Raw genomic sequence first — 72,089 nt, 5'->3', positions numbered from 1 at the left:
GGAACCACAGACTTAGAAATCGCCAGCTCATATACAGTGCATAAAATATATTTATATATAAACCCTTATACACCATTTTAATAAAAAATATCACAAAATTCTTCTAAGTCCCTCGGGAAGAATGAAAGACGCGCACGTTCATTTTCAGAGCTCCTAGACCTTCCTATAAGAAGTTAGCCAAAAAGTAGCTTCGAAAAACGCTTAGGTTAAGTTTCAGAGTTGCTTCTAATGTACCAAAGCTGGACTTAGACATAATTTCACTCTCACAACATTATGGCTGGTTGGAGACAGTCCGAACCACAAGTACCGGGTCCATGGTTCTGGCCGTATACTGGGGGGACGGGGACGACTCCCATTAACCCCTGACTATACCGGGGATACGCTTATCACAATGCCTTTCTGGTCTGTGCTGAAGCAGGGCATTCTGGCAGGCAAGTGGCTTGACCTTTATTAGTGAGCCTGGTTACCCCCTCTCGGAACCACAGACTTAGAAATCGCCAGCTCATATACAGTGCATAAAATATATTTATATATAAACCCTTATACACCATTTTAATAAAAAATATCACAAAATTCTTCTAAGTCCCTCGGGAAGAGTGAAAGACGCGCACGTTCATTTTCAGAGCTCCTAGACCTTCCTATAAGAAGTTAGCCAAAAAGTAGCTTCGAAAAACGCTTAGGTTAAGTTTCAGAGTTGCTTCTAATGTACCAAAGCTGGATTTAGACATAATTTCACTCTCACAACATTATGGCTGGTTGGAGACAGTCCGAACCACAAGTACCGGGTCCATGGTTCTGGCCGTATACTGGGGGGACGGGGACGACTCCCATTAACCCCTGACTATACCGGGAATACGCTTATCACAATGCCTTTCTGGTCTGTGCTGAAGCAGGGCATTCTGGCAGGCAAGTGGCTTGACCTTTATTAGTGAGCCTGGTTACCCCCTCTCGGAACCACAGACTTAGAAATCGCCAGCTCATATACAGTGCATAAAATATATTTATATATAAACCCTTATACACCATTTTAATAAAAATATCACAAAATTCTTCTAAGTCCCTCGGGAAGAGTGAAAGACGCGCACGTTCATTTCCAGAGCTCCTAGACCTTCCTATAAGAAGTTAGCCAAAAAGTAGCTTCGAAAAACGCTTAGGTTAAGTTTCAGAGTTGCTTCTAATGTACCAAAGCTGGACTTAGACATAATTTCACTCTCACAACATTATGGCTGGTTGGAGACAGTCTGAACCACAAGTACCGGGTCCATGGTTCTGGCCGTATACTGGGGGGACGGGGACGACTCCCATTAACCCCTGACTATACCGGGGATACGCTTATCACAATGCCTTTCTGGTCTGTGCTGAAGCAGGGCATTCTGGCAGGCAAGTGGCTTGACCTTTATTAGTGAGCCTGGTTACCCCCTCTCGGAACCACAGACTTAGAAATCGCCAGCTCATATACAGTGCATAAAATATATTTATATATAAACCCTTATACACCATTTTAATAAAAAATATCACAAAATTCTTCTAAGTCCCTCGGGAAGAGTGAAAGACGCGCACGTTCATTTTCAGAGCTCTTAGACCTTCCTATAAGAAGTTATCCAAAAAGTAGCTTCGAAAAACGCTTAGGTTAAGTTTCAGAGTTGCTTCTAATGTACCAAAGCTGGACTTAGACATAATTTCACTCTCACAACATTATGGCTGGTTGGAGACAGTCCGAACCACAAGTACCGGGTCCATGGTTCTGGCCGTATACTGGGGGGACGGGGACGACTCCCATTAACCCCTGACTATACCGGGGATACGCTTATCACAATGCCTTTCTGGTCTGTGCTGAAGCAGGGCATTCTGGCAGGCAAGTGGCTTGACCTTTATTAGTGAGCCTGGTTACCCCCTCTCGGAACCACAGACTTAGAAATCGCCAGCTCATATACAGTGCATAAAATATATTTATATATAAACCCTTATACACCATTTTAATAAAAAATATCACAAAATTCTTCTAAGTCCCTCGGGAAGAGTGAAAGACGCGCACGTTCATTTTCAGAGCTCCTAGACCTTCCTATAAGAAGTTAGCCAAAAAGTAGCTTCGAAAAACGCTTAGGTTAAGTTTCAGAGTTGCTTCTAATGTACCAAAGCTGGATTTAGACATAATTTCACTCTCACAACATTATGGCTGGTTGGAGACAGTCCGAACCACAAGTACCGGGTCCATGGTTCTGGCCGTATACTGGGGGGACGGGGACGACTCCCATTAACCCCTGACTATACCGGGAATACGCTTATCACAATGCCTTTCTGGTCTGTGCTGAAGCAGGGCATTCTGGCAGGCAAGTGGCTTGACCTTTATTAGTGAGCCTGGTTACCCCCTCTCGGAACCACAGACTTAGAAATCGCCAGCTCATATACAGTGCATAAAATATATTTATATATAAACCCTTATACACCATTTTAATAAAAATATCACAAAATTCTTCTAAGTCCCTCGGGAAGATTGAAAGACGCGCACGTTCATTTTCAGAGCTCCTAGACCTTCCTATAAGAAGTTAGCCAAAAAGTAGCTTCGAAAAACGCTTAGGTTAAGTTTCAGAGTTGCTTCTAATGTACCAAAGCTGGACTTTGACATAATTTCACTCTCACAACATTATGGCTGGTTGGAGACAGTCCGAACCACAAGTACCGGGTCCATGGTTCTGGCCGTATACTGGGGGGACGGGGACGACTCCCATTAACCCCTGACTATACCGGGGATACGCTTATCACAATGCCTTTCTGGTCTGTGCTGAAGCAGGGCATTCTGGCAGGCAAGTGGCTTGACCTTTATTAGTGAGCCTGGTTACCCCCTCTCGGAACCACAGACTTAGAAATCGCCAGCTCATATACAGTGCATAAAATATATTTATATATAAACCCTTATACACCATTTTAATAAAAAATATCACAAAATTCTTCTAAGTCCCTCGGGAAGAATGAAAGACGCGCACGTTCATTTTCAGAGCTCCTAGACCTTCCTATAAGAAGTTAGCCAAAAAGTAGCTTCGAAAAACGCTTAGGTTAAGTTTCAGAGTTGCTTCTAATGTACCAAAGCTGGACTTAGACATAATTTCACTCTCACAACATTATGGCTGGTTGGAGACAGTCCGAACCACAAGTACCGGGTCCATGGTTCTGGCCGTATACTGGGGGGACGGGGACGACTCCCATTAACCCCTGACTATACCGGGGATACGCTTATCACAATGCCTTTCTGGTCTGTGCTGAAGCAGGGCATTCTGGCAGGCAAGTGGCTTGACCTTTATTAGTGAGCCTGGTTACCCCCTCTCGGAACCACAGACTTAGAAATCGCCAGCTCATATACAGTGCATAAAATATATTTATATATAAACCCTTATACACCATTTTAATAAAAAATATCACAAAATTCTTCTAAGTCCCTCGGGAAGAGTGAAAGACGCGCACGTTCATTTTCAGAGCTCCTAGACCTTCCTATAAGAAGTTAGCCAAAAAGTAGCTTCGAAAAACGCTTAGGTTAAGTTTCAGAGTTGCTTCTAATGTACCAAAGCTGGACTTAGACATAATTTCACTCTCACAACATTATGGCTGGTTGGAGACAGTCTGAACCACAAGTACCGGGTCCATGGTTCTGGCCGTATACTGGGGGGACGGGGACGACTCCCATTAACCCCTGACTATACCGGGGATACGCTTATCACAATGCCTTTCTGGTCTGTGCTGAAGCAGGGCATTCTGGCAGGCAAGTGGCTTGACCTTTATTAGTGAGCCTGGTTACCCCCTCTCGGAACCACAGACTTAGAAATCGCCAGCTCATATACAGTGCATAAAATATATTTATATATAAACCCTTATACACCATTTTAATAAAAAATATCACAAAATTCTTCTAAGTCCCTCGGGAAGAGTGAAAGACGCGCACGTTCATTTTCAGAGCTCTTAGACCTTCCTATAAGAAGTTATCCAAAAAGTAGCTTCGAAAAACGCTTAGGTTAAGTTTCAGAGTTGCTTCTAATGTACCAAAGCTGGACTTAGACATAATTTCACTCTCACAACATTATGGCTGGTTGGAGACAGTCCGAACCACAAGTACCGGGTCCATGGTTCTGGCCGTATACTGGGGGGACGGGGACGACTCCCATTAACCCCTGACTATACCGGGGATACGCTTATCACAATGCCTTTCTGGTCTGTGCTGAAGCAGGGCATTCTGGCAGGCAAGTGGCTTGACCTTTATTAGTGAGCCTGGTTACCCGCTCTCGGAACCACAGACTTAGAAATCGCCAGCTCATATACAGTGCATAAAATATATTTATATATAAACCCTTATACACCATTTTAATAAAAAATATCACAAAATTCTTCTAAGTCCCTCGGGAAGAGTGAAAGACGCGCACGTTCATTTTCAGAGCTCCTAGACCTTCCTATAAGAAGTTAGCCAAAAAGTAGCTTCGAAAAACGCTTAGGTTAAGTTTCAGAGTTGCTTCTAATGTACCAAAGCTGGATTTAGACATAATTTCACTCTCACAACATTATGGCTGGTTGGAGACAGTCCGAACCACAAGTACCGGGTCCATGGTTCTGGCCGTATACTGGGGGGACGGGGACGACTCCCATTAACCCCTGACTATACCGGGAATACGCTTATCACAATGCCTTTCTGGTCTGTGCTGAAGCAGGGCATTCTGGCAGGCAAGTGGCTTGACCTTTATTAGTGAGCCTGGTTACCCCCTCTCGGAACCACAGACTTAGAAATCGCCAGCTCATATACAGTGCATAAAATATATTTATATATAAACCCTTATACACCATTTTAATAAAAATATCACAAAATTCTTCTAAGTCCCTCGGGAAGAGTGAAAGACGCGCACGTTCATTTTCAGAGCTCCTAGACCTTCCTATAAGAAGTTAGCCAAAAAGTAGCTTCGAAAAACGCTTAGGTTAAGTTTCAGAGTTGCTTCTAATGTACCAAAGCTGGACTTTGACATAATTTCACTCTCACAACATTATGGCTGGTTGGAGACAGTCCGAACCACAAGTACCGGGTCCATGGTTCTGGCCGTATACTGGGGGGACGGGGACGACTCCCATTAACCCCTGACTATACCGGGGATACGCTTATCACAATGCCTTTCTGGTCTGTGCTGAAGCAGGGCATTCTGGCAGGCAAGTGGCTTGACCTTTATTAGTGAGCCTGGTTACCCCCTCTCGGAACCACAGACTTAGAAATCGCCAGCTCATATACAGTGCATAAAATATATTTATATATAAACCCTTATACACCATTTTAATAAAAAATATCACAAAATTCTTCTAAGTCCCTCGGGAAGAGTGAAAGACGCGCACGTTCATTTTCAGAGCTCCTAGACCTTCCTATAAGAAGTTAGCCAAAAAGTAGCTTCGAAAAACGCTTAGGTTAAGTTTCAGAGTTGCTTCTAATGTACCAAAGCTGGACTTAGACATAATTTCACTCTCACAACATTATGGCTGGTTGGAGACAGTCCGAACCACAAGTACCGGGTCCATGGTTCTGGCCGTATACTGGGGGGACGGGGACGACTCCCATTAACCCCTGACTATACCGGGGATACGCTTATCACAATGCCTTTCTGGTCTGTGCTGAAGCAGGGCATTCTGGCAGGCAAGTGGCTTGACCTTTATTAGTGAGCCTGGTTACCCCCTCTCGGAACCACAGACTTAGAAATCGCCAGCTCATATACAGTGCATAAAATATATTTATATATAAACCCTTATACACCATTTTAATAAAAAATATCACAAAATTCTTCTAAGTCCCTCGGGAAGAGTGAAAGACGCGCACGTTCATTTTCAGAGCTCCTAGACCTTCCTATAAGAAGTTAGCCAAAAAGTAGCTTCGAAAAACGCTTAGGTTAAGTTTCAGAGTTGCTTCTAATGTACCAAAGCTGGACTTAGACATAATTTCACTCTCACAACATTATGGCTGGTTGGAGACAGTCCGAACCACAAGTACCGGGTCCATGGTTCTGGCCGTATACTGGGGGGACGGGGACGACTCCCATTAACCCCTGACTATACCGGGGATACGCTTATCACAATGCCTTTCTGGTCTGTGCTGAAGCAGGGCATTCTGGCAGGCAAGTGGCTTGACCTTTATTAGTGAGCCTGGTTACCCCCTCTCGGAACCACAGACTTAGAAATCGCCAGCTCATATACAGTGCATAAAATATATTTATATATAAACCCTTATACACCATTTTAATAAAAAATATCACAAAATTCTTCTAAGTCCCTCGGGAAGAGTGAAAGACGCGCACGTTCATTTTCAGAGCTCCTAGACCTTCCTATAAGAAGTTAGCAAAAAAGTAGCTTCGAAAAACGCTTAGGTTAAGTTTCAGAGTTGCTTCTAATGTACCAAAGCTGGATTTAGACATAATTTCACTCTCACAACATTATGGCTGGTTGGAGACAGTCCGAACCACAAGTACCGGGTCCATGGTTCTGGCCGTATACTGGGGGGACGGGGACGACTCCCATTAACCCCTGACTATACCGGGAATACGCTTATCACAATGCCTTTCTGGTCTGTGCTGAAGCAGGGCATTCTGGCAGGCAAGTGGCTTGACCTTTATTAGTGAGCCTGGTTACCCCCTCTCGGAACCACAGACTTAGAAATCGCCAGCTCATATACAGTGCATAAAATATATTTATATATAAACCCTTATACACCATTTTAATAAAAATATCACAAAATTCTTCTAAGTCCCTCGGGAAGAGTGAAAGACGCGCACGTTCATTTTCAGAGCTCCTAGACCTTCCTATAAGAAGTTAGCCAAAAAGTAGCTTCGAAAAACGCTTAGGTTAAGTTTCAGAGTTGCTTCTAATGTACCAAAGCTGGACTTTGACATAATTTCACTCTCACAACATTATGGCTGGTTGGAGACAGTCCGAACCACAAGTACCGGGTCCATGGTTCTGGCCGTATACTGGGGGGACGGGGACGACTCCCATTAACCCCTGACTATACCGGGGATACGCTTATCACAATGCCTTTCTGGTCTGTGCTGAAGCAGGGCATTCTGGCAGGCAAGTGGCTTGACCTTTATTAGTGAGCCTGGTTACCCCCTCTCGGAACCACAGACTTAGAAATCGCCAGCTCATATACAGTGCATAAAATATATTTATATATAAACCCTTATACACCATTTTAATAAAAAATATCACAAAATTCTTCTAAGTCCCTCGGGAAGAGTGAAAGACGCGCACGTTCATTTTCAGAGCTCCTAGACCTTCCTATAAGAAGTTAGCCAAAAAGTAGCTTCGAAAAACGCTTAGGTTAAGTTTCAGAGTTGCTTCTAATGTACCAAAGCTGGACTTAGACATAATTTCACTCTCACAACATTATGGCTGGTTGGAGACAGTCCGAACCACAAGTACCGGGTCCATGGTTCTGGCCGTATACTGGGGGGACGGGGACGACTCCCATTAACCCCTGACTATACCGGGGATACGCTTATCACAATGCCTTTCTGGTCTGTGCTGAAGCAGGGCATTCTGGCAGGCAAGTGGCTTGACCTTTATTAGTGAGCCTGGTTACCCCCTCTCGGAACCACAGACTTAGAAATCGCCAGCTCATATACAGTGCATAAAATATATTTATATATAAACCCTTATACACCATTTTAATAAAAAATATCACAAAATTCTTCTAAGTCCCTCGGGAAGAGTGAAAGACGCGCACGTTCATTTTCAGAGCTCCTAGACCTTCCTATAAGAAGTTAGCCAAAAAGTAGCTTCGAAAAACGCTTAGGTTAAGTTTCAGAGTTGCTTCTAATGTACCAAAGCTGGACTTAGACATAATTTCACTCTCACAACATTATGGCTGGTTGGAGACAGTCCGAACCACAAGTACCGGGTCCATGGTTCTGGCCGTATACTGGGGGGACGGGGACGACTCCCATTAACCCCTGACTATACCGGGGATACGCTTATCACAATGCCTTTCTGGTCTGTGCGGAAGCAGGGCATTCTGGCAGGCAAGTGGCTTGACCTTTATTAGTGAGCCTGGTTACCCCCTCTCGGAACCACAGACTTAGAAATCGCCAGCTCATATACAGTGCATAAAATATATTTATATATAAACCCTTATACACCATTTTAATAAAAAATATCACAAAATTCTTCTAAGTCCCTCGGGAAGAATGAAAGACGCGCACGTTCATTTTCAGAGCTCCTAGACCTTCCTATAAGAAGTTAGCCAAAAAGTAGCTTCGAAAAACGCTTAGGTTAAGTTTCAGAGTTGCTTCTAATGTACCAAAGCTGGACTTAGACATAATTTCACTCTCACAACATTATGGCTGGTTGGAGACAGTCTGAACCACAAGTACCGGGTCCATGGTTCTGGCCGTATACTGGGGGGACGGGGACGACTCCCATTAACCCCTGACTATACCGGGGATACGCTTATCACAATGCCTTTCTGGTCTGTGCTGAAGCAGGGCATTCTGGCAGGCAAGTGGCTTGACCTTTATTAGTGAGCCTGGTTACCCCCTCTCGGAACCACAGACTTAGAAATCGCCAGCTCATATACAGTGCATAAAATATATTTATATATAAACCCTTATACACCATTTTAATAAAAAATATCACAAAATTCTTCTAAGTCCCTCGGGAAGAGTGAAAGACGCGCACGTTCATTTTCAGAGCTCTTAGACCTTCCTATAAGAAGTTATCCAAAAAGTAGCTTCGAAAAACGCTTAGGTTAAGTTTCAGAGTTGCTTCTAATGTACCAAAGCTGGACTTAGACATAATTTCACTCTCACAACATTATGGCTGGTTGGAGACAGTCCGAACCACAAGTACCGGGTCCATGGTTCTGGCCGTATACTGGGGGGACGGGGACGACTCCCATTAACCCCTGACTATACCGGGGATACGCTTATCACAATGCCTTTCTGGTCTGTGCTGAAGCAGGGCATTCTGGCAGGCAAGTGGCTTGACCTTTATTAGTGAGCCTGGTTACCCCCTCTCGGAACCACAGACTTAGAAATCGCCAGCTCATATACAGTGCATAAAATATATTTATATATAAACCCTTATACACCATTTTAATAAAAAATATCACAAAATTCTTCTAAGTCCCTCGGGAAGAATGAAAGACGCGCACGTTCATTTTCAGAGCTCCTAGACCTTCCTATAAGAAGTTAGCCAAAAAGTAGCTTCGAAAAACGCTTAGGTTAAGTTTCAGAGTTGCTTCTAATGTACCAAAGCTGGACTTAGACATAATTTCACTCTCACAACATTATGGCTGGTTGGAGACAGTCTGAACCACAAGTACCGGGTCCATGGTTCTGGCCGTATACTGGGGGGACGGGGACGACTCCCATTAACCCCTGACTATACCGGGGATACGCTTATCACAATGCCTTTCTGGTCTGTGCTGAAGCAGTTCATTCTGGCAGGCAAGTGGCTTGACCTTTATTAGTGAGCCTGGTTACCCCCTCTCGGAACCACAGACTTAGAAATCGCCAGCTCATATACAGTGCATAAAATATATTTATATATAAACCCTTATACACCATTTTAATAAAAAATATCACAAAATTCTTCTAAGTCCCTCGGGAAGAGTGAAAGACGCGCACGTTCATTTTCAGAGCTCTTAGACCTTCCTATAAGAAGTTATCCAAAAAGTAGCTTCGAAAAACGCTTAGGTTAAGTTTCAGAGTTGCTTCTAATGTACCAAAGCTGGACTTAGACATAATTTCACTCTCACAACATTATGGCTGGTTGGAGACAGTCCGAACCACAAGTACCGGGTCCATGGTTCTGGCCGTATACTGGGGGGACGGGGACGACTCCCATTAACCCCTGACTATACCGGGGATACGCTTATCACAATGCCTTTCTGGTCTGTGCTGAAGCAGGGCATTCTGGCAGGCAAGTGGCTTGACCTTTATTAGTGAGCCTGGTTACCCCCTCTCGGAACCACAGACTTAGAAATCGCCAGCTCATATACAGTGCATAAAATATATTTATATATAAACCCTTATACACCATTTTAATAAAAAATATCACAAAATTCTTCTAAGTCCCTCGGGAAGAGTGAAAGACGCGCACGTTCATTTTCAGAGCTCCTAGACCTTCCTATAAGAAGTTAGCCAAAAAGTAGCTTCGAAAAACGCTTAGGTTAAGTTTCAGAGTTGCTTCTAATGTACCAAAGCTGGATTTAGACATAATTTCACTCTCACAACATTATGGCTGGTTGGAGACAGTCCGAACCACAAGTACCGGGTCCATGGTTCTGGCCGTATACTGGGGGGACGGGGACGACTCCCATTAACCCCTGACTATACCGGGAATACGCTTATCACAATGCCTTTCTGGTCTGTGCTGAAGCAGGGCATTCTGGCAGGCAAGTGGCTTGACCTTTATTAGTGAGCCTGGTTACCCCCTCTCGGAACCACAGACTTAGAAATCGCCAGCTCATATACAGTGCATAAAATATATTTATATATAAACCCTTATACACCATTTTAATAAAAATATCACAAAATTCTTCTAAGTCCCTCGGGAAGAGTGAAAGACGCGCACGTTCATTTTCAGAGCTCCTAGACCTTCCTATAAGAAGTTAGCCAAAAAGTAGCTTCGAAAAACGCTTAGGTTAAGTTTCAGAGTTGCTTCTAATGTACCAAAGCTGGACTTTGACATAATTTCACTCTCACAACATTATGGCTGGTTGGAGACAGTCCGAACCACAAGTACCGGGTCCATGGTTCTGGCCGTATACTGGGGGGACGGGGACGACTCCCATTAACCCCTGACTATACCGGGGATACGCTTATCACAATGCCTTTCTGGTCTGTGCTGAAGCAGGGCATTCTGGCAGGCAAGTGGCTTGACCTTTATTAGTGAGCCTGGTTACCCCCTCTCGGAACCACAGACTTAGAAATCGCCAGCTCATATACAGTGCATAAAATATATTTATATATAAACCCTTATACACCATTTTAATAAAAAATATCACAAAATTCTTCTAAGTCCCTCGGGAAGAGTGAAAGACGCGCACGTTCATTTTCAGAGCTCCTAGACCTTCCTATAAGAAGTTAGCCAAAAAGTAGCTTCGAAAAACGCTTAGGTTAAGTTTCAGAGTTGCTTCTAATGTACCAAAGCTGGACTTAGACATAATTTCACTCTCACAACATTATGGCTGGTTGGAGACAGTCCGAACCACAAGTACCGGGTCCATGGTTCTGGCCGTATACTGGGGGGACGTGGACGACTCCCATTAACCCCTGACTATACCGGGGATACGCTTATCACAATGCCTTTCTGGTCTGTGCTGAAGCAGGGCATTCTGGCAGGCAAGTGGCTTGACCTTTATTAGTGAGCCTGGTTACCCCCTCTCGGAACCACAGACTTAGAAATCGCCAGCTCATATACAGTGCATAAAATATATTTATATATAAACCCTTATACACCATTTTAATAAAAAATATCACAAAATTCTTCTAAGTCCCTCGGGAAGAGTGAAAGACGCGCACGTTCATTTTCAGAGCTCCTAGACGTTCCTATAAGAAGTTAGCCAAAAAGTAGCTTCGAAAAACGCTTAGGTTAAGTTTCAGAGTTGCTTCTAATGTACCAAAGCTGGACTTAGACATAATTTCACTCTCACAACATTATGGCTGGTTGGAGACAGTCCGAACCACAAGTACCGGGTCCATGGTTCTGGCCGTATACTGGGGGGACGGGGACGACTCCCATTAACCCCTGACTATACCGGGGATACGCTTATCACAATGCCTTTCTGGTCTGTGCTGAAGCAGGGCATTCTGGCAGGCAAGTGGCTTGACCTTTATTAGTGAGCCTGGTTACCCCCTCTCGGAACCACAGACTTAGAAATCGCCAGCTCATATACAGTGCATAAAATATATTTATATATAAACCCTTATACACCATTTTAATAAAAAATATCACAAAATTCTTCTAAGTCCCTCGGGAAGAATGAAAGACGCGCACGTTCATTTTCAGAGCTCCTAGACCTTCCTATAAGAAGTTAGCCAAAAAGTAGCTTCGAAAAACGCTTAGGTTAAGTTTCAGAGTTGCTTCTAATGTACCAAAGCTGGACTTAGACATAATTTCACTCTCACAACATTATGGCTGGTTGGAGACAGTCCGAACCACAAGTACCGGGTCCATGGTTCTGGCCGTATACTGGGGGGACGGGGACGACTCCCATTAACCCCTGACTATACCGGGGATACGCTTATCACAATGCCTTTCTGGTCTGTGCTGAAGCAGGGCATTCTGGCAGGCAAGTGGCTTGACCTTTATTAGTGAGCCTGGTTACCCCCTCTCGGAACCACAGACTTAGAAATCGCCAGCTCATATACAGTGCATAAAATATATTTATATATAAACCCTTATACACCATTTTAATAAAAAATATCACAAAATTCTTCTAAGTCCCTCGGGAAGAGTGAAAGACGCGCACGTTCATTTTCAGAGCTCCTAGACCTTCCTATAAGAAGTTAGCCAAAAAGTAGCTTCGAAAAACGCTTAGGTTAAGTTTCAGAGTTGCTTCTAATGTACCAAAGCTGGATTTAGACATAATTTCACTCTCACAACATTATGGCTGGTTGGAGACAGTCCGAACCACAAGTACCGGGTCCATGGTTCTGGCCGTATACTGGGGGGACGGGGACGACTCCCATTAACCCCTGACTATACCGGGAATACGCTTATCACAATGCCTTTCTGGTCTGTGCTGAAGCAGGGCATTCTGGCAGGCAAGTGGCTTGACCTTTATTAGTGAGCCTGGTTACCCCCTCTCGGAACCACAGACTTAGAAATCGCCAGCTCATATACAGTGCATAAAATATATTTATATATAAACCCTTATACACCATTTTAATAAAAATATCACAAAATTCTTCTAAGTCCCTCGGGAAGAGTGAAAGACGCGCACGTTCATTTTCAGAGCTCCTAGACCTTCCTATAAGAAGTTAGCCAAAAAGTAGCTTCGAAAAACGCTTAGGTTAAGTTTCAGAGTTGCTTCTAATGTACCAAAGCTGGACTTTGACATAATTTCACTCTCACAACATTATGGCTGGTTGGAGACAGTCCGAACCACAAGTACCGGGTCCATGGTTCTGGCCGTATACTGGGGGGACGGGGACGACTCCCATTAACCCCTGACTATACCGGGGATACGCTTATCACAATGCCTTTCTGGTCTGTGCTGAAGCAGGGCATTCTGGCAGGCAAGTGGCTTGACCTTTATTAGTGAGCCTGGTTACCCCCTCTCGGAACCACAGACTTAGAAATCGCCAGCTCATATACAGTGCATAAAATATATTTATATATAAACCCTTATACACCATTTTAATAAAAAATATCACAAAATTCTTCTAAGTCCCTCGGGAAGAGTGAAAGACGCGCACGTTCATTTTCAGAGCTCCTAGACCTTCCTATAAGAAGTTAGCCAAAAAGTAGCTTCGAAAAACGCTTAGGTTAAGTTTCAGAGTTGCTTCTAATGTACCAAAGCTGGACTTAGACATAATTTCACTCTCACAACATTATGGCTGGTTGGAGACAGTCCGAACCACAAGTACCGGGTCCATGGTTCTGGCCGTATACTGGGGGGACGGGGACGACTCCCATTAACCCCTGACTATACCGGGGATACGCTTATCACAATGCCTTTCTGGTCTGTGCTGAAGCAGGGCATTCTGGCAGGCAAGTGGCTTGACCTTTATTAGTGAGCCTGGTTACCCCCTCTCGGAACCACAGACTTAGAAATCGCCAGCTCATATACAGTGCATAAAATATATTTATATATAAACCCTTATACACCATTTTAATAAAAAATATCACAAAATTCTTCTAAGTCCCTCGGGAAGAGTGAAAGACGCGCACGTTCATTTTCAGAGCTCCTAGACGTTCCTATAAGAAGTTAGCCAAAAAGTAGCTTCGAAAAACGCTTAGGTTAAGTTTCAGAGTTGCTTCTAATGTACCAAAGCTGGACTTAGACATAATTTCACTCTCACAACATTATGGCTGGTTGGAGACAGTCCGAACCACAAGTACCGGGTCCATGGTTCTGGCCGTATACTGGGGGGACGGGGACGACTCCCATTAACCCCTGACTATACCGGGGATACGCTTATCACAATGCCTTTCTGGTCTGTGCTGAAGCAGGGCATTCTGGCAGGCAAGTGGCTTGACCTTTATTAGTGAGCCTGGTTACCCCCTCTCGGAACCACAGACTTAGAAATCGCCAGCTCATATACAGTGCATAAAATATATTTATATATAAACCCTTATACACCATTTTAATAAAAAATATCACAAAATTCTTCTAAGTCCCTCGGGAAGAATGAAAGACGCGCACGTTCATTTTCAGAGCTCCTAGACCTTCCTATAAGAAGTTAGCCAAAAAGTAGCTTCGAAAAACGCTTAGGTTAAGTTTCAGAGTTGCTTCTAATGTACCAAAGCTGGACTTAGACATAATTTCACTCTCACAACATTATGGCTGGTTGGAGACAGTCCGAACCACAAGTACCGGGTCCATGGTTCTGGCCGTATACTGGGGGGACGGGGACGACTCCCATTAACCCCTGACTATACCGGGGATACGCTTATCACAATGCCTTTCTGGTCTGTGCTGAAGCAGGGCATTCTGGCAGGCAAGTGGCTTGACCTTTATTAGTGAGCCTGGTTACCCCCTCTCGGAACCACAGACTTAGAAATCGCCAGCTCATATACAGTGCATAAAATATATTTATATATAAACCCTTATACACCATTTTAATAAAAAATATCACAAAATTCTTCTAAGTCCCTCGGGAAGAGTGAAAGACGCGCACGTTCATTTTCAGAGCTCCTAGACCTTCCTATAAGAAGTTAGCCAAAAAGTAGCTTCGAAAAACGCTTAGGTTAAGTTTCAGAGTTGCTTCTAATGTACCAAAGCTGGATTTAGACATAATTTCACTCTCACAACATTATGGCTGGTTGGAGACAGTCCGAACCACAAGTACCGGGTCCATGGTTCTGGCCGTATACTGGGGGGACGGGGACGACTCCCATTAACCCCTGACTATACCGGGAATACGCTTATCACAATGCCTTTCTGGTCTGTGCTGAAGCAGGGCATTCTGGCAGGCAAGTGGCTTGACCTTTATTAGTGAGCCTGGTTACCCCCTCTCGGAACCACAGACTTAGAAATCGCCAGCTCATATACAGTGCATAAAATATATTTATATATAAACCCTTATACACCATTTTAATAAAAATATCACAAAATTCTTCTAAGTCCCTCGGGAAGAGTGAAAGACGCGCACGTTCATTTCCAGAGCTCCTAGACCTTCCTATAAGAAGTTAGCCAAACAGTAGCTTCGAAAAACGCTTAGGTTAAGTTTCAGAGTTGCTTCTAATGTACCAAAGCTGGACTTAGACATAATTTCACTCTCACAACATTATGGCTGGTTGGAGACAGTCTGAACCACAAGTACCGGGTCCATGGTTCTGGCCGTATACTGGGGGGACGGGGACGACTCCCATTAACCCCTGACTATACCGGGGATACGCTTATCACAATGCCTTTCTGGTCTGTGCTGAAGCAGGGCATTCTGGCAGGCAAGTGGCTTGACCTTTATTAGTGAGCCTGGTTACCCCCTCTCGGAACCACAGACTTAGAAATCGCCAGCTCATATACAGTGCATAAAATATATTTATATATAAACCCTTATACACCATTTTAATAAAAAATATCACAAAATTCTTCTAAGTCCCTCGGGAAGAGTGAAAGACGCGCACGTTCATTTTCAGAGCTCTTAGACCTTCCTATAAGAAGTTATCCAAAAAGTAGCTTCGAAAAACGCTTAGGTTAAGTTTCAGAGTTGCTTCTAATGTACCAAAGCTGGACTTAGACATAATTTCACTCTCACAACATTATGGCTGGTTGGAGACAGTCCGAACCACAAGTACCGGGTCCATGGTTCTGGCCGTATACTGGGGGGACGGGGACGACTCCCATTAACCCCTGACTATACCGGGGATACGCTTATCACAATGCCTTTCTGGTCTGTGCTGAAGCAGGGCATTCTGGCAGGCAAGTGGCTTGACCTTTATTAGTGAGCCTGGTTACCCCCTCTCGGAACCACAGACTTAGAAATCGCCAGCTCATATACAGTGCATAAAATATATTTATATATAAACCCTTATACACCATTTTAATAAAAAATATCACAAAATTCTTCTAAGTCCCTCGGGAAGAGTGAAAGACGCGCACGTTCATTTTCAGAGCTCCTAGACCTTCCTATAAGAAGTTAGCCAAAAAGTAGCTTCGAAAAACGCTTAGGTTAAGTTTCAGAGTTGCTTCTAATGTACCAAAGCTGGATTTAGACATAATTTCACTCTCACAACATTATGGCTGGTTGGAGACAGTCCGAACCACAAGTACCGGGTCCATGGTTCTGGCCGTATACTGGGGGGACGGGGACGACTCCCATTAACCCCTGACTATACCGGGAATACGCTTATCACAATGCCTTTCTGGTCTGTGCTGAAGCAGGGCATTCTGGCAGGCAAGTGGCTTGACCTTTATTAGTGAGCCTGGTTACCCCCTCTCGGAACCACAGACTTAGAAATCGCCAGCTCATATACAGTGCATAAAATATATTTATATATAAACCCTTATACACCATTTTAATAAAAAATATCACAAAATTCTTCTAAGTCCCTCGGGAAGAATGAAAGACGCGCACGTTCATTTTCAGAGCTCCTAGACCTTCCTATAAGAAGTTAGCCAAAAAGTAGCTTCGAAAAACGCTTAGGTTAAGTTTCAGAGTTGCTTCTAATGTACCAAAGCTGGACTTAGACATAATTTCACTCTCACAACATTATGGCTGGTTGGAGACAGTCCGAACCACAAGTACCGGGTCCATGGTTCTGGCCGTATACTGGGGGGACGGGGACGACTCCCATTAACCCCTGACTATACCGGGGATACGCTTATCACAATGCCTTTCTGGTCTGTGCTGAAGCAGGGCATTCTGGCAGGCAAGTGGCTTGACCTTTATTAGTGAGCCTGGTTACCCCCTCTCGGAACCACAGACTTAGAAATCGCCAGCTCATATACAGTGCATAAAATATATTTATATATAAACCCTTATACACCATTTTAATAAAAAATATCACAAAATTCTTCTAAGTCCCTCGGGAAGAGTGAAAGACGCGCACGTTCATTTTCAGAGCTCCTAGACCTTCCTATAAGAAGTTAGCCAAAAAGTAGCTTCGAAAAACGCTTAGGTTAAGTTTCAGAGTTGCTTCTAATGTACCAAAGCTGGATTTAGACATAATTTCACTCTCACAACATTATGGCTGGTTGGAGACAGTCCGAACCACAAGTACCGGGTCCATGGTTCTGGCCGTATACTGGGGGGACGGGGACGACTCCCATTAACCCCTGACTATACCGGGAATACGCTTATCACAATGCCTTTCTGGTCTGTGCTGAAGCAGGGCATTCTGGCAGGCAAGTGGCTTGACCTTTATTAGTGAGCCTGGTTACCCCCTCTCGGAACCACAGACTTAGAAATCGCCAGCTCATATACAGTGCATAAAATATATTTATATATAAACCCTTATACACCATTTTAATAAAAATATCACAAAATTCTTCTAAGTCCCTCGGGAAGAGTGAAAGACGCGCACGTTCATTTTCAGAGCTCCTAGACCTTCCTATAAGAAGTTAGCCAAAAAGTAGCTTCGAAAAACGCTTAGGTTAAGTTTCAGAGTTGCTTCTAATGTACCAAAGCTGGACTTTGACATAATTTCACTCTCACAACATTATGGCTGGTTGGAGACAGTCCGAACCACAAGTACCGGGTCCATGGTTCTGGCCGTATACTGGGGGGACGGGGACGACTCCCATTAACCCCTGACTATACCGGGGATACGCTTATCACAATGCCTTTCTGGTCTGTGCTGAAGCAGGGCATTCTGGCAGGCAAGTGGCTTGACCTTTATTAGTGAGCCTGGTTACCCCCTCTCGGAACCACAGACTTAGAAATCGCCAGCTCATATACAGTGCATAAAATATATTTATATATAAACCCTTATACACCATTTTAATAAAAAATATCACAAAATTCTTCTAAGTCCCTCGGGAAGAGTGAAAGACGCGCACGTTCATTTTCAGAGCTCCTAGACCTTCCTATAAGAAGTTAGCCAAAAAGTAGCTTCGAAAAACGCTTAGGTTAAGTTTCAGAGTTGCTTCTAATGTACCAAAGCTGGACTTAGACATAATTTCACTCTCACAACATTATGGCTGGTTGGAGACAGTCCGAACCACAAGTACCGGGTCCATGGTTCTGGCCGTATACTGGGGGGACGGGGACGACTCCCATTAACCCCTGACTATACCGGGGATACGCTTATCACAATGCCTTTCTGGTCTGTGCTGAAGCAGGGCATTCTGGCAGGCAAGTGGCTTGACCTTTATTAGTGAGCCTGGTTACCCCCTCTCGGAACCACAGACTTAGAAATCGCCAGCTCATATACAGTGCATAAAATATATTTATATATAAACCCTTATACACCATTTTAATAAAAAATATCACAAAATTCTTCTAAGTCCCTCGGGAAGAGTGAAAGACGCGCACGTTCATTTTCAGAGCTCCTAGACGTTCCTATAAGAAGTTAGCCAAAAAGTAGCTTCGAAAAACGCTTAGGTTAAGTTTCAGAGTTGCTTCTAATGTACCAAAGCTGGACTTAGACATAATTTCACTCTCACAACATTATGGCTGGTTGGAGACTGTCCGAACCACAAGTACCGGGTCCATGGTTCTGGCCGTATACTGGGGGGACGGGGACGACTCCCATTAACCCCTGACTATACCGGGGATACGCTTATCACAATGCCTTTCTGGTCTGTGCTGAAGCAGGGCATTCTGGCAGGCAAGTGGCTTGACCTTTATTAGTGAGCCTGGTTACCCCCTCTCGGAACCACAGACTTAGAAATCGCCAGCTCATATACAGTGCATAAAATATATTTATATATAAACCCTTATACACCATTTTAATAAAAAATATCACAAAATTCTTCTAAGTCCCTCGGGAAGAATGAAAGACGCGCACGTTCATTTTCAGAGCTCCTAGACCTTCCTATAAGAAGTTAGCCAAAAAGTAGCTTCGAAAAACGCTTAGGTTAAGTTTCAGAGTTGCTTCTAATGTACCAAAGCTGGACTTAGACATAATTTCACTCTCACAACATTATGGCTGGTTGGAGACAGTCCGAACCACAAGTACCGGGTCCATGGTTCTGGCCGTATACTGGGGGGACGGGGACGACTCCCATTAACCCCTGACTATACCGGGGATACGCTTATCACAATGCCTTTCTGGTCTGTGCTGAAGCAGGGCATTCTGGCAGGCAAGTGGCTTGACCTTTATTAGTGAGCCTGGTTACCCCCTCTCGGAACCACAGACTTAGAAATCGCCAGCTCATATACAGTGCATAAAATATATTTATATATAAACCCTTATACACCATTTTAATAAAAAATATCACAAAATTCTTCTAAGTCCCTCGGGAAGAGTGAAAGACGCGCACGTTCATTTTCAGAGCTCCTAGACCTTCCTATAAGAAGTTAGCCAAAAAGTAGCTTCGAAAAACGCTTAGGTTAAGTTTCAGAGTTGCTTCTAATGTACCAAAGCTGGATTTAGACATAATTTCACTCTCACAACATTATGGCTGGTTGGAGACAGTCCGAACCACAAGTACCGGGTCCATGGTTCTGGCCGTATACTGGGGGGACGGGGACGACTCCCATTAACCCCTGACTATACCGGGAATACGCTTATCACAATGCCTTTCTGGTCTGTGCTGAAGCAGGGCATTCTGGCAGGCAAGTGGCTTGACCTTTATTAGTGAGCCTGGTTACCCCCTCTCGGAACCACAGACTTAGAAATCGCCAGCTCATATACAGTGCATAAAATATATTTATATATAAACCCTTATACACCATTTTAATAAAAATATCACAAAATTCTTCTAAGTCCCTCGGGAAGAGTGAAAGACGCGCACGTTCATTTCCAGAGCTCCTAGACCTTCCTATAAGAAGTTAGCCAAACAGTAGCTTCGAAAAACGCTTAGGTTAAGTTTCAGAGTTGCTTCTAATGTACCAAAGCTGGACTTAGACATAATTTCACTCTCACAACATTATGGCTGGTTGGAGACAGTCTGAACCACAAGTACCGGGTCCATGGTTCTGGCCGTATACTGGGGGGACGGGGACGACTCCCATTAACCCCTGACTATACCGGGGATACGCTTATCACAATGCCTTTCTGGTCTGTGCTGAAGCAGGGCATTCTGGCAGGCAAGTGGCTTGACCTTTATTAGTGAGCCTGGTTACCCCCTCTCGGAACCACAGACTTAGAAATCGCCAGCTCATATACAGTGCATAAAATATATTTATATATAAACCCTTATACACCATTTTAATAAAAAATATCACAAAATTCTTCTAAGTCCCTCGGGAAGAGTGAAAGACGCGCACGTTCATTTTCAGAGCTCTTAGACCTTCCTATAAGAAGTTATCCAAAAAGTAGCTTCGAAAAACGCTTAGGTTAAGTTTCAGAGTTGCTTCTAATGTACCAAAGCTGGACTTAGACATAATTTCACTCTCACAACATTATGGCTGGTTGGAGACAGTCCGAACCACAAGTACCGGGTCCATGGTTCTGGCCGTATACTGGGGGGACGGGGACGACTCCCATTAACCCCTGACTATACCGGGGATACGCTTATCACAATGCCTTTCTGGTCTGTGCTGAAGCAGGGCATTCTGGCAGGCAAGTGGCTTGACCTTTATTAGTGAGCCTGGTTACCCCCTCTCGGAACCACAGACTTAGAAATCGCCAGCTCATATACAGTGCATAAAATATATTTATATATAAACCCTTATACACCATTTTAATAAAAAATATCACAAAATTCTTCTAAGTCCCTCGGGAAGAGTGAAAGACGCGCACGTTCATTTTCAGAGCTCCTAGACCTTCCTATAAGAAGTTAGCCAAAAAGTAGCTTCGAAAAACGCTTAGGTTAAGTTTCAGAGTTGCTTCTAATGTACCAAAGCTGGATTTAGACATAATTTCACTCTCACAACATTATGGCTGGTTGGAGACAGTCCGAACCACAAGTACCGGGTCCATGGTTCTGGCCGTATACTGGGGGGACGGGGACGACTCCCATTAACCCCTGACTATACCGGGAATACGCTTATCACAATGCCTTTCTGGTCTGTGCTGAAGCAGGGCATTCTGGCAGGCAAGTGGCTTGACCTTTATTAGTGAGCCTGGTTACCCCCTCTCGGAACCACAGACTTAGAAATCGCCAGCTCATATACAGTGCATAAAATATATTTATATATAAACCCTTATACACCATTTTAATAAAAATATCACAAAATTCTTCTAAGTCCCTCGGGAAGAGTGAAAGACGCGCACGTTCATTTTCAGAGCTCCTAGACCTTCCTATAAGAAGTTAGCCAAAAAGTAGCTTCGAAAAACGCTTAGGTTAAGTTTCAGAGTTGCTTCTAATGTACCAAAGCTGGACTTTGACATAATTTCACTCTCACAACATTATGGCTGGTTGGAGACAGTCCGAACCACAAGTACCGGGTCCATGGTTCTGGCCGTATACTGGGGGGACGGGGACGACTCCCATTAACCCCTGACTATACCGGGGATACGCTTATCACAATGCCTTTCTGGTCTGTGCTGAAGCAGGGCATTCTGGCAGGCAAGTGGCTTGACCTTTATTAGTGAGCCTGGTTACCCCCTCTCGGAACCACAGACTTAGAAATCGCCAGCTCATATACAGTGCATAAAATATATTTATATATAAACCCTTATACACCATTTTAATAAAAAATATCACAAAATTCTTCTAAGTCCCTCGGGAAGAGTGAAAGACGCGCACGTTCATTTTCAGAGCTCCTAGACCTTCCTATAAGAAGTTAGCCAAAAAGTAGCTTCGAAAAACGCTTAGGTTAAGTTTCAGAGTTGCTTCTAATGTACCAAAGCTGGACTTAGACATAATTTCACTCTCACAACATTATGGCTGGTTGGAGACAGTCTGAACCACAAGTACCGGGTCCATGGTTCTGGCCGTATACTGGGGGGACGGGGACGACTCCCATTAACCCCTGACTTTACCGGGGATACGCTTATCACAATGCCTTTCTGGTCTGTGCTGAAGCAGGGCATTCTGGCAGGCAAGTGGCTTGACCTTTATTAGTGAGCCTGGTTACCCCCTCTCGGAACCACAGACTTAGAAATCGCCAGCTCATATACAGTGCATAAAATATATTTATATATAAACCCTTATACACCATTTTAATAAAAAATATCACAAAATTCTTCTAAGTCCCTCGGGAAGAGTGAAAGACGCGCACGTTCATTTTCAGAGCTCTTAGACCTTCCTATAAGAAGTTATCCAAAAAGTAGCTTCGAAAAACGCTTAGGTTAAGTTTCAGAGTTGCTTCTAATGTACCAAAGCTGGACTTAGACATAATTTCACTCTCACAACATTATGGCTGGTTGGAGACAGTCCGACCACAAGTACCGGGTCCATGGTTCTGGCCGTATACTGGGGGGACGGGGACGACTCCCATTAACCCCTGACTATACCGGGGATACGCTTATCACAATGCCTTTCTGGTCTGTGCTGAAGCAGGGCATTCTGGCAGGCAAGTGGCTTGACCTTTATTAGTGAGCCTGGTTACCCCCTCTCGGAACCACAGACTTAGAAATCGCCAGCTCATATACAGTGCATAAAATATATTTATATATAAACCCTTATACACCATTTTAATAAAAAATATCACAAAATTCTTCTAAGTCCCTCGGGAAGAGTGAAAGACGCGCACGTTCATTTTCAGAGCTCCTAGACCTTCCTATAAGAAGTTAGCCAAAAAGTAGCTTCGAAAAACGCTTAGGTTAAGTTTCAGAGTTGCTTCTAATGTACCAAAGCTGGATTTAGACATAATTTCACTCTCACAACATTATGGCTGGTTGGAGACAGTCCGAACCACAAGTACCGGGTCCATGGTTCTGGCCGTATACTGGGGGGACGGGGACGACTCCCATTAACCCCTGACTATACCGGGAATACGCTTATTACAATGCCTTTCTGGTCTGTGCTGAAGCAGGGCATTCTGGCAGGCAAGTGGCTTGACCTTTATTAGTGAGCCTGGTTACCCCCTCTCGGAACCACAGACTTAGAAATCGCCAGCTCATATACAGTGCATAAAATATATTTATATATAAACCCTTATACACCATTTTAATAAAAATATCACAAAATTCTTCTAAGTCCCTCGGGAAGAGTGAAAGACGCGCACGTTCATTTTCAGAGCTCCTAGACCTTCCTATAAGAAGTTAGCCAAAAAGTAGCTTCGAAAAACGCTTAGGTTAAGTTTCAGAGTTGCTTCTAATGTACCAAAGCTGGACTTTGACATAATTTCACTCTCACAACATTATGGCTGGTTGGAGACAGTCCGAACCACAAGTACCGGGTCCATGGTTCTGGCCGTATACTGGGGGGACGGGGACGACTCCCATTAACCCCTGACTATACCGGGGATACGCTTATCACAATGCCTTTCTGGTCTGTGCTGAAGCAGGGCATTCTGGCAGGCAAGTGGCTTGACCTTTATTAGTGAGCCTGGTTACCCCCTCTCGGAACCACAGACTTAGAAATCGCCAGCTCATATACAGTGCATAAAATATATTTATATATAAACCCTTATACACCATTTTAATAAAAAATATCACAAAATTCTTCTAAGTCCCTCGGGAAGAGTGAAAGACGCGCACGTTCATTTTCAGAGCTCCTAGACCTTCCTATAAGAAGTTAGCCAAAAAGTAGCTTCGAAAAACGCTTAGGTTAAGTTTCAGAGTTGCTTCTAATGTACCAAAGCTGGACTTAGACATAATTTCACTCTCACAACATTATGGCTGGTTGGAGACAGTCTGAACCACAAGTACCGGGTCCATGGTTCTGGCCGTATACTGGGGGGACGGGGACGACTCCCATTAACCCCTGACTATACCGGGGATACGCTTATCACAATGCCTTTCTGGTCTGTGCTGAAGCAGGGCATTCTGGCAGGCAAGTGGCTTGACCTTTATTAGTGAGCCTGGTTACCCCCTCTCGGAACCACAGACTTAGAAATCGCCAGCTCATATACAGTGCATAAAATATATTTATATATAAACCCTTATACACCATTTTAATAAAAAATATCACAAAATTCTTCTAAGTCCCTCGGGAAGAGTGAAAGACGCGCACGTTCATTTTCAGAGCTCTTAGACCTTCCTATAAGAAGTTATCCAAAAAGTAGCTTCGAAAAACGCTTAGGTTAAGTTTCAGAGTTGCTTCTAATGTACCAAAGCTGGACTTAGACATAATTTCACTCTCACAACATTATGGCTGGTTGGGGACATTCCGAACCACAAGTACCGGGTCCATGGTTCTAGCCGTCTACTGGGGGGACGGGGACGACTCCCATTAACCCCTGACTATACCGGGGATACGCTTATCACAATGCCTTTCTGGTCTGTGCTGAAGCAGGGCATTCTGGCAGGCAAGTGGCTTGACCTTTATTAGTGAGCCTGGTTACCCCCTCTCGGAACCACAGACTTAGAAATCGCCAGCTCATATACAGTGCATAAAATATATTTATATATAAACCCTTATACACCATTTTAATAAAAAATATCACAAAATTCTTCTAAGTCCCTCGGGAAGAGTGAAAGACTAGCACGTTCATTTTCAGAGCTCCTAGACCTTCCTATAAGAAGTTAGCCAAAAAGTAGCTTCGAAAAACGCTTAGGTTAAGTTTCAGAGTTGCTTCTAATGTACCAAAGCTGGACTTAGACATAATTTCACTCTCACAACATTATGGCTGGTTGGAGACAGTCTGAACCACAAGTACCGGGTCCATGGTTCTGGCCGTATACTGGGGGGACGGGGACGACTCCCATTAACCCCTGACTATACCGGGGATACACTTATCACAATGCCTTTCTGGTCTGTGCTGAAGCAGGGCATTCTGGCAGGCAAGTGGCTTGACCTTTATTAGTGAGCCTGGTTACCCCCTCTCGGAACCACAGACTTAGAAAACGCCAGCTCATATACAGTGCATAAAATATATTTATATATAAACCCTTATACACCATTTTAATAAAAAATATCACAAAATTCTTCTAAGTCCCTCGGGAAGAGTGAAAGACGCGCACGTTCATTTTCAGAGCTCTTAGACCTTCCTATAAGAAGTTAGCCAAAAAGTAGCTTCGAAAAACGCTTAGGTTAAGTTTCAGAGTTGCTTCTAATGTACCAAAGCTGGACTTAGACATAATTTCACTCTCACAACATTATGGCTGGTTGGAGACATTCCGAACCACAAGAACCGGGTCCATGGTTCTAGCCGTATACTGGGGGGACGGGGACGACTCCCATTAACCCCTGACTATACCGGGGATACGCTTATCACAATGCCTTTCTGGTCTGTGCTGAAGCAGGGCAATCTGGCAGGCAAGTGGCTTGACCTTTATTAGTGAGCCTGGTTACCCCCTCTTGGAACCACAGACTTAGAAATCGCCAGCTCATATACAGTGCATAAAATATATTTATATATAAACCCTTATACACCATTTTAATAAAAAATATCACAAAATTCTTCTAAGTCCCTCGGGAAGAGTGAAAGACGCGCACGTTCATTTTCAGAGCTCCTAGACCTTCCTATAAGAAGTTATCCAAAAAGTAGCTTCGAAAAACGCTTAGGTTAAGTTTCAGAGTTGCTTCTAATGTACCAAAGCTGGACTTAGACATAATTTCACTCTCACAACATTATGGCTGGTTGGAGACATTCCGAACCACAAGTACCGGGTCCATGGTTCTAGCCGTATACTGGGGGGACGGGGACGACTCCCATTAACCCCTGACTATACCGGGGATACGCTTATCACAATGCCTTTCTGGTCTGTGCTGAAGCAGGGCATTCTGGCAGGCAAGTGGCTTGACCTTTATTAGTGAGCCTGGTTACCCCCTCTCGGAACCACAGACTTAGAAATCGCCAGCTCATATACAGTGCATAAAATATATTAATATATAAACCCTTATACACCATTTTAATAAAAAATATCACAAAATTCTTCTAAGTCCCTCGGGAAGAGTAAAAGACGCGCACGTTCATTTTCAGAGCTCCTAGACCTTCCTATAAGAAGTTAGCCAAAAAGTAGCTTCGAAAAACGCTTAGGTTAAGTTTCAGAGTTGCTTCTAATGTACCAAAGCTGGACTTTGACATAATTTCACTCTCACAACATTATGGCTGGTTGGAGACAGTCCGAACCACAATTACCGGGTCCATGGTTCTGGCCGTATACTGGGGGGACGGGGACGACTCCCATTAACCCCTGACTATACCGGGGATACGCTTATCACAATGCCTTTCTGGTCTGTGCTGAAGCAGGGCATTCTGGCAGGCAAGTGGCTTGACCTTTATTAGTGAGCCTGGTTACCCCCTCTCGGAACCACAGACTTAGAAATCGCCAGCTCATATACAGTGCATAAAATATATTTATATATAAACCCTTATACACCATTTTAATAAAAAATATCACAAAATTCTTCTAAGTCCCTCGGGAAGAGTGAAAGACACGCACGTTCATTTTCAGAGCTCCTAGACCTTCCTATAAGAAGTTAGCCAAAAAGTAGCTTCGAAAAACGCTTAGGTTAAGTTTCAGAGTTGCTTCTAATGTACCAAAGCTGGACTTAGACATAATTTCACTCTCACAACATTATGGCTGGTTGGAGACAGTCTGAACCACAAGTACCGGGTCCATGGTTCTGGCCGTATACTGGGGGGACGGGGACGACTCCCATTAACCCCTGACTATACCGGGGATACGCTTATCACAATGCCTTTCTGGTCTGTGCTGAAGCAGGGCATTCTGGCAGGCAAGTGGCTTGACCTTTATTAGTGAGCCTGGTTACCCCCTCTCGGAACCACAGACTTAGAAAACGCCAGCTCATATACAGTGCATAAAATATATTTATATATAAACCCTTATACACCATTTTAATAAAAAATATCACAAAATTCTTCTAAGTCCCTCGGGAAGAGTGAAAGACGCGCACGTTCATTTTCAGAGCTCTTAGACCTTCCTATAAGAAGTTATCCAAAAAGTAGCTTCGAAAAACGCTTAGGTTAAGTTTCAGAGTTGCTTCTAATGTACCAAAGCTGGACTTAGACATAATTTCACTCTCACAACATTATGGCTGGTTGGAGACATTCCGAACCACAAGTACCGGGTCCATGGTTCTAGCCGTATACTGGGGGGACGGGGACGACTCCCATTAACCCCTGACTATACCGGGGATACGCTTATCACAATGCCTTTCTGGTCTGTGCTGAAGCAGGGCATTCTGGCAGGCAAGTGGCTTGACCTTTATTAGTGAGCCTGGTTACCCCCTCTCGGAACCACAGACTTAGAAATCGCCAGCTCATATACAGTGCATAAAATATATTAATATATAAACCCTTATACACCATTTTAATAAAAAATATCACAAAATTCTTCTAAGTCCCTCGGGAAGAGTGAAAGACGCGCACGTTCATTTTCAGAGCTCCTAGACCTTCCTATAAGAAGTTAGCCAAAAAGTAGCTTCGAAAAACGCTTAGGTTAAGTTTCAGAGTTGCTTCTAATGTACCAAAGCTGGACTTTGACATAATTTCACTCTCACAACATTATGGCTGGTTGGAGACAGTCCGAACCACAAGTACCGGGTCCATGGTTCTGGCCGTATACTGGGGGGACGGGGACGACTCCCATTAACCCCTGACTATACCGGGGATACGCTTATCACAATGCCTTTCTGGTCTGTGCTGAAGCAGGGCATTCTGGCAGGCAAGTGGCTTGACCTTTATTAGTGAGCCTGGTTACCCCCTCTCGGAACCACAGACTTAGAAATCGCCAGCTCATATACAGTGCATAAAATATATTTATATATAAACCCTTATACACCATTTTAATAAAAAATATCACAAAATTCTTCTAAGTCCCTCGGGAAGAGTGAAAGACGCGCACGTTCATTTTCAGAGCACCTAGACCTTCCTATAAGAAGTTAGCCAAAAAGTAGCTTCGAAAAACGCTTAGGTTAAGTTTCAGAGTTGCTTCTAATGTACCAAAGCTGGACTTAGACATAATTTCACTCTCACAACATTATGGCTGGTTGGAGACAGTCTGAACCACAAGTACCGGGTCCATGGTTCTGGCCGTATACTGGGGGGACGGGGACGACTCCCATTAACCCCTGACTATACCGGGGATACGCTTATCACAATGCCTTTCTGGTCTGTGCTGAAGCAGGGCATTCTGGCAGGCAAGTGGCTTGACCTTTATTAGTGAGCCTGGTTACCCCCTCTCGGAACCACAGACTTAGAAATCGCCAGCTCATATACAGTGCATAAAATATATTTATATATAAACCCTTATACACCATTTTAATAAAAAATATCACAAAATTCTTCTAAGTCCCTCGGGAAGAGTGAAAGACGCGCACGTTCATTTTCAGAGCTCCTAGACCTTCCTATAAGAAGTTATCCAAAAAGTAGCTTCGAAAAACGCTTAGGTTAAGTTTCAGAGTTGCTTCTAATGTACCAAAGCTGGACTTAGACATAATTTCACTCTCACAACATTATGGCTGGTTGGAGACATTCCGAACCACAAGTACCGGGTCCATGGTTCTAGCCGTATACTGGGGGGACGGGGACGACTCCCATTAACCCCTGACTATACCGGGGATACGCTTATCACAATGCCTTTCTGGTCTGTGCTGAAGCAGGGCATTCTGGCAGGCAAGTGGCTTGACCTTTATTAGTGAGCCTGGTTACCCCCTCTCGGAACCACAGACTTAGAAATCGCCAGCTCATATACAGTGCATAAAATATATTTATATATAAACCCTTATACACCATTTTAATAAAAAATATCACAAAATTCTTCTAAGTCCCTCGGGAAGAGTGAAAGACACGCACGTTCATTTTCAGAGCTCCTAGACCTTCCTATAAGAAGTTAGCCAAAAAGTAGCTTCGAAAAACGCTTAGGTTAAGTTTCAGAGTTGCTTCTAATGTACCAAAGCTGGACTTAGACATAATTTCACTCTCACAACATTATGGCTGGTTGGAGACAGTCTGAACCACAAGTACCGGGTCCATGGTTCTGGCCGTATACTGGGGGGACGGGGACGACTCCCATTAACCCCTGACTATACCGGGGATACGCTTATCACAATGCCTTTCTGGTCTGTGCTGAAGCAGGGCATTCTGGCAGGCAAGTGGCTTGACCTTTATTAGTGAGCCTGGTTACCCCCTCTCGGAACCACAGACTTAGAAAACGCCAGCTCATATACAGTGCATAAAATATATTTATATATAAACCCTTATACACCATTTTAATAAAAAATATCACAAAATTCTTCTAAGTCCCTCGGGAAGAGTGAAAGACGCGCACGTTCATTTTCAGAGCTCTTAGACCTTCCTATAAGAAGTTATCCAAAAAGTAGCTTCGAAAAACGCTTAGGTTAAGTTTCAGAGTTGCTTCTAATGTACCAAAGCTGGACTTAGACATAATTTCACTCTCACAACATTATGGCTGGTTGGAGACATTCCGAACCACAAGTACCGGGTCCATGGTTCTAGCCGTATACTGGGGGGACGGGGACGACTCCCATTAACCCCTGACTATACCGGGGATACGCTTATCACAATGCCTTTCTGGTCTGTGCTGAAGCAGGGCATTCTGGCAGGCAAGTGGCTTGACCTTTATTAGTGAGCCTGGTTACCCCCTCTCGGAACCACAGACTTAGAAATCGCCAGCTCATATACAGTGCATAAAATATATTAATATATAAACCCTTATACACCATTTTAATAAAAAATATCACAAAATTCTTCTAAGTCCCTCGGGAAGAGTGAAAGACGCGCACGTTCATTTTCAGAGCTCCTAGACCTTCCTATAAGAAGTTAGCCAAAAAGTAGCTTCGAAAAACGCTTAGGTTAAGTTTCAGAGTTGCTTCTAATGTACCAAAGCTGGACTTTGACATAATTTCACTCTCACAACATTATGGCTGGTTGGAGACAGTCCGAACCACAAGTACCGGGTCCATGGTTCTGGCCGTATACTGGGGGGACGGGGACGACTCCCATTAACCCCTGACTATACCGGGGATACGCTTATCACAATGCCTTTCTGGTCTGTGCTGAAGCAGGGCATTCTGGCAGGCAAGTGGCTTGACCTTTATTAGTGAGCCTGGTTACCCCCTCTCGGAACCACAGACTTAGAAATCGCCAGCTCATATACAGTGCATAAAATATATTTATATATAAACCCTTATACACCATTTTAATAAAAAATATCACAAAATTCTTCTAAGTCCCTCGGGAAGAGTGAAAGACGCGCACGTTCATTTTCAGAGCTCCTAGACCTTCCTATAAGAAGTTAGCCAAAAAGTAGCTTCGAAAAACGCTTAGGTTAAGTTTCAGAGTTGCTTCTAATGTACCAAAGCTGGACTTAGACATAATTTCACTCTCACAACATTATGGCTGGTTGGAGACAGTCTGAACCACAAGTACCGGGTCCATGGTTCTGGCCGTATACTGGGGGGACGGGGACGACTCCCATTAACCCCTGACTATACCGGGGATACGCTTATCACAATGCCTTTCTGGTCTGTGCTGAAGCAGGGCATTCTGGCAGGCAAGTGGCTTGACCTTTATTAGTGAGCCTGGTTACCCCCTCTCGGAACCACAGACTTAGAAATCGCCAGCTCATATACAGTGCATAAAATATATTTATATATAAACCCTTATACACCATTTTAATAAAAAATATCACAAAATTCTTCTAAGTCCCTCGGGAAGAGTGAAAGACGCGCACGTTCATTTTCAGAGCTCTTAGACCTTCCTATAAGAAGTTAGCCAAAAAGTAGCTTCGAAAAACGCTTAGGTTAAGTTTCAGAGTTGCTTCTAATGTACCAAAGCTGGACTTAGACATAATTTCACTCTCACAACATTATGGCTGGTTGGAGACATTCCGAACCACAAGAACCGGGTCCATGGTTCTAGCCGTATACTGGGGGGACGGGGACGACTCCCATTAACCCCTGACTATACCGGGGATACGCTTATCACAATGCCTTTCTGGTCTGTGCTGAAGCAGGGCAATCTGGCAGGCAAGTGGCTTGACCTTTATTAGTGAGCCTGGTTACCCCCTCTTGGAACCACAGACTTAGAAATCGCCAGCTCATATACAGTGCATAAAATATATTTATATATAAACCCTTATACACCATTTTAATAAAAAATATCACAAAATTCTTCTAAGTCCCTCGGGAAGAGTGAAAGACGAGCACGTTCATTTTCAGAGCTCTTAGACCTTCCTATAAGAAGTTAGCCAAAAAGTAGCTTCGAAAAACGCTTAGGTTAAGTTTCAGAGTTGCTTCTAATGTACCAAAGCTGGACTTAGACATAATTTCACTCTCACAACATTATGGCTGGTTGGAGACAGTCCGAACCACAAGTACCGGGTCCATGGTTCTGGCCGTATACTGGGGGGACGGGGACGACTCCCATTAACCCCTGACTATACCGGGGATACGCTTATCACAATGCCTTTCTGGTCTGTGCTGAAGGAGGGAATTCTGGCAGCCAAGTGGCTTGACCTTTATTAGTGAGCCTGGTTACCCCCTCTCGGAACCACAGACTTAGAAATCGCCAGCTCATATACAGTGCATAAAATATATTTATATATATACCCTTATACAACATTTTTATAAAAAATATCACAAAATTCTTCTAAGTCCCTCGGGAAGAGTGAAAGACGCGCACGTTCATTTTCAGAGCTCCTAGACCTTCCTATAAGAAGTTAGCCAAAAAGTAGCTTCGAAAAACGCTTAGGTTAAGTTTCAGAGTTGCTTCTAATGTACCAAAGCTGGACTTTGACATAATTTCACTCTCACAACATTATGGCTGGTTGGAGACAGTCCGAACCACAAGTACCGGGTCCATGGTTCTGGCCGTATACTGGGGGGACGGGGACGACTCCCATTAACCCCTGACTATACCGGGGATACGCTTATCACAATGCCTTTCTGGTCTGTGCTGAAGGAGGGAATTCTGGCAGCCAAGTGGCTTGACCTTTATTAGTGAGCCTGGTTACCCCCTCTCGGAACCACAGACTTAGAAATCGCCAGCTCATATACAGTGCATAAAATATATTTATATATATACCCTTATACAACATTTTTATAAAAAATATCACAAAATTCTTCTAAGTCCCTCGGGAAGAGTGAAAGACGCGCACGTTCATTTTCAGAGCTCCTAGACCTTCCTATAAGAAGTTAGCCAAAAAGTAGCTTCGAAAAACGCTTAGGTTAAGTTTCAGAGTTGCTTCTAATGTACCAAAGCTGGACTTTGACATAATTTCACTCTCACAACATTATGGCTGGTTGGAGACAGTCCGAACCACAAGTACCGGGTCCATGGTTCTGGCCGTATACTGGGGGGACGGGGACGACTCCCATTAACCCCTGACTATACCGGGGATACGCTTATCACAATGCCTTTCTGGTCTGTGCTGAAGGAGGGAATTCTGGCAGCCAAGTGGCTTGACCTTTATTAGTGAGCCTGGTTACCCCCTCTCGGAACCACAGACTTAGAAATCGCCAGCTCATATACAGTGCATAAAATATATTTATATATATACCCTTATACAACATTTTTATAAAAAATATCACAAAATTCTTCTAAGTCCCTCGGGAAGAGTGAAAGACGCGCACGTTCATTTTCAGAGCTCCTAGACCTTCCTATAAGAAGTTAGCCAAAAAGTAGCTTCGAAAAACGCTTAGGTTAAGTTTCAGAGTTGCTTCTAATGTACCAAAGCTGGACTTTGACATAATTTCACTCTCACAACATTATGGCTGGTTGGAGACAGTCCGAACCACAAGTACCGGGTCCATGGTTCTGGCCGTATACTGGGGGGACGGGGACGACTCCCATTAACCCCTGACTATACCGGGGATACGCTTATCACAATGCCTTTCTGGTCTGTGCTGAAGGAGGGAATTCTGGCAGCCAAGTGGCTTGACCTTTATTAGTGAGCCTGGTTACCCCCTCTCGGAACCACAGACTTAGAAATCGCCAGCTCATATACAGTGCATAAAATATATTTATATATATACCCTTATACAACATTTTTATAAAAAATATCACAAAATTCTTCTAAGTCCCTCGGGAAGAGTGAAAGACGCGCACGTTCATTTTCAGAGCTCCTAGACCTTCCTATAAGAAGTTAGCCAAAAAGTAGCTTCGAAAAACGCTTAGGTTAAGTTTCAGAGTTGCTTCTAATGTACCAAAGCTGGACTTTGACATAATTTCACTCTCACAACATTATGGCTGGTTGGAGACAGTCCGAACCACAAGTACCGGGTCCATGGTTCTGGCCGTATACTGGGGGGACGGGGACGACTCCCATTAACCCCTGACTATACCGGGGATACGCTTATCACAATGCCTTTCTGGTCTGTGCTGAAGCAGGGCATTCTGGCAGGCAAGTGGCTTGACCTTTATTAGTGAGCCTGGTTACCCCCTCTCGGAACCACAGACTTAGAAATCGCCAGCTCATATACAGTGCATAAAATATATTTATATATAAACCCTTATACACCATTTTAATAAAAAATATCACAAAATTCTTCTAACTCCCTCGGGAAGAGTGAAAGACGCGCACGTTCATTTTCAGAGCTCCTAGACCTTCCTATAAGAAGTTAGCCAAAAAGTAGCTTAGGTTAAGTTTCAGAGTTGCTTCTAATGTACCAAAGCTGGACTTTGACATAATTTCACTCTCACAACATTATGGCTGGTTGGAGACAGTCCGAACCACAAGTACCGGGTCCATGGTTCTGAGCGTATACTGGGGGGACGGGGACGACTCCCATTAACCCCTGACTATACCGGGGATACGCTTATCACAATGCCTTTCTGGTCTGTGCTGAAGCAGGGCATTCTGGCAGGCAAGTGGCTTGACCTTTATTAGTGAGCCTGGTTACCCCCTCTCGGAACCACAGACTTAGAAATCGCCAGCTCATATACAGTGCATAAAATATATTTATATATAAACCCTTATACACCATTTTAATAAAAAATATCACAAAATTCTTCTAAGTCCCTCGGGAAGAATGAAAGACGCGCACGTTCATTTTCAGAGCTCCTAGACCTTCCTATAAGAAGTTAGCCAAAAAGTAGCTTCGAAAAACGCTTAGGTTAAGTTTCAGAGTTGCTTCTAATGTACCAAAGCTGGACTTAGACATAATTTCACTCTCACAACATTATGGCTGGTTGGAGACAGTCTGAACCACAAGTACCGGGTCCATGGTTCTGGCCGTATACTGGGGGGACGGGGACGACTCCCATTAACCCCTGACTATACCGGGGATACGCTTATCACAATGCCTTTCTGGTCTGTGCTGAAGCAGGGCATTCTGGCAGGCAAGTGGCTTGACCTTTATTAGTGAGCCTGGTTACCCCCTCTCGGAACCACAGACTTAGAAATCGCCAGCTCATATACAGTGCATAAAATATATTTATATATAAACCCTTATGCACCATTTTAATAAAAAATATCACAAAATTCTTCTAAGTCCCTCGGGAAGAGTGAAAGACGAGCACGTTCATTTTCAGAGCTCTTAGACCTTCCTATAAGAAGTTAGCCAAAAAGTAGCTTCGAAAAACGCTTAGGTTAAGTTTCAGAGTTGCTTCTAATGTACCAAAGCTGGACTTTGACATAATTTCACTCTCACAACATTATGGCTGGTTGGAGACAGTCCGAACCACAAGTACCGGGTCCATGGTTCTGGCCGTATACTGGGGGGACGGGGACGACTCCCATTAACCCCTGACTATACCGGGGATACGCTTATGACAATGCCTTTCTGGTCTGTGCTGAAGCAGGGCATTCTGGCAGGCAAGTGGCTTGACCTTTATTAGTGAGCCTGGTACCCCCTCTCGGAACCACAGACTTAGAAATCGCCAGCTCATATACAGTGCATAAAATATATTTATATATAAACCCTTATACACCATTTTAATAAAAAATATCACAAAATTCTTCTAAGTCCCTCGGGAAAAGTGAAAGACGCGCACGTTCATTTTCAGAGCTCTTAGACCTTCCTATAAGAAGTTATCCAAAAAGTAGCTTCGAAAAACGCTTAGGTTAAGTTTCAGAGTTGCTTCTAATGTACCAATGCTGGACTTAGACATAATTTCACTCTCACAACATTATGGCTGGTTGGAGACATTCCGAACCACAAGAACCGGGTCCATGGTTCTAGCCGTATACTGGGGGGACGGGGACGACTCCCATTAACCCCTGACTATACCGGGGATACGCTTATCACAATGCCTTTCTGGTCTGTGCTGAAGCAGGGCAATCTGGCAGGCAAGTGGCTTGACCTTTATTAGTGAGCCTGGTTACCCCCTCTCGGAACCACAGACTTAGAAATCGCCAGCTCATATACAGTGCATAAAATATATTTATATATAAACCCTTATACACCATTTTAATAAAAAATATCACAAAATTCTTCTAAGTCCCTCGGGAAGAGTGAAAGACGAGCACGTTCATTTTCAGAGCTCTTAGACCTTCCTATAAGAAGTTAGCCAAAAAGTAGCTTCGAAAAACGCTTAGGTTAAGTTTCAGAGTTGCTTCTAATGTACCAAAGCTGGACTTAGACATAATTTCACTCTCACAACATTATGGCTGGTTGGAGACAGTCCGAACCACAAGTACCGGGTCCATGGTTCTGGCCGTATACTGGGGGGACGGGGACGACTCCCATTAACCCCTGACTATACCGGGGATACGCTTATCACAATGCCTTTCTGGTCTGTGCTGAAGGAGGGAATTCTGGCAGCCAAGTGGCTTGACCTTTATTAGTGAGCCTGGTTACCCCCTCTCGGAACCACAGACTTAGAAATCGCCAGCTCATATACAGTGCATAAAATATATTTATATATATACCCTTATACACCATTTTAATAAAAAATATCACAAAATTCTTCTAAGTCCCTCGGGAAGAGTGAAAGACGCGCACGTTCATTTTCAGAGCTCCTAGACCTTCCTATAAGAAGTTAGCCAAAAAGTAGCTTCGAAAAACGCTTAGGTTAAGTTTCAGAGTTGCTTCTAATGTACCAAAGCTGCACTTTGACATAATTTCACTCTCACAACATTATGGCTGGTTGGAGACAGTCCGAACCACAAGTACCGGGTCCATGGTTCTGGCCGTATACTGGGGGGACGGGGACGACTCCCATTAACCCCTGACTATACCGGGGATACGCTTATCACAATACCTTTCTGGTCTGTGCTGAAGCAGGGCATTCTGGCAGGCAAGTGGCTTGACCTTTATTAGTGAGCCTGGTTACCCCCTCTCGGAACCACAGACTTAGAAATCGCCAGCTCATATACAGTGCATAAAATATATTTATATATAAACCCTTATACACCATTTTAATAAAAAATATCACAAAATTCTTCTAAGTCCCTCGGGAAGAGTGAAAGACGAGCACGTTCATTTTCAGAGCTCTTGGACCTTCCTATAAGAAGTTAGCCAAAAAGTAGCTTCGAAAAACGCTTAGGTTAAGTTTCAGAGTTGCTTCTAATGTACCAAAGCTGGACTTTGACATAATTTCACTCTCACAACATTATGGCTGGTTGGAGACAGTCCGAACCACAAGTACCGGGTCCATGGTTCTGGCCGTATACTGGGGGGACGGGGACGACTCCCATTAACCCCTGACTATACCGGGGATACGCTTATCACAATGCCTTTCTGGTCTGTGCTGAAGCAGGGCAATCTGGCAGGCAAGTGGCTTGACCTTTATTAGTGAGCCTGGTTACCCCCTCTTGGAACCACAGACTTAGAAATCGCCAGCTCATATACAGTGCATAAAATATATTTATATATAAACCCTTATACACCATTTTAATAAAAAATATCACAAAATTCTTCTAAGTCCCTCGGGAAGAGTGAAAGACGAGCACGTTCATTTTCAGAGCTCTTAGACCTTCCTATAAGAAGTTAGCCAAAAAGTAGCTTCGAAAAACGCTTAGGTTAAGTTTCAGAGTTGCTTCTAATGTACCAAAGCTGGACTTAGACATAATTTCACTCTCACAACATTATGGCTGGTTGGAGACAGTCCGAACCACAAGTACCGGGTCCATGGTTCTGGCCGTATACTGGGGGGACGGGGACGACTCCCATTAACCCCTGACTATACCGGGGATACGCTTATCACAATGCCTTTCTGGTCTGTGCTGAAGGAGGGAATTCTGGCAGCCAAGTGGCTTGACCTTTATTAGTGAGCCTGGTTACCCCCTCTCGGAACCACAGACTTAGAAATCGCCAGCTCATATACAGTGCATAAAATATATTTATATATATACCCTTATACACCATTTTAATAAAAAATATCACAAAATTCTTCTAAGTCCCTCGGGAAGAGTGAAAGACGCGCACGTTCATTTTCAGAGCTCCTAGACCTTCCTATAAGAAGTTAGCCAAAAAGTAGCTTCGAAAAACGCTTAGGTTAAGTTTCAGAGTTGCTTCTAATGTACCAAAGCTGGACTTTGACATAATTTCACTCTCACAACATTATGGCTGGTTGGAGACAGTCCGAACCACAAGTACCGGGTCCATGGTTCTGGCCGTATACTGGGGGGACGGGGACGACTCCCATTAACCCCTGACTATACCGGGGATACGCTTATCACAATGCCTTTCTGGTCTGTGCTGAAGCAGGGCATTCTGGCAGGCAAGTGGCTTGACCTTTATTAGTGAGCCTGGTTACCCCCTCTCGGAACCACAGACTTAGAAATCGCCAGCTCATATACAGTGCATAAAATATATTTATATATAAACCCTTATACACCATTTTAATAAAAAATATCACAAAATTCTTCTAACTCCCTCGGGAAGAGTGAAAGACGCGCACGTTCATTTTCAGAGCTCCTAGACCTTCCTATAAGAAGTTAGCCAAAAAGTAGCTTAGGTTAAGTTTCAGAGTTGCTTCTAATGTACCAAAGCTGGACTTTGACATAATTTCACTCTCACAACATTATGGCTGGTTGGAGACAGTCTGAACCACAAGTACCGGGTCCATGGTTCTGGCCGTATACTGGGGGGACGGGGACGACTCCCATTAACCCCTGACTATACCGGGGATACGCTTATCACAATGCCTTTCTGGTCTGTGCTGAAGCAGGGCATTCTGGCAGGCAAGTGGCTTGACCTTTATTAGTGAGCCTGGTTACCCCCTCTCGGAACCACAGACTTAGAAAACGCCAGCTCATATACAGTGCATAAAATATATTTATATATAAACCCTTATACACCATTTTAATAAAAAATATCACAAAATTCTTCTAAGTCCCTCGGGAAGAGTGAAAGACGCGCACGTTCATTTTCAGAGCTCTTAGACCTTCCTATAAGAAGTTAGCCAAAAAGTAGCTTCGAAAAACGCTTAGGTTAAGTTTCAGAGTTGCTTCTAATGTACCAAAGCTGGACTTAGACATAATTTCACTCTCACAACATTATGGCTGGTTGGAGACATTCCGAACCACAAGAACCGGGTCCATGGTTCTAGCCGTATACTGGGGGGACGGGGACGACTCCCATTAACCCCTGACTATACCGGGGATACGCTTATCACAATGCCTTTCTGGTCTGTGCTGAAGCAGGGCAATCTGGCAGGCAAGTGGCTTGACCTTTATTAGTGAGCCTGGTTACCCCCTCTTGGAACCACAGACTTAGAAATCGCCAGCTCATATACAGTGCATAAAATATATTTATATATAAACCCTTATACACCATTTTAATAAAAAATATCACAAAATTCTTCTAAGTCCCTCGGGAAGAGTGAAAGACGAGCACGTTCATTTTCAGAGCTCTTAGACCTTCCTATAAGAAGTTAGCCAAAAAGTAGCTTCGAAAAACGCTTAGGTTAAGTTTCAGAGTTGCTTCTAATGTACCAAAGCTGGACTTTGACATAATTTCACTCTCACAACATTATGGCTGGTTGGAGACAGTCCGAACCACAAGTACCGGGTCCATGGTTCTGGCCGTATACTGGGGGGACGGGGACGACTCCCATTAACCCCTGACTATACCGGGGATACGCTTATCACAATGCCTTTCTGGTCTGTGCTGAAGGAGGGAATTCTGGCAGCCAAGTGGCTTGACCTTTATTAGTGAGCCTGGTTACCCCCTCTCGGAACCACAGACTTAGAAATCGCCAGCTCATATACAGTGCATAAAATATATTTATATATATACCCTTATACAACATTTTTATAAAAAATATCACAAAATTCTTCTAAGTCCCTCGGGAAGAGTGAAAGACGCGCACGTTCATTTTCAGAACTCCTAGACCTTCCTATAAGAAGTTAGCCAAAAAGTAGCTTCGAAAAACGCTTAGGTTAAGTTTCAGAGTTGCTTCTAATGTACCAAAGCTGGACTTTGACATAATTTCACTCTCACAACATTATGGCTGGTTGGAGACAGTCCGAACCACAAGTACCGGGTCCATGGTTCTGGCCGTATACTGGGGGGACGGGGACGACTCCCATTAACCCCTGACTATACCGGGGATACGCTTATCACAATGCCTTTCTGGTCTGTGCTGAAGGAGGGAATTCTGGCAGCCAAGTGGCTTGACCTTTATTAGTGAGCCTGGTTACCCCCTCTCGGAACCACAGACTTAGAAATCGCCAGCTCATATACAGTGCATAAAATATATTTATATATATACCCTTATACAACATTTTTATAAAAAATATCACAAAATTCTTCTAAGTCCCTCGGGAAGAGTGAAAGACGCGCACGTTCATTTTCAGAGCTCCTAGACCTTCCTATAAGAAGTTAGCCAAAAAGTAGCTTCGAAAAACGCTTAGGTTAAGTTTCAGAGTTGCTTCTAATGTACCAAAGCTGGACTTTGACATAATTTCACTCTCACAACATTATGGCTGGTTGGAGACAGTCCGAACCACAAGTACCGGGTCCATGGTTCTGGCCGTATACTGGGGGGACGGGGACGACTCCCATTAACCCCTGACTATACCGGGGATACGCTTATCACAATGCCTTTCTGGTCTGTGCTGAAGCAGGGCATTCTGGCAGGCAAGTGGCTTGACCTTTATTAGTGAGCCTGGTTACCCCCTCTCGGAACCACAGACTTAGAAATCGCCAGCTCATATACAGTGCATAAAATATATTTATATATAAACCCTTATACACCATTTTAATAAAAAATATCACAAAATTCTTCTAACTCCCTCGGGAAGAGTGAAAGACGCGCACGTTCATTTTCAGAGCTCCTAGACCTTCCTATAAGAAGTTAGCCAAAAAGTAGCTTAGGTTAAGTTTCAGAGTTGCTTCTAATGTACCAAAGCTGGACTTTGACATAATTTCACTCTCACAACATTATGGCTGGTTGGAGACAGTCCGAACCACAAGTACCGGGTCCATGGTTCTGAGCGTATACTGGGGGGACGGGGACGACTCCCATTAACCCCTGACTATACCGGGGATACGCTTATCACAATGCCTTTCTGGTCTGTGCTGAAGCAGGGCATTCTGGCAGGCAAGTGGCTTGACCTTTATTAGTGAGCCTGGTTACCCCCTCTCGGAACCACAGACTTAGAAATCGCCAGCTCATATACAGTGCATAAAATATATTTATATATAAACCCTTATACACCATTTTAATAAAAAATATCACAAAATTCTTCTAAGTCCCTCGGGAAGAATGAAAGACGCGCACGTTCATTTTCAGAGCTCCTAGACCTTCCTATAAGAAGTTAGCCAAAAAGTAGCTTCGAAAAACGCTTAGGTTAAGTTTCAGAGTTGCTTCTAATGTACCAAAGCTGGACTTAGACATAATTTCACTCTCACAACATTATGGCTGGTTGGAGACAGTCTGAACCACAAGTACCGGGTCCATGGTTCTGGCCGTATACTGGGGGGACGGGGACGACTCCCATTAACCCCTGACTATACCGGGGATACGCTTATCACAATGCCTTTCTGGTCTGTGCTGAAGCAGGGCATTCTGGCAGGCAAGTGGCTTGACCTTTATTAGTGAGCCTGGTTACCCCCTCTCGGAACCACAGACTTAGAAATCGCCAGCTCATATACAGTGCATAAAATATATTTATATATAAACCCTTATACACCATTTTAATAAAAAATATCACAAAATTCTTCTAAGTCCCTCGGGAAAAGTGAAAGACGCGCACGTTCATTTTCAGAGCTCTTAGACCTTCCTATAAGAAGTTATCCAAAAAGTAGCTTCGAAAAACGCTTAGGTTAAGTTTCAGAGTTGCTTCTAATGTACCAATGCTGGACTTAGACATAATTTCACTCTCACAACATTATGGCTGGTTGGAGACATTCCGAACCACAAGAACCGGGTCCATGGTTCTAGCCGTATACTGGGGGGACGGGGACGACTCCCATTAACCCCTGACTATACCGGGGATACGCTTATCACAATGCCTTTCTGGTCTGTGCTGAAGCAGGGCAATCTGGCAGGCAAGTGGCTTGACCTTTATTAGTGAGCCTGGTTACCCCCTCTTGGAACCACAGACTTAGAAATCGCCAGCTCATATACAGTGCATAAAATATATTTATATATAAACCCTTATACACCATTTTAATAAAAAATATCACAAAATTCTTCTAAGTCCCTCGGGAAGAGTGAAAGACGAGCACGTTCATTTTCAGAGCTCTTAGACCTTCCTATAAGAAGTTAGCCAAAAAGTAGCTTCGAAAAACGCTTAGGTTAAGTTTCAGAGTTGCTTCTAATGTACCAAAGCTGGACTTAGACATAATTTCACTCTCACAACATTATGGCTGGTTGGAGACAGTCCGAACCACAAGTACCGGGTCCATGGTTCTGGCCGTATACTGGGGGGACGGGGACGACTCCCATTAACCCCTGACTATACCGGGGATACGCTTATCACAATGCCTTTCTGGTCTGTGCTGAAGGAGGGAATTCTGGCAGCCAAGTGGCTTGACCTTTATTAGTGAGCCTGGTTACCCCCTCTCGGAACCACAGACTTAGAAATCGCCAGCTCATATACAGTGCATAAAATATATTTATATATATACCCTTATACACCATTTTAATAAAAAATATCACAAAATTCTTCTAAGTCCCTCGGGAAGAGTGAAAGACGCGCACGTTCATTTTCAGAGCTCCTAGACCTTCCTATAAGAAGTTAGCCAAAAAGTAGCTTCGAAAAACGCTTAGGTTAAGTTTCAGAGTTGCTTCTAATGTACCAAAGCTGCACTTTGACATAATTTCACTCTCACAACATTATGGCTGGTTGGAGACAGTCCGAACCACAAGTACCGGGTCCATGGTTCTGGCCGTATACTGGGGGGACGGGGACGACTCCCATTAACCCCTGACTATACCGGGGATACGCTTATCACAATACCTTTCTGGTCTGTGCTGAAGCAGGGCATTCTGGCAGGCAAGTGGCTTGACCTTTATTAGTGAGCCTGGTTACCCCCTCTCGGAACCACAGACTTAGAAATCGCCAGCTCATATACAGTGCATAAAATATATTTATATATAAACCCTTATACACCATTTTAATAAAAAATATCACAAAATTCTTCTAAGTCCCTCGGGAAGAGTGAAAGACGAGCACGTTCATTTTCAGAGCTCTTGGACCTTCCTATAAGAAGTTAGCCAAAAAGTAGCTTCGAAAAACGCTTAGGTTAAGTTTCAGAGTTGCTTCTAATGTACCAAAGCTGGACTTTGACATAATTTCACTCTCACAACATTATGGCTGGTTGGAGACAGTCCGAACCACAAGTACCGGGTCCATGGTTCTGGCCGTATACTGGGGGGACGGGGACGACTCCCATTAACCCCTGACTATACCGGGGATACGCTTATCACAATGCCTTTCTGGTCTGTGCTGAAGCAGGGCAATCTGGCAGGCAAGTGGCTTGACCTTTATTAGTGAGCCTGGTTACCCCCTCTTGGAACCACAGACTTAGAAATCGCCAGCTCATATACAGTGCATAAAATATATTTATATATAAACCCTTATACACCATTTTAATAAAAAATATCACAAAATTCTTCTAAGTCCCTCGGGAAGAGTGAAAGACGAGCACGTTCATTTTCAGAGCTCTTAGACCTTCCTATAAGAAGTTAGCCAAAAAGTAGCTTCGAAAAACGCTTAGGTTAAGTTTCAGAGTTGCTTCTAATGTACCAAAGCTGGACTTAGACATAATTTCACTCTCACAACATTATGGCTGGTTGGAGACAGTCCGAACCACAAGTACCGGGTCCATGGTTCTGGCCGTATACTGGGGGGACGGGGACGACTCCCATTAACCCCTGACTATACCGGGGATACGCTTATCACAATGCCTTTCTGGTCTGTGCTGAAGGAGGGAATTCTGGCAGCCAAGTGGCTTGACCTTTATTAGTGAGCCTGGTTACCCCCTCTCGGAACCACAGACTTAGAAAACGCCAGCTCATATACAGTGCATAAAATATATTTATATATAAACCCTTATACACCATTTTAATAAAAAATATCACAAAATTCTTCTAACTCCCTCGGGAAGAGTGAAAGTCGCGCACGTTCATTTTCAGAGCTCCTAGACCTTCCTATAAGAAGTTAGCCAAAAAGTAGCTTAGGTTAAGTTTCACAGTTGCTTCTAATGTACCAAAGCTGGACTTTGACATAATTTCACTCTCACAACATTATGGCTGGTTGGAGACAGTCTGAACCACAAGTACCGGGTCCATGGTTCTGGCCGTATACTGGGGGGACGGGGACGACTCCCATTAACCCCTGACTATACCGGGGATACGCTTATCACAATGCCTTTCTGGTCTGTGCTGAAGCAGGGCATTCTGGCAGGCAAGTGGCTTGACCTTTATTAGTGAGCCTGGTTACCCCCTCTCGGAACCACAGACTTAGAAAACGCCAGCTCATATACAGTGCATAAAATATATTTATATATAAACCCTTATACACCATTTTAATAAAAAATATCACAAAATTCTTCTAAGTCCCTCGGGAAGAGTGAAAGACGCGCACGTTCATTTTCAGAGCTCTTAGACCTTCCTATAAGAAGTTAGCCAAAAAGTAGCTTCGAAAAACGCTTAGGTTAAGTTTCAGAGTTGCTTCTAATGTACCAAAGCTGGACTTAGACATAATTTCACTCTCACAACATTATGGCTGGTTGGAGACATTCCGAACCACAAGAACCGGGTCCATGGTTCTAGCCGTATACTGGGGGGACGGGGACGACTCCCATTAACCCCTGACTATACCGGGGATACGCTTATCACAATGCCTTTCTGGTCTGTGCTGAAGCAGGGCAATCTGGCAGGCAAGTGGCTTGACCTTTATTAGTGAGCCTGGTTACCCCCTCTTGGAACCACAGACTTAGAAATCGCCAGCTCATATACAGTGCATAAAATATATTTATATATAAACCCTTATACACCATTTTAATAAAAAATATCACAAAATTCTTCTAAGTCCCTCGGGAAGAGTGAAAGACGAGCACGTTCATTTTCAGAGCTCTTAGACCTTCCTATAAGAAGTTAGCCAAAAAGTAGCTTCGAAAAACGCTTAGGTTAAGTTTCAGAGTTGCTTCTAATGTACCAAAGCTGGACTTAGACATAATTTCACTCTCACAACATTATGGCTGGTTGGAGACATTCCGAACCACAAGTACCGGGTCCATGGTTCTAGCCGTATACTGGGGGGACGGGGACGACTCCCATTAACCCCTGACTATACCGGGGATACGCTTATCACAATGCCTTTCTGGTCTGTGCTGAAGCAGGGCATTCTGGCAGGCAAGTGGCTTGACCTTTATTAGTGAGCCTGGTTACCCCCTCTCGGAACCACAGACTTAGAAATCGCCAGCTCATATACAGTGCATAAAATATATTAATATATAAACCCTTATACACCATTTTAATAAAAAATATCACAAAATTCTTCTAAGTCCCTCGGGAAGAGTGAAAGACGCGCACGTTCATTTTCAGAGCTCCTAGACCTTCCTATAAGAAGTTAGCCAAAAAGTAGCTTCGAAAAACGCTTAGGTTAAGTTTCAGAGTTGCTTCTAATGTACCAAAGCTGGACTTTGACATAATTTCACTCTCACAACATTATGGCTGGTTGGAGACAGTCCGAACCACAAGTACCGGGTCCATGGTTCTGGCCATATACTGGGGGGACGGGGACGACTCCCATTAACCCCTGACTATACCGGGGATACGCTTATCACAATGCCTTTCTGGTCTGTGCTGAAGCAGGGCATTCTGGCAGGCAAGTGGCTTGACCTTTATTAGTGAGCCTGGTTACCCCCTCTCGGAACCACAGACTTAGAAATCGCCAGCTCATATACAGTGCATAAAATATATTTATATATAAACCCTTATACACCATTTTAATAAAAAATATCACAAAATTCTTCTAAGTCCCTCGGGAAGAGTGAAAGACGCGCACGTTCATTTTCAGAGCTCTTAGACCTTCCTATAAGAAGTTATCCAAAAAGTAGCTTCGAAAAACGCTTAGGTTAAGTTTCAGAGTTGCTTCTAATGTACCAAAGCTGGACTTAGACATAATTTCACTCTCACAACATTATGGCTGGTTGGAGACATTCCGAACCACAAGTACCGGGTCCATGGTTCTAGCCGTATACTGGGGGGACGGGGACGACTCCCATTAACCCCTGACTATACCGGGGATACGCTTATCACAATGCCTTTCTGGTCTGTGCTGAAGCAGGGCATTCTGGCAGGCAAGTGGCTTGACCTTTATTAGTGAGCCTGGTTACCCCCTCTCGGAACCACAGACTTAGAAATCGCCAGCTCATATACAGTGCATAAAATATATTAATATATAAACCCTTATACACCATTTTAATAAAAAATATCACAAAATTCTTCTAAGTCCCTCGGGAAGAGTGAAAGACGCGCACGTTCATTTTCAGAGCTCCTAGACCTTCCTATAAGAAGTTAGCCAAAAAGTAGCTTCGAAAAACGCTTAGGTTAAGTTTCAGAGTTGCTTCTAATGTACCAAAGCTGGACTTTGACATAATTTCACTCTCACAACATTATGGCTGGTTGGAGACAGTCCGAACCACAAGTACCGGGTCCATGGTTCTGGCCGTATACTGGGGGGACGGGGACGACTCCCATTAACCCCTGACTATACCGGGGATACGCTTATCACAATGCCTTTCTGGTCTGTGCTGAAGCAGGGCATTCTGGCAGGCAAGTGGCTTGACCTTTATTAGTGAGCCTGGTTACCCCCTCTCGGAACCACAGACTTAGAAATCGCCAGCTCATATACAGTGCATAAAATATATTTATATATAAACCCTTATACACCATTTTAATAAAAAATATCACAAAATTCTTCTAAGTCCCTCGGGAAGAGTGAAAGACGCGCACGTTCATTTTCAGAGCTCCTAGACCTTCCTATAAGAAGTTAGCCAAAAAGTAGCTTCGAAAAACGCTTAGGTTAAGTTTCAGAGTTGCTTCTAATGTACCAAAGCTGGACTTAGACATAATTTCACTCTCACAACATTATGGCTGGTTGGAGACAGTCTGAACCACAAGTACCGGGTCCATGGTTCTGGCCGTATACTGGGGGGACGGGGACGACTCCCATTAACCCCTGAATATACCGGGGATACGCTTATCACAATGCCTTTCTGGTCTGTGCTGAAGCAGGGCATTCTGGCAGGCAAGTGGCTTGACCTTTATTAGTGAGCCTGGTTACCCCCTCTCGGAACCACAGACTTAGAAAACGCCAGCTCATATACAGTGCATAAAATATATTTATATATAAACCCTTATACACCATTTTAATAAAAAATATCACAAAATTCTTCTAAGTCCCTCGGGAAGAGTGAAAGACGAGCACGTTCATTTTCAGAGCTCTTAGACCTTCCTATAAGAAGTTAGCCAAAAAGTAGCTTCGAAAAACGCTTAGGTTAAGTTTCAGAGTTGCTTCTAATGTACCAAAGCTGGACTTAGACATAATTTCACTCTCACAACATTATGGCTGGTTGGAGACATTCCGAACCACAAGAACCGGGTCCATGGTTCTAGCCGTATACTGGGGGGACGGGGACGACTCCCATTAACCCCTGACTATACCGGGGATACGCTTATCACAATGCCTTTCTGGTCTGTGCTGAATCAGGGCAATCTGGCAGGCAAGTGGCTTGACCTTTATTAGTGAGCCTGGTTACCCCCTCTTGGAACCACAGACTTAGAAATCGCCAGCTCATATACAGTGCATAAAATATATTTATATATAAACCCTTATACACCATTTTAATAAAAAATATCACAAAATTCTTCTAACTCCCTCGGGAAGAGTGAAAGACGCGCACGTTCATTTTCAGAGCTCCTAGACCTTCCTATAAGAAGTTAGCCATAAAGTAGCTTAGGTTAAGTTTCAGAGTTGCTTCTAATGTACCAAAGCTGGACTTTGACATAATTTCACTCTCACAACATTATGGCTGGTTGGAGACAGTCTGAACCACAAGTACCGGGTCCATGGTTCTGGCCGTATACTGGGGGGACGGGGACGACTCCCATTAACCCCTGACTATACCGGGGATACGCTTATCACAATGCCTTTCTGGTCTGTGCTGAAGCAGGGCATTCTGGCAGGCAAGTGGCTTGACCTTTATTAGTGAGCCTGGTTACCCCCTCTCGGAACCACAGACTTAGAAAACGCCAGCTCATATACAGTGCATAAAATATATTTATATATAAACCCTTATACACCATTTTAATAAAAAATATCACAAAATTCTTCTAAGTCCCTCGGGAAGAGTGAAAGACGCGCACGTTCATTTTCAGAGCTCTTAGACCTTCCTATAAGAAGTTAGCCAAAAAGTAGCTTCGAAAAACGCTTAGGTTAAGTTTCAGAGTTGCTTCTAATGTACCAAAGCTGGACTTTGACATAATTTCACTCTCACAACATTATGGCTGGTTGGAGACAGTCTGAACCACAAGTACCGGGTCCATGGTTCTGGCCGTATACTGGGGGGACGGGGACGACTCCCATTAACCCCTGACTATACCGGGGATACGCTTATCACAATGCCTTTCTGGTCTGTGCTGAAGCAGGGCATTCTGGCAGGCAAGTGGCTTGACCTTTATTAGTGAGCCTGGTTACCCCCTCTCGGAACCACAGACTTAGAAAACGCCAGCTCATATACAGTGCATAAAATATATTTATATATAAACCCTTATACACCATTTTAATAAAAAATATCACAAAATTCTTCTAAGTCCCTCGGGAAGAGTGAAAGACGCGCACGTTCATTTTCAGAGCTCTTAGACCTTCCTATAAGAAGTTAGCCAAAAAGTAGCTTCGAAAAACGCTTAGGTTAAGTTTCAGAGTTGCTTCTAATGTACCAAAGCTGGACTTAGACATAATTTCACTCTCACAACATTATGGCTGGTTGGAGACATTCCGAACCACAAGTACCGGGTCCATGGTTCTAGCCGTATACTGGGGGGACGGGGACGACTCCCATTAACCCCTGACTATACCGGGGATACGCTTATCACAATGCCTTTCTGGTCTGTGCTGAAGCAGGGCATTCTGGCAGGCAAGTGGCTTGACCTTTATTAGTGAGCCTGGTTACCCCCTCTCGGAACCACAGACTTAGAAATCGCCAGCTCATATACAGTGCATAAAATATATTAATATATAAACCCTTATACACCATTTTAATAAAAAATATCACAAAATTCTTCTAAGTCCCTCGGGAAGAGTGAAAGACGCGCACGTTCATTTTCAGAGCTCCTAGACCTTCCTATAAGAAGTTAGCCAAAAAGTAGCTTCGAAAAACGCTTAGGTTAAGTTTCAGAGTTGCTTCTAATGTACCAAAGCTGGACTTTGACATAATTTCACTCTCACAACATTATGGCTGGTTGGAGACAGTCCGAACCACAAGTACCGGGTCCATGGTTCTGGCCGTATACTGGGGGGACGGGGACGACTCCCATTAACCCCTGACTATACCGGGGATACGCTTATCACAATGCCTTTCTGGTCTGTGCTGAAGCAGGGCATTCTGGCAGGCAAGTGGCTTGACCTTTATTAGTGAGCCTGGTTACCCCCTCTCGGAACCACAGACTTAGAAATCGCCAGCTCATATACAGTGCATAAAATATATTTATATATAAACCCTTATACACCATTTTAATAAAAAATATCACAAAATTCTTCTAAGTCCCTCGGGAAGAGTGAAAGACGCGCACGTTCATTTTCAGAGCTCCTAGACCTTCCTATAAGAAGTTAGCCAAAAAGTAGCTTCGAAAAACGCTTAGGTTAAGTTTCAGAGTTGCTTCTAATGTACCAAAGCTGGACTTAGACATAATTTCACTCTCACAACATTATGGCTGGTTGGAGACAGTCTGAACCACAAGTACCGGGTCCATGGTTCTGGCCGTATACTGGGGGGACGGGGACGACTCCCATTAACCCCTGAATATACCGGGGATACGCTTATCACAATGCCTTTCTGGTCTGTGCTGAAGCAGGGCATTCTGGCAGGCAAGTGGCTTGACCTTTATTAGTGAGCCTGGTTACCCCCTCTCGGAACCACAGACTTAGAAAACGCCAGCTCATATACAGTGCATAAAATATATTTATATATAAACCCTTATACACCATTTTAATAAAAAATATCACAAAATTCTTCTAAGTCCCTCGGGAAGAGTGAAAGACGAGCACGTTCATTTTCAGAGCTCTTAGACCTTCCTATAAGAAGTTAGCCAAAAAGTAGCTTCGAAAAACGCTTAGGTTAAGTTTCAGAGTTGCTTCTAATGTACCAAAGCTGGACTTAGACATAATTTCACTCTCACAACATTATGGCTGGTTGGAGACATTCCGAACCACAAGAACCGGGTCCATGGTTCTAGCCGTATACTGGGGGGACGGGGACGACTCCCATTAACCCCTGACTATACCGGGGATACGCTTATCACAATGCCTTTCTGGTCTGTGCTGAATCAGGGCAATCTGGCAGGCAAGTGGCTTGACCTTTATTAGTGAGCCTGGTTACCCCCTCTTGGAACCACAGACTTAGAAATCGCCAGCTCATATACAGTGCATAAAATATATTTATATATAAACCCTTATACACCATTTTAATAAAAAATATCACAAAATTCTTCTAACTCCCTCGGGAAGAGTGAAAGACGCGCACGTTCATTTTCAGAGCTCCTAGACCTTCCTATAAGAAGTTAGCCATAAAGTAGCTTAGGTTAAGTTTCAGAGTTGCTTCTAATGTACCAAAGCTGGACTTTGACATAATTTCACTCTCACAACATTATGGCTGGTTGGAGACAGTCTGAACCACAAGTACCGGGTCCATGGTTCTGGCCGTATACTGGGGGGACGGGGACGACTCCCATTAACCCCTGACTATACCGGGGATACGCTTATCACAATGCCTTTCTGGTCTGTGCTGAAGCAGGGCATTCTGGCAGGCAAGTGGCTTGACCTTTATTAGTGAGCCTGGTTACCCCCTCTCGGAACCACAGACTTAGAAAACGCCAGCTCATATACAGTGCATAAAATATATTTATATATAAACCCTTATACACCATTTTAATAAAAAATATCACAAAATTCTTCTAAGTCCCTCGGGAAGAGTGAAAGACGCGCACGTTCATTTTCAGAGCTCTTAGACCTTCCTATAAGAAGTTAGCCAAAAAGTAGCTTCGAAAAACGCTTAGGTTAAGTTTCAGAGTTGCTTCTAATGTACCAAAGCTGGACTTAGACATAATTTCACTCTCACAACATTATGGCTGGTTGGAGACATTCCGAACCACAAGAACCGGGTCCATGGTTCTAGCCGTATACTGGGGGGACGGGGACGACTCCCATTAACCCCTGACTATACCGGGGATACGCTTATCACAATGCCTTTCTGGTCTGTGCTGAAGCAGGGCAATATGGCAGGCAAGTGGCTTGACCTTTATTAGTGAGCCTGGTTACCCCCTCTTGGAACCACAGACTTAGAAATCGCCAGCTCATATACAGTGCATAAAATATATTTATATATAAACCCTTATACACCATTTTAATAAAAAATATCACAAAATTCTTCTAAGTCCCTCGGGAAGAGTGAAAGACGAGCACGTTCATTTTCAGAGCTCTTAGACCTTCCTATAAGAAGTTAGCCAAAAAGTAGCTTCGAAAAACGCTTAGGTTAAGTTTCAGAGTTGCTTCTAATGTACCAAAGCTGGACTTTGACATAATTTCACTCTCACAACATTATGGCTGGTTGGAGACAGTCTGAACCACAAGTACCGGGTCCATGGTTCTGGCCGTATACTGGGGGGACGGGGACGACTCCCATTAACCCCTGACTATACCGGGGATACGCTTATCACAATGCCTTTCTGGTCTGTGCTGAAGCAGGGCATTCTGGCAGGCAAGTGGCTTGACCTTTATTAGTGAGCCTGGTTACCCCCTCTCGGAACCACAGACTTAGAAAACGCCAGCTCATATACAGTGCATAAAATATATTTATATATAAACCCTTATACACCATTTTAATAAAAAATATCACAAAATTCTTCTAAGTCCCTCGGGAAGAGTGAAAGACGCGCACGTTCATTTTCAGAGCTCTTAGACCTTCCTATAAGAAGTTAGCCAAAAAGTAGCTTCGAAAAACGCTTAGGTTAAGTTTCAGAGTTGCTTCTAATGTACCAAAGCTGGACTTAGACATAATTTCACTCTCACAACATTATGGCTGGTTGGAGACATTCCGAACCACAAGAACCGGGTCCATGGTTCTAGCCGTATACTGGGGGGACGGGGACGACTCCCATTAACCCCTGACTATACCGGGGATACGCTTATCACAATGCCTTTCTGGTCTGTGCTGAAGCAGGGCAATCTGGCAGGCAAGTGGCTTGACCTTTATTAGTGAGCCTGGTTACCCCCTCTTGGAACCACAGACTTAGAAATCGCCAGCTCATATACAGTGCATAAAATATATTTATATATAAACCCTTATACACCATTTTAATAAAAAATATCACAAAATTCTTCTAAGTCCCTCGGGAAGAGTGAAAGACGAGCACGTTCATTTTCAGAGCTCTTAGACCTTCCTATAAGAAGTTAGCCAAAAAGTAGCTTCGAAAAACGCTTAGGTTAAGTTTCAGAGTTGCTTCTAATGTACCAAAGCTGGACTTTGACATAATTTCACTCTCACAACATTATGGCTGGTTGGAGACAGTCTGAACCACAAGTACCGGGTCCATGGTTCTGGCCGTATACTGGGGGGACGGGGACGACTCCCATTAACCCCTGACTATACCGGGGATACGCTTATCACAATGCCTTTCTGGTCTGTGCTGAAGCAGGGCATTCTGGCAGGCAAGTGGCTTGACCTTTATTAGTGAGCCTGGTTACCCCCTCTCGGAACCACAGACTTAGAAAACGCCAGCTCATATACAGTGCATAAAATATATTTATATATAAACCCTTATACACCATTTTAATAAAAAATATCACAAAATTCTTCTAAGTCCCTCGGGAAGAGTGAAAGACGCGCACGTTCATTTTCAGAGCTCTTAGACCTTCCTATAAGAAGTTAGCCAAAAAGTAGCTTCGAAAAACGCTTAGGTTAAGTTTCAGAGTTGCTTCTAATGTACCAAAGCTGGACTTAGACATAATTTCACTCTCACAACATTATGGCTGGTTGGAGACATTCCGAACCACAAGTACCGGGTCCATGGTTCTAGCCGTATACTGGGGGGACGGGGACGACTCCCATTAACCCCTGACTATACCGGGGATACGCTTATCACAATGCCTTTCTGGTCTGTGCTGAAGCAGGGCATTCTGGCAGGCAAGTGGCTTGACCTTTATTAGTGAGCCTGGTTACCCCCTCTCGGAACCACAGACTTAGAAATCGCCAGCTCATATACAGTGCATAAAATATATTAATATATAAACCCTTATACACCATTTTAATAAAAAATATCACAAAATTCTTCTAAGTCCCTCGGGAAGAGTGAAAGACGCGCACGTTCATTTTCAGAGCTCCTAGACCTTCCTATAAGAAGTTAGCCAAAAAGTAGCTTCGAAAAACGCTTAGGTTAAGTTTCAGAGTTGCTTCTAATGTACCAAAGCTGGACTTTGACATAATTTCACTCTCACAACATTATGGCTGGTTGGAGACAGTCCGAACCACAAGTACCGGGTCCATGGTTCTGGCCGTATACTGGGGGGACGGGGACGACTCCCATTAACCCCTGACTATACCGGGGATACGCTTATCACAATGCCTTTCTGGTCTGTGCTGAAGCAGGGCATTCTGGCAGGCAAGTGGCTTGACCTTTATTAGTGAGCCTGGTTACCCCCTCTCGGAACCACAGACTTAGAAATCGCCAGCTCATATACAGTGCATAAAATATATTTATATATAAACCCTTATACACCATTTTAATAAAAAATATCACAAAATTCTTCTAAGTCCCTCGGGAAGAGTGAAAGACGCGCACGTTCATTTTCAGAGCTCCTAGACCTTCCTATAAGAAGTTAGCCAAAAAGTAGCTTCGAAAAACGCTTAGGTTAAGTTTCAGAGTTGCTTCTAATGTACCAAAGCTGGACTTAGACATAATTTCACTCTCACAACATTATGGCTGGTTGGAGACAGTCTGAACCACAAGTACCGGGTCCATGGTTCTGGCCGTATACTGGGGGGACGGGGACGACTCCCATTAACCCCTGAATATACCGGGGATACGCTTATCACAATGCCTTTCTGGTCTGTGCTGAAGCAGGGCATTCTGGCAGGCAAGTGGCTTGACCTTTATTAGTGAGCCTGGTTACCCCCTCTCGGAACCACAGACTTAGAAAACGCCAGCTCATATACAGTGCATAAAATATATTTATATATAAACCCTTATACACCATTTTAATAAAAAATATCACAAAATTCTTCTAAGTCCCTCGGGAAGAGTGAAAGACGAGCACGTTCATTTTCAGAGCTCTTAGACCTTCCTATAAGAAGTTAGCCAAAAAGTAGCTTCGAAAAACGCTTAGGTTAAGTTTCAGAGTTGCTTCTAATGTACCAAAGCTGGACTTAGACATAATTTCACTCTCACAACATTATGGCTGGTTGGAGACATTCCGAACCACAAGAACCGGGTCCATGGTTCTAGCCGTATACTGGGGGGACGGGGACGACTCCAATTAACCCCTGACTATACCGGGGATACGCTTATCACAATGCCTTTCTGGTCTGTGCTGAATCAGGGCAATCTGGCAGGCAAGTGGCTTGACCTTTATTAGTGAGCCTGGTTACCCCCTCTTGGAACCACAGACTTAGAAATCGCCAGCTCATATACAGTGCATAAAATATATTTATATATAAACCCTTATACACCATTTTAATAAAAAATATCACAAAATTCTTCTAACTCCCTCGGGAAGAGTGAAAGACGCGCACGTTCATTTTCAGAGCTCCTAGACCTTCCTATAAGAAGTTAGCCATAAAGTAGCTTAGGTTAAGTTTCAGAGTTGCTTCTAATGTACCAAAGCTGGACTTTGACATAATTTCACTCTCACAACATTATGGCTGGTTGGAGACAGTCTGAACCACAAGTACCGGGTCCATGGTTCTGGCCGTATACTGGGGGGACGGGGACGACTCCCATTAACCCCTGACTATACCGGGGATACGCTTATCACAATGCCTTTCTGGTCTGTGCTGAAGCAGGGCATTCTGGCAGGCAAGTGGCTTGACCTTTATTAGTGAGCCTGGTTACCCCCTCTCGGAACCACAGACTTAGAAAACGCCAGCTCATATACAGTGCATAAAATATATTTATATATAAACCCTTATACACCATTTTAATAAAAAATATCACAAAATTCTTCTAAGTCCCTCGGGAAGAGTGAAAGACGCGCACGTTCATTTTCAGAGCTCTTAGACCTTCCTATAAGAAGTTAGCCAAAAAGTAGCTTCGAAAAACGCTTAGGTTAAGTTTCAGAGTTGCTTCTAATGTACCAAAGCTGGACTTAGACATAATTTCACTCTCACAACATTATGGCTGGTTGGAGACATTCCGAACCACAAGAACCGGGTCCATGGTTCTAGCCGTATACTGGGGGGACGGGGACGACTCCCATTAACCCCTGACTATACCGGGGATACGCTTATCACAATGCCTTTCTGGTCTGTGCTGAAGCAGGGCAATATGGCAGGCAAGTGGCTTGACCTTTATTAGTGAGCCTGGTTACCCCCTCTTGGAACCACAGACTTAGAAATCGCCAGCTCATATACAGTGCATAAAATATATTTATATATAAACCCTTATACACCATTTTAATAAAAAATATCACAAAATTCTTCTAAGTCCCTCGGGAAGAGTGAAAGACGAGCACGTTCATTTTCAGAGCTCTTAGACCTTCCTATAAGAAGTTAGCCAAAAAGTAGCTTCGAAAAACGCTTAGGTTAAGTTTCAGAGTTGCTTCTAATGTACCAAAGCTGGACTTTGACATAATTTCACTCTCACAACATTATGGCTGGTTGGAGACAGTCTGAACCACAAGTACCGGGTCCATGGTTCTGGCCGTATACTGGGGGGACGGGGACGACTCCCATTAACCCCTGACTATACCGGGGATACGCTTATCACAATGCCTTTCTGGTCTGTGCTGAAGCAGGGCATTCTGGCAGGCAAGTGGCTTGACCTTTATTAGTGAGCCTGGTTACCCCCTCTCGGAACCACAGACTTAGAAAACGCCAGCTCATATACAGTGCATAAAATATATTTATATATAAACCCTTATACACCATTTTAATAAAAAATATCACAAAATTCTTCTAAGTCCCTCGGGAAGAGTGAAAGACGCGCACGTTCATTTTCAGAGCTCTTAGACCTTCCTATAAGAAGTTAGCCAAAAAGTAGCTTCGAAAAACGCTTAGGTTAAGTTTCAGAGTTGCTTCTAATGTACCAAAGCAGGACTTAGACATAATTTCACTCTCACAACATTATGGCTGGTTGGAGACATTCCGAACCACAAGAACCGGGTCCATGGTTCTAGCCGTATACTGGGGGGACGGGGACGACTCCCATTAACCCCTGACTATACCGGGGATACGCTTATCACAATGCCTTTCTGGTCTGTGCTGAAGCAGGGCAATCTGGCAGGCAAGTGGCTTGACCTTTATTAGTGAGCCTGGTTACCCCCTCTTGGAACCACAGACTTAGAAATCGCCAGCTCATATACAGTGCATAAAATATATTTATATATAAACCCTTATACACCATTTTAATAAAAAATATCACAAAATTCTTCTAAGTCCCTCGGGAAGAGTGAAAGACGAGCACGTTCATTTTCAGAGCTCTTAGACCTTCCTATAAGAAGTTAGCCAAAAAGTAGCTTCGAAAAACGCTTAGGTTAAGTTTCAGAGTTGCTTCTAATGTACCAAAGCTGGACTTTGACATAATTTCACTCTCACAACATTATGGCTGGTTGGAGACATTCCGAACCACAAGTACCGGGTCCATGGTTCTGGCCGTATACTGGGGGGACGGGGACGACTCCCATTAACCCCTGACTATACCGGGGATACGCTTATCACAATGCCTTTCTGGTCTGTGCTGAAGCAGGGCATTCTGGCAGGCAAGTGGCTTGACCTTTATTAGTGAGCCTGGTTACCCCCTCTCGGAACCACAGACTTAGAAATCGCCAGCTCATATACAGTGCATAAAATATATTAATATATAAACCCTTATACACCATTTTAATAAAAAATATCACAAAATTCTTCTAAGTCCCTCGGGAAGAGTGAAAGACGCGCACGTTCATTTTCAGAGCTCCTAGACCTTCCTATAAGAAGTTAGCCAAAAAGTAGCTTCGAAAAACGCTTAGGTTAAGTTTCAGAGTTGCTTCTAATGTACCAAAGCTGGACTTTGACATAATTTCACTCTCACAACATTATGGCTGGTTGGAGACAGTCCGAACCACAAGTACCGGGTCCATGGTTCTGGCCATATACTGGGGGGACGGGGACGACTCCCATTAACCCCTGACTATACCGGGGATACGCTTATCACAATGCCTTTCTGGTCTGTGCTGAAGCAGGGCATTCTGGCAGGCAAGTGGCTTGACCTTTATTAGTGAGCCTGGTTACCCCCTCTCGGAACCACAGACTTAGAAATCGCCAGCTCATATACAGTGCATAAAATATATTTATATATAAACCCTTATACACCATTTTAATAAAAAATATCACAAAATTCTTCTAAGTCCCTCGGGAAGAGTGAAAGACGCGCACGTTCATTTTCAGAGCTCTTAGACCTTCCTATAAGAAGTTATCCAAAAAGTAGCTTCGAAAAACGCTTAGGTTAAGTTTCAGAGTTGCTTCTAATGTACCAAAGCTGGACTTAGACATAATTTCACTCTCACAACATTATGGCTGGTTGGAGACATTCCGAACCACAAGTACCGGGTCCATGGTTCTGGCCGTATACTGGGGGGACGGGGACGACTCCCATTAACCCCTGACTATACCGGGGATACGCTTATCACAATGCCTTTCTGGTCTGTGCTGAAGCAGGGCATTCTGGCAGGCAAGTGGCTTGACCATTATTAGTGAGCCTGGTTACCCCCTCTCGGAACCACAGACTTAGAAATCGCCAGCTCATATACAGTGCATAAAATATATTTATATATAAACCCTTATACACCATTTTAATAAAAAATATCACAAAATTCTTCTAAGTCCCTCGGGAAGAGTGAAAGACGCGCACGTTCATTTTCAGAGCTCCTAGACCTTCCTATAAGAAGTTAGCCAAAAAGTAGCTTCGAAAAACGCTTAGGTTAAGTTTCAGAGTTGCTTCTAATGTACCAAAGCTGGACTTAGACATAATTTCACTCTCACAACATTATGGCTGGTTGGAGACAGTCTGAACCACAAGTACCGGGTCCATGGTTCTGGCCGTATACTGGGGGGACGGGGACGACTCCCATTAACCCCTGAATATACCGGGGATACGCTTATCACAATGCCTTTCTGGTCTGTGCTGAAGCAGGGCATTCTGGCAGGCAAGTGGCATGACCTTTATTAGTGAGCCTGGTTACCCCCTCTCGGAACCACAGACTTAGAAAACGCCAGCTCATATACAGTGCATAAAATATATTTATATATAAACCCTTATACACCATTTTAATAAAAAATATCACAAAATTCTTCTAAGTCCCTCGGGAAGAGTGAAAGACGAGCACGTTCATTTTCAGAGCTCTTAGACCTTCCTATAAGAAGTTAGCCAAAAAGTAGCTTCGAAAAACGCTTAGGTTAAGTTTCAGAGTTGCTTCTAATGTACCAAAGCTGGACTTAGACATAATTTCACTCTCACAACATTATGGCTGGTTGGAGACAGTCCGAACCACAAGTACCGGGTCCATGGTTCTGGCCGTATACTGGGGGGACGGGGACGACTCCCATTAACCCCTGACTATACCGGGGATACGCTTATCACAATGCCTTTCTGGTCTGTGCTGAAGGAGGGAATTCTGGCAGCCAAGTGGCTTGACCTTTATTAGTGAGCCTGGTTACCCCCTCTCGGAACCACAGACTTAGAAATCGCCAGCTCATATACAGTGCATAAAATATATTTATATATAAACCCTTATACACCATTTTAATAAAAAATATCACAAAATTCTTCTAACTCCCTCGGGAAGAGTGAAAGACGCGCACGTTCATTTTCAGAGCTCCTAGACCTTCCTATAAGAAGTTAGCCAAAAAGTAGCTTAGGTTAAGTTTCAGAGTTGCTTCTAATGTACCAAAGCTGGACTTAGACATAATTTCACTCTCACAACATTATGGCTGGTTGGAGACAGTCCGAACCACAAGTACCGGGTCCATGGTTCTGGCCGTATACTGGGGGGACGGGGACGACTCCCATTAACCCCTGACTATACCGGGGATACGCTTATCACAATGCCTTTCTGGTCTGTGCTGAAGCAGGGCATTCTGGCAGGCAAGTGGCTTGACCTTTATTAGTGAGCCTGGTTACCCCCTCTTGGAACCACAGACTTAGAAATCGCCAGCTCATATACAGTGCATAAAATATATTTATATATAAACCCTTATACACCATTTTAATAAAAAATATCACAAAATTCTTCTAAGTCCCTCGGGAAGAGTGAAAGACGCGCACGTTCATTTTCAGAGCTCTTAGACCTTCCTATAAGAAGTTATCCAAAAAGTAGCTTCGAAAAACGCTTAGGTTAAGTTTCAGAGTTGCTTCTAATGTACCAAAGCTGGACTTAGACATAATTTCACTCTCACAACATTATGGCTGGTTGGAGACATTCCGAACCACAAGTACCGGGTCCATGGTTCTAGCCGTATACTGGGGGGACGGGGACGACTCCCATTAACCCCTGACTATACCGGGGATACGCTTATCACAATGCCTTTCTGGTCTGTGCTGAAGCAGGGCATTCTGGCAGGCAAGTGGCTTGACCTTTATTAGTGAGCCTGGTTACCCCCTCTCGGAACCACAGACTTAGAAATCGCCAGCTCATATACAGTGCATAAAATATATTAATATATAAACCCTTATACACCATTTTAATAAAAAATATCACAAAATTCTTCTAAGTCCCTCGGGAAGAGTGAAAGACGCGCACGTTCATTTTCAGAGCTCCTAGACCTTCCTATAAGAAGTTAGCCAAAAAGTAGCTTCGAAAAACGCTTAGGTTAAGTTTCAGAGTTGCTTCTAATGTACCAAAGCTGGACTTTGACATAATTTCACTCTCACAACATTATGGCTGGTTGGAGACATTCCGTACCACAAGTACCGGGTCCATGGTTCTGGCCGTATACTGGGGGGACGGGGACGACTCCCATTAACCCCTGACTATACCGGGGATACGCTTATCACAATGCCTTTCTGGTCTGTGCTGAAGCAGGGCATTCTGGCAGGCAAGTGGCTTGACCTTTATTAGTGAGCCTGGTTACCCCCTCTCGGAACCACAGACTTAGAAATCGCCAGCTCATATACAGTGCATAAAATATATTTATATATAAACCCTTATACACCATTTTAATAAAAAATATCACAAAATTCTTCTAAGTCCCTCGGGAAGAGTGAAAGACGCGCACGTTCATTTTCAGAGCTCCTAGACCTTCCTATAAGACGTTAGCCAAAAAGTAGCTTCGAAAAACGCTTAGGTTAAGTTTCAGAGTTGCTTCTAATGTACCAAAGCTGGACTTAGACATAATTTCACTCTCACAACATTATGGCTGGTTGGAGACAGTCTGAACCACAAGTACCGGGTCCATGGTTCTGGCCGTATACTGGGGGGACGGGGACGACTCCCATTAACCCCTGAATATACCGGGGATACGCTTATCACAATGCCTTTCTGGTCTGTGCTGAAGCAGGGCATTCTGGCAGGCAAGTGGCATGACCTTTATTAGTGAGCCTGGTTACCCCCTCTCAGAACCACAGACTTAGAAAACGCCAGCTCATATACAGTGCATAAAATATATTTATATATAAACCCTTATACACCATTTTAATAAAAAATATCACAAAATTCTTCTAAGTCCCTCGGGAAGAGTGAAAGACGAGCACGTTCATTTTCAGAGCTCTTAGACCTTCCTATAAGAAGTTAGCCAAAAAGTAGCTTCGAAAAACGCTTAGGTTAAGTTTCAGAGTTGCTTCTAATGTACCAAAGCTGGACTTAGACATAATTTCACTCTCACAACATTATGGCTGGTTGGAGACATTCCGAACCACAAGAACCGGGTCCATGGTTCTAGCCGTATACTGGGGGGACGGGGACGACTCCCATTAACCCCTGACTATACCGGGGATACGCTTATCACAATGCCTTTCTGGTCTGTGCTGAAGCAGGGCATTCTGGCAGGCAAGTGGCTTGACCTTTATTAGTGAGCCTGGTTACCCCCTCTCGGAACCACAGACTTAGAAAACGCCAGCTCATATACAGTGCATAAAATATATTTATATATAAACCCTTATACACCATTTTAATAAAAAATATCACAAAATTCTTCTAAGTCCCTCGGGAAGAGTGAAAGACGCGCACGTTCATTTTCAGAGCTCTTAGACCTTCCTATAAGAAGTTAGCCAAAAAGTAGCTTCGAAAAACGCTTAGGTTAAGTTTCAGAGTTGCTTCTAATGTACCAAAGCAGGACTTAGACATAATTTCACTCTCACAACATTATGGCTGGTTGGAGACATTCCGAACCACAAGAACCGGGTCCATGGTTCTAGCCGTATACTGGGGGGACGGGGACGACTCCCATTAACCCCTGACTATACCGGGGATACGCTTATCACAATGCCTTTCTGGTCTGTGCTGAAGCAGGGCAATCTGGCAGGCAAGTGGCTTGACCTTTATTAGTGAGCCTGGTTACCCCCTCTTGGAACCACAGACTTAGAAATCGCCAGCTCATATACAGTGCATAAAATATATTTATATATAAACCCTTATACACCATTTTAATAAAAAATATCACAAAATTCTTCTAAGTCCCTCGGGAAGAGTGAAAGACGAGCACGTTCATTTTCAGAGCTCTTAGACCTTCCTATAAGAAGTTAGCCAAAAAGTAGCTTCGAAAAACGCTTAGGTTAAGTTTCAGAGTTGCTTCTAATGTACCAAAGCTGGACTTTGACATAATTTCACTCTCACAACATTATGGCTGGTTGGAGACATTCCGAACCACAAGTACCGGGTCCATGGTTCTGGCCGTATACTGGGGGGACGGGGACGACTCCCATTAACCCCTGACTATACCGGGGATACGCTTATCACAATGCCTTTCTGGTCTGTGCTGAAGCAGGGCATTCTGGCAGGCAAGTGGCTTGACCTTTATTAGTGAGCCTGGTTACCCCCTCTCGGAACCACAGACTTAGAAATCGCCAGCTCATATACAGTGCATAAAATATATTAATATATAAACCCTTATACACCATTTTAATAAAAAATATCACAAAATTCTTCTAAGTCCCTCGGGAAGAGTGAAAGACGCGCACGTTCATTTTCAGAGCTCCTAGACCTTCCTATAAGAAGTTAGCCAAAAAGTAGCTTCGAAAAACGCTTAGGTTAAGTTTCAGAGTTGCTTCTAATGTACCAAAGCTGGACTTTGACATAATTTCACTCTCACAACATTATGGCTGGTTGGAGACAGTCCGAACCACAAGTACCGGGTCCATGGTTCTGGCCATATACTGGGGGGACGGGGACGACTCCCATTAACCCCTGACTATACCGGGGATACGCTTATCACAATGCCTTTCTGGTCTGTGCTGAAGCAGGGCATTCTGGCAGGCAAGTGGCTTGACCTTTATTAGTGAGCCTGGTTACCCCCTCTCGGAACCACAGACTTAGAAATCGCCAGCTCATATACAGTGCATAAAATATATTTATATATAAACCCTTATACACCATTTTAATAAAAAATATCACAAAATTCTTCTAAGTCCCTCGGGAAGAGTGAAAGACGCGCACGTTCATTTTCAGAGCTCTTAGACCTTCCTATAAGAAGTTATCCAAAAAGTAGCTTCGAAAAACGCTTAGGTTAAGTTTCAGAGTTGCTTCTAATGTACCAAAGCTGGACTTAGACATAATTTCACTCTCACAACATTATGGCTGGTTGGAGACATTCCGAACCACAAGTACCGGGTCCATGGTTCTGGCCGTATACTGGGGGGACGGGGACGACTCCCATTAACCCCTGACTATACCGGGGATACGCTTATCACAATGCCTTTCTGGTCTGTGCTGAAGCAGGGCATTCTGGCAGGCAAGTGGCTTGACCTTTATTAGTGAGCCTGGTTACCCCCTCTCGGAACCACAGACTTAGAAATCGCCAGCTCATATACAGTGCATAAAATATATTTATATATAAACCCTTATACACCATTTTAATAAAAAATATCACAAAATTCTTCTAAGTCCCTCGGGAAGAGTGAAAGACGCGCACGTTCATTTTCAGAGCTCCTAGACCTTCCTATAAGAAGTTAGCCAAAAAGTAGCTTCGAAAAACGCTTAGGTTAAGTTTCAGAGTTGCTTCTAATGTACCAAAGCTGGACTTAGACATAATTTCACTCTCACAACATTATGGCTGGTTGGAGACAGTCTGAACCACAAGTACCGGGTCCATGGTTCTGGCCGTATACTGGGGGGACGGGGACGACTCCCATTAACCCCTGAATATACCGGGGATACGCTTATCACAATGCCTTTCTGGTCTGTGCTGAAGCAGGGCATTCTGGCAGGCAAGTGGCATGACCTTTATTAGTGAGCCTGGTTACCCCCTCTCGGAACCACAGACTTAGAAAACGCCAGCTCATATACAGTGCATAAAATATATTTATATATAAACCCTTATACACCATTTTAATAAAAAATATCACAAAATTCTTCTAAGTCCCTCGGGAAGAGTGAAAGACGAGCACGTTCATTTTCAGAGCTCTTAGACCTTCCTATAAGAAGTTAGCCAAAAAGTAGCTTCGAAAAACGCTTAGGTTAAGTTTCAGAGTTGCTTCTAATGTACCAAAGCTGGACTTAGACATAATTTCACTCTCACAACATTATGGCTGGTTGGAGACAGTCCGAACCACAAGTACCGGGTCCATGGTTCTGGCCGTATACTGGGGGGACGGGGACGACTCCCATTAACCCCTGACTATACCGGGGATACGCTTATCACAATGCCTTTCTGGTCTGTGCTGAAGGAGGGAATTCTGGCAGCCAAGTGGCTTGACCTTTATTAGTGAGCCTGGTTACCCCCTCTCGGAACCACAGACTTAGAAATCGCCAGCTCATATACAGTGCATAAAATATATTTATATATAAACCCTTATACACCATTTTAATAAAAAATATCACAAAATTCTTCTAACTCCCTCGGGAAGAGTGAAAGACGCGCACGTTCATTTTCAGAGCTCCTAGACCTTCCTATAAGAAGTTAGCCAAAAAGTAGCTTAGGTTAAGTTTCAGAGTTGCTTCTAATGTACCAAAGCTGGACTTAGACATAATTTCACTCTCACAACATTATGGCTGGTTGGAGACAGTCCGAACCACAAGTACCGGGTCCATGGTTCTGGCCGTATACTGGGGGGACGGGGACGACTCCCATTAACCCCTGACTATACCGGGGATACGCTTATCACAATGCCTTTCTGGTCTGTGCTGAAGCAGGGCATTCTGGCAGGCAAGTGGCTTGACCTTTATTAGTGAGCCTGGTTACCCCCTCTTGGAACCACAGACTTAGAAATCGCCAGCTCATATACAGTGCATAAAATATATTTATATATATACCCTTATACACCATTTTAATAAAAAATATCACAAAATTCTTCTAAGTCCCTCGGGAAGAGTGAAAGACGCGCACGTTCATTTTCAGAGCTCCTAGACCTTCCTATAAGAAGTTAGCCAAAAAGTAGCTTCGAAAAACGCTTAGGTTAAGTTTCAGAGTTGCTTCTAATGTACCAAAGCTGGACTTTGACATAATTTCACTCTCACAACATTATGGCTGGTTGGAGACAGTCCGAACCACAAGTACCGGGTCCATGGTTCTGGCCGTATACTGGGGGGACGGGGACGACTCCCATTAACCCCTGACTATACCGGGGATACGCTTATCACAATGCCTTTCTGGTCTGTGCTGAAGGAGGGAATTCTGGCAGCCAAGTGGCTTGACCTTTATTAGTGAGCCTGGTTACCCCCTCTCGGAACCACAGACTTAGAAATCGCCAGCTCATATACAGTGCATAAAATATATTTATATATAAACCCTTATACACCATTTTAATAAAAAATATCACAAAATTCTTCTAACTCCCTCGGGAAGAGTGAAAGACGCGCACGTTCATTTTCAGAGCTCCTAGACCTTCCTATAAGAAGTTAGCCAAAAAGTAGCTTAGGTTAAGTTTCAGAGTTGCTTCTAATGTACCAAAGCTGGACTTAGACATAATTTCACTCTCACAACATTATGGCTGGTTGGAGACAGTCCGAACCACAAGTACCGGGTCCATGGTTCTGGCCGTATACTGGGGGGACGGGGACGACTCCCATTAACCCCTGACTATACCGGGGATACGCTTATCACAATGCCTTTCTGGTCTGTGCTGAAGCAGGGCATTCTGGCAGGCAAGTGGCTTGACCTTTATTAGTGAGCCTGGTTACCCCCTCTTGGAACCACAGACTTAGAAATCGCCAGCTCATATACAGTGCATAAAATATATTTATATATATACCCTTATACACCATTTTAATAAAAAATATCACAAAATTCTTCTAAGTCCCTCGGGAAGAGTGAAAGACGCGCACGTTCATTTTCAGAGCTCCTAGACCTTCCTATAAGAAGTTAGCCAAAAAGTAGCTTCGAAAAACGCTTAGGTTAAGTTTCAGAGTTGCTTCTAATGTACCAAAGCTGGACTTTGACATAATTTCACTCTCACAACATTATGGCTGGTTGGAGACAGTCCGAACCACAAGTACCGGGTCCATGGTTCTGGCCGTATACTGGGGGGACGGGGACGACTCCCATTAACCCCTGACTATACCGGGGATACGCTTATCACAATGCCTTTCTGGTCTGTGCTGAAGGAGGGAATTCTGGCAGCCAAGTGGCTTGACCTTTATTAGTGAGCCTGGTTACCCCCTCTCGGAACCACAGACTTAGAAATCGCCAGCTCATATACAGTGCATAAAATATATTTATATATAAACCCTTATACACCATTTTAATAAAAAATATCACAAAATTCTTCTAACTCCCTCGGGAAGAGTGAAAGACGCGCACGTTCATTTTCAGAGCTCCTAGACCTTCCTATAAGAAGTTAGCCAAAAAGTAGCTTAGGTTAAGTTTCAGAGTTGCTTCTAATGTACCAAAGCTGGACTTAGACATAATTTCACTCTCACAACATTATGGCTGGTTGGAGACAGTCCGAACCACAAGTACCGGGTCCATGGTTCTGGCCGTATACTGGGGGGACGGGGACGACTCCCATTAACCCCTGACTATACCGGGGATACGCTTATCACAATGCCTTTCTGGTCTGTGCTGAAGCAGGGCATTCTGGCAGGCAAGTGGCTTGACCTTTATTAGTGAGCCTGGTTACCCCCTCTTGGAACCACAGACTTAGAAATCGCCAGCTCATATACAGTGCATAAAATATATTTATATATATACCCTTATACACCATTTTAATAAAAAATATCACAAAATTCTTCTAAGTCCCTCGGGAAGAGTGAAAGACGCGCACGTTCATTTTCAGAGCTCCTAGACCTTCCTATAAGAAGTTAGCCAAAAAGTAGCTTCGAAAAACGCTTAGGTTAAGTTTCAGAGTTGCTTCTAATGTACCAAAGCTGGACTTTGACATAATTTCACTCTCACAACATTATGGCTGGTTGGAGACAGTCCGAACCACAAGTACCGGGTCCATGGTTCTGGCCGTATACTGGGGGGACGGGGACGACTCCCATTAACCCCTGACTATACCGGGGATACGCTTATCACAATGCCTTTCTGGTCTGTGCTGAAGCAGGGCATTCTGGCAGGCAAGTGGCTTGACCTTTATTAGTGAGCCTGGTTACCCCCTCTCGGAACCACAGACTTAGAAATCGCCAGCTCATATACAGTGCATAAAATATATTTATATATAAACCCTTATACACCATTTTAATAAAAAATATCACAAAATTCTTCTAAGTCCCTCGGGAAAAGTGAAAGACGCGCACGTTCATTTTCAGAGCTCTTAGACCTTCCTATAAGAAGTTATCCAAAAAGTAGCTTCGAAAAACGCTTAGGTTAAGTTTCAGAGTTGCTTCTAATGTACCAAAGCTGGACTTTGACATAATTTCACTCTCACAACATTATGGCTGGTTGGAGACAGTCCGAACCACAAGTACCGGGTTCATGGTTCTGGCCGTATACTGGGGGGACGGGGACGACTCCCATTAACCCCTGACTATACCGGGGATACGCTTATCACAATGCCTTTCTGGTCTGTGCTGAAGCAGGGCATTCTGGCAGGCAAGTGGCTTGACCTTTATTAGTGAGCCTGGTTACCCCCTCTCGGAACCACAGACTTAGAAATCGCCAGCTCATATACAGTGCATAAAATATATTTATATATAAACCCTTATACACCATTTTAATAAAAAATATCACAAAATTCTTCTAAGTCCCTCGGGAAGAGTGAAAGACGCGCACGTTCATTTTCAGAGCTCTTAGACCTTCCTATAAGAAGTTATCCAAAAAGTAGCTTCGAAAAACGCTTAGGTTAAGTTTCAGAGTTGCTTCTAATGTACCAAAGCTGGACTTAGACATAATTTCACTCTCACAACATTATGGCTGGTTGGAGACATTCCGAACCACAAGTACCGGGTCCATGGTTCTAGCCGTATACTGGGGGGACGGGGACGACTCCCATTAACCCCTGACTATACCGGGGATACGCTTATCACAATGCCTTTCTGGTCTGTGCTGAAGCAGGGCATTCTGGCAGGCAAGTGGCTTGACCTTTATTAGTGAGCCTGGTTACCCCCTCTCGGAACCACAGACTTAGAAATCGCCAGCTCATATACAGTGCATAAAATATATTAATATATAAACCCTTATACACCATTTTAATAAAAAATATCACAAAATTCTTCTAAGTCCCTCGGGAAGAGTGAAAGACGCGCACGTTCATTTTCAGAGCTCCTAGACCTTCCTATAAGAAGTTAGCCAAAAAGTAGCTTCGAAAAACGCTTAGGTTAAGTTTCAGAGTTGCTTCTAATGTACCAAAGCTGGACTTTGACATAATTTCACTCTCACAACATTATGGCTGGTTGGAGACATTCCGTACCACAAGTACCGGGTCCATGGTTCTGGCCGTATACTGGGGGGACGGGGACGACTCCCATTAACCCCTGACTATACCGGGGATACGCTTATCACAATGCCTTTCTGGTCTGTGCTGAAGCAGGGCATTCTGGCAGGCAAGTGGCTTGACCTTTATTAGTGAGCCTGGTTACCCCCTCTCGGAACCACAGACTTAGAAATCGCCAGCTCATATACAGTGCATAAAATATATTTATATATAAACCCTTATACACCATTTTAATAAAAAATATCACAAAATTCTTCTAAGTCCCTCGGGAAGAGTGAAAGACGCGCACGTTCATTTTCAGAGCTCCTAGACCTTCCTATAAGACGTTAGCCAAAAAGTAGCTTCGAAAAACGCTTAGGTTAAGTTTCAGAGTTGCTTCTAATGTACCAAAGCTGGACTTAGACATAATTTCACTCTCACAACATTATGGCTGGTTGGAGACAGTCTGAACCACAAGTACCGGGTCCATGGTTCTGGCCGTATACTGGGGGGACGGGGACGACTCCCATTAACCCCTGAATATACCGGGGATACGCTTATCACAATGCCTTTCTGGTCTGTGCTGAAGCAGGGCATTCTGGCAGGCAAGTGGCATGACCTTTATTAGTGAGCCTGGTTACCCCCTCTCAGAACCACAGACTTAGAAAACGCCAGCTCATATACAGTGCATAAAATATATTTATATATAAACCCTTATACACCATTTTAATAAAAAATATCACAAAATTCTTCTAAGTCCCTCGGGAAGAGTGAAAGACGAGCACGTTCATTTTCAGAGCTCTTAGACCTTCCTATAAGAAGTTAGCCAAAAAGTAGCTTCGAAAAACGCTTAGGTTAAGTTTCAGAGTTGCTTCTAATGTACCAAAGCTGGACTTAGACATAATTTCACTCTCACAACATTATGGCTGGTTGGAGACATTCCGAACCACAAGAACCGGGTCCATGGTTCTAGCCGTATACTGGGGGGACGGGGACGACTCCCATTAACCCCTGACTATACCGGGGATACGCTTATCACAATGCCTTTCTGGTCTGTGCTGAAGCAGGGCAATCTGGCAGGCAAGTGGCTTGACCTTTATTAGTGAGCCTGGTTACCCCCTCTTGGAACCACAGACTTAGAAATCGCCAGCTCATATACAGTGCATAAAATATATTTATATATAAACCCTTATACACCATTTTAATAAAAAATATCACAAAATTCTTCTAAGTCCCTCGGGAAGAGTGAAAGACGAGCACGTTCATTTTCAGAGCTCTTAGACCTTCCTATAAGAAGTTAGCCAAAAAGTAGCTTCGAAAAACGCTTAGGTTAAGTTTCAGAGTTGCTTCTAATGTACCAAAGCTGGACTTAGACATAATTTCACTCTCACAACATTATGGCTGGTTGGAGACAGTCCGAACCACAAGTACCGGGTCCATGGTTCTGGCCGTATACTGGGGGGACGGGGACGACTCCCATTAACCCCTGACTATACCGGGGATACGCTTATCACAATGCCTTTCTGGTCTGTGCTGAAGGAGTGAATTCTGGCAGCCAAGTGGCTTGACCTTTATTAGTGAGCCTGGTTACCCCCTCTCGGAACCACAGACTTAGAAATCGCCAGCTCATATACAGTGCATAAAATATATTTATATATAAACCCTTATACACCATTTTAATAAAAAATATCACAAAATTCTTCTAACTCCCTCGGGAAGAGTGAAAGACGCGCACGTTCATTTTCAGAGCTCCTAGACCTTCCTATAAGAAGTTAGCCAAAAAGTAGCTTAGGTTAAGTTTCAGAGTTGCTTCTAATGTACCAAAGCTGGACTTAGACATAATTTCACTCTCACAACATTATGGCTGGTTGGAGACAGTCCGAACCACAAGTACCGGGTCCATGGTTCTGGCCGTATACTGGGGGGACGGGGACGACTCCCATTAACCCCTGACTATACCGGGGATACGCTTATCACAATGCCTTTCTGGTCTGTGCTGAAGCAGGGCATTCTGGCAGGCAAGTGGCTTGACCTTTATTAGTGAGCCTGGTTACCCCCTCTTGGAACCACAGACTTAGAAATCGCCAGCTCATATACAGTGCATAAAATATATTTATATATATACCCTTATACACCATTTTAATAAAAAATATCACAAAATTCTTCTAAGTCCCTCGGGAAGAGTGAAAGACGCGCACGTTCATTTTCAGAGCTCCTAGACCTTCCTATAAGAAGTTAGCCAAAAAGTAGCTTCGAAAAACGCTTAGGTTAAGTTTCAGAGTTGCTTCTAATGTACCAAAGCTGGACTTTGACATAATTTCACTCTCACAACATTATGGCTGGTTGGAGACAGTCCGAACCACAAGTACCGGGTCCATGGTTCTGGCCGTATACTGGGGGGACGGGGACGACTCCCATTAACCCCTGACTATACCGGGGATACGCTTATCACAATGCCTTTCTGGTCTGTGCTGAAGGAGGGAATTCTGGCAGCCAAGTGGCTTGACCTTTATTAGTGAGCCTGGTTACCCCCTCTCGGAACCACAGACTTAGAAATCGCCAGCTCATATACAGTGCATAAAATATATTTATATATAAACCCTTATACACCATTTTAATAAAAAATATCACAAAATTCTTCTAACTCCCTCGGGAAGAGTGAAAGACGCGCACGTTCATTTTCAGAGCTCCTAGACCTTCCTATAAGAAGTTAGCCAAAAAGTAGCTTAGGTTAAGTTTCAGAGTTGCTTCTAATGTACCAAAGCTGGACTTAGACATAATTTCACTCTCACAACATTATGGCTGGTTGGAGACAGTCCGAACCACAAGTACCGGGTCCATGGTTCTGGCCGTATACTGGGGGGACGGGGACGACTCCCATTAACCCCTGACTATACCGGGGATACGCTTATCACAATGCCTTTCTGGTCTGTGCTGAAGCAGGGCATTCTGGCAGGCAAGTGGCTTGACCTTTATTAGTGAGCCTGGTTACCCCCTCTTGGAACCACTGACTTAGAAATCGCCAGCTCATATACAGTGCATAAAATATATTTATATATATACCCTTATACACCATTTTAATAAAAAATATCACAAAATTCTTCTAAGTCCCTCGGGAAGAGTGAAAGACGCGCACGTTCATTTTCAGAGCTCCTAGACCTTCCTATAAGAAGTTAGCCAAAAAGTAGCTTCGAAAAACGCTTAGGTTAAGTTTCAGAGTTGCTTCTAATGTACCAAAGCTGGACTTTGACATAATTTCACTCTCACAACATTATGGCTGGTTGGAGACAGTCCGAACCACAAGTACCGGGTCCATGGTTCTGGCCGTATACTGGGGGGACGGGGACGACTCCCATTAACCCCTGACTATACCGGGGATACGCTTATCACAATGCCTTTCTGGTCTGTGCTGAAGGAGGGAATTCTGGCAGCCAAGTGGCTTGACCTTTATTAGTGAGCCTGGTTACCCCCTCTCGGAACCACAGACTTAGAAATCGCCAGCTCATATACAGTGCATAAAATATATTTATATATAAACCCTTATACACCATTTTAATAAAAAATATCACAAAATTCTTCTAACTCCCTCGGGAAGAGTGAAAGACGCGCACGTTCATTTTCAGAGCTCCTAGACCTTCCTATAAGAAGTTAGCCAAAAAGTAGCTTAGGTTAAGTTTCAGAGTTGCTTCTAATGTACCAAAGCTGGACTTAGACATAATTTCACTCTCACAACATTATGGCTGGTTGGAGACAGTCCGAACCACAAGTACCGGGTCCATGGTTCTGGCCGTATACTGGGGGGACGGGGACGACTCCCATTAACCCCTGACTATACCGGGGATACGCTTATCACAATGCCTTTCTGGTCTGTGCTGAAGCAGGGCATTCTGGCAGGCAAGTGGCTTGACCTTTATTAGTGAGCCTGGTTACCCCCTCTCGGAACCACAGACTTAGAAATCGCCAGCTCATATACAGTGCATAAAATATATTTATATATAAACCCTTATA

Source organism: Ascaphus truei, unplaced genomic scaffold, assembly GCF_040206685.1.
Source record: "Ascaphus truei isolate aAscTru1 unplaced genomic scaffold, aAscTru1.hap1 HAP1_SCAFFOLD_133, whole genome shotgun sequence".
NCBI lineage: Eukaryota > Metazoa > Chordata > Amphibia > Anura > Ascaphidae > Ascaphus > Ascaphus truei.
The sequence above is the reverse complement of the archived record's forward strand: the minus strand, read 5'-3'. Positions refer to the sequence as shown.